At 34.2% G+C, this 72,089-nt stretch overlaps 6 protein-coding genes across 6 annotated transcripts; 4 read left to right on the forward strand and 2 right to left on the reverse strand.

Moving 5' to 3' along the window:
- The first annotated feature begins 3,346 nt into the window (after nt 1–3,346).
- Nucleotides 3,347–14,796, forward strand: LOC110776335 (uncharacterized). The gene is made up of 19 exons (XM_021980886.2): nt 3,347–3,497; nt 3,860–3,911; nt 4,254–4,345; nt 4,717–4,755; nt 4,860–4,913; nt 5,894–5,968; nt 7,726–7,791; nt 7,893–7,935; nt 8,042–8,087; nt 9,753–9,846; nt 9,929–9,981; nt 10,780–10,864; nt 10,977–11,079; nt 11,148–11,240; nt 11,339–11,405; nt 11,802–11,868; nt 11,977–12,030; nt 12,913–13,080; nt 14,421–14,796. The coding sequence occupies exons 1-18, from the start codon at nt 3,417–3,419 to the stop codon at nt 13,018–13,020; spliced, it is 1,272 nt and encodes a 423-aa protein (XP_021836578.1). The 5' UTR covers nt 3,347–3,416; the 3' UTR covers nt 13,021–13,080; nt 14,421–14,796.
- A 3,293-nt stretch (nt 14,797–18,089) lies between these two features.
- Nucleotides 18,090–20,145, forward strand: LOC110776333 (peroxidase 72). The gene is made up of 3 exons (XM_021980883.2): nt 18,090–18,592; nt 18,830–19,021; nt 19,349–20,145. Exons 1-3 carry the CDS (start codon nt 18,353–18,355, stop codon nt 19,928–19,930), a joined length of 1,014 nt encoding a protein of 337 aa, XP_021836575.1. The 5' UTR covers nt 18,090–18,352; the 3' UTR covers nt 19,931–20,145.
- Nucleotides 20,146–23,694: 3,549 nt separating this feature from the next.
- On the forward strand, nt 23,695–28,254 carry LOC110776336 (peroxidase 72-like). The gene is made up of 4 exons (XM_021980887.2): nt 23,695–23,993; nt 24,550–24,741; nt 24,828–24,993; nt 27,686–28,254. Exons 1-4 carry the CDS (start codon nt 23,763–23,765, stop codon nt 28,099–28,101), a joined length of 1,005 nt encoding a protein of 334 aa, XP_021836579.1. The 5' UTR covers nt 23,695–23,762; the 3' UTR covers nt 28,102–28,254.
- Nucleotides 28,255–33,540: 5,286 nt separating this feature from the next.
- Nucleotides 33,541–36,831, reverse strand: LOC130470587 (uncharacterized). The gene is made up of 2 exons (XM_056840995.1): nt 33,788–36,831; nt 33,541–33,683 (listed from the first exon to the last, which is right to left on the reverse strand). The coding sequence occupies exons 1-2, from the start codon at nt 35,629–35,631 to the stop codon at nt 33,668–33,670; spliced, it is 1,860 nt and encodes a 619-aa protein (XP_056696973.1). The 5' UTR covers nt 35,632–36,831; the 3' UTR covers nt 33,541–33,667.
- Nucleotides 36,832–39,128: 2,297 nt separating this feature from the next.
- Nucleotides 39,129–41,868, forward strand: LOC110776334 (peroxidase 72). The gene is made up of 4 exons (XM_021980885.2): nt 39,129–39,441; nt 39,967–40,158; nt 40,247–40,412; nt 41,226–41,868. Exons 1-4 carry the CDS (start codon nt 39,211–39,213, stop codon nt 41,639–41,641), a joined length of 1,005 nt encoding a protein of 334 aa, XP_021836577.1. The 5' UTR covers nt 39,129–39,210; the 3' UTR covers nt 41,642–41,868.
- A 3,176-nt stretch (nt 41,869–45,044) lies between these two features.
- Nucleotides 45,045–49,024, reverse strand: LOC130470196 (protein FAR1-RELATED SEQUENCE 6-like). Its single transcript, XM_056839835.1, has 3 exons — nt 47,892–49,024; nt 45,714–47,151; nt 45,045–45,344 (listed from the first exon to the last, which is right to left on the reverse strand). Exons 1-3 carry the CDS (start codon nt 49,022–49,024, stop codon nt 45,045–45,047), a joined length of 2,871 nt encoding a protein of 956 aa, XP_056695813.1.
- Between the last annotated feature and the right edge of the window lie 23,065 nt (nt 49,025–72,089).

Genomic DNA, 72,089 nt, shown 5'->3' on the forward strand with positions numbered 1-72,089 from the left:
TATTGATTGTAATTAAGGAAATTACCCGTGCTTTTTTTGAGCAATTGGTTGTAGCATAACAAATTTAGTAAGATAACTTGACTGTAGTATAACAAGTTTAGCGTAACTTTTGGCTATAGAACCCAGTCTTTGAACGCGTTGACGTGTATATTACGTTAACAAATCATTTAGTTATTGGCAAAATTATGCTCTAATAATCTCTACTAAGAAAATTATAACCTTTTTGGTTTGATATAACATTAGAGCTTTATACACGTAGACTAATATTCATAATATTTGAATTATTACTTATAAATTAAGTTATGCGTAAGCATATTTTCAGGATGGAGAAAGAATATTTCCAACATATTATATGAGTTCCTTCAATCTAAAAATATCCAGTATATTTATTTTTAGGTAATGATTGAGTCAATAATATTGTGATGTTAATAAAATTATAACTTTAAATGATCGAGTCAATAAAATATTGTTAACTTTTAATTGATATATACGTAGACACAAAATATATGTTTGTATCTTAAGTAATTAATTATACACAAATTCTTATTTACAATGGGTGTACAATAAATATTGTACATCGAAGTAAAAGTTAACTCAAAATGCTTAAAAGTTAAGCTTATATATGTAAAAGTTGTCTATTTTTAAGTGATTAATTTTTTCATTTTAGTAAAACTTATTTCTTCAAAATCACTTATAATGTATAAAATTAATCATTTAATCATTTCTATCAACTTTTTTTTACTAATATAAAAGTTAATCAAAACTAGGTTAAAGTTACGAGAAAAGGGGTAAAAGTTATCTTGGTGTACAATAAATTTATTGTGCACCTTGTGCGCGCAAGACCTTTTGTTAATTATATTATCAATGGATAGTAAGATTATTAGGTATTATTAGCGCGTGGAGTTTAACTATATTACCAATAGCCAATAGGCCTTTCATAGTTCGTAAAAAGACTAATTTCCAACAATATTATATTTAAGATTAGTTTGATTCTTAGCATTAACGATATTACGTGAAGTATATACAATAAGACTCTTACGTAATTGAATATTACCAATGTGTGTCTCCTAGAATCTTACTTTACAATTTGCTCAAGTTATTATGGTTATTATATAAATTTTCCCAGTCTAAAAATATTATCATCATATTATATCAGTATCCTGAATCTAAAAATATCTTCAGCATATATAAAATATTTCATGTCCATATAATTTTTCATTATTTACCTTATGCAAATTCAATATACTTATTTTTAGGTAACAATGGATTCAGTAAAATAGTGTCGTCGTAAATTGAACAAAATATATAATTATTATTCTATTTAATTAAGGAAGAAAAAAAAAGCGGGAAAACTTTTAACCAGAGTGCAACATGTGTCAGATGTGGTTTTAGAGGCTTCTCTTTTAGTATAGTTATAGATAGATTTTTTTCCCCCTTCTCTCCGTTCTTTTTTTGTCATGATTGTTGTTTTTTATTCTTTACTTCTTGTCCTTTTTCTCCTTCTTATCTTTTTGCATCTGTTATATTTGGCAAACATAACAATTATCCGCCTCGAAGCTCCCGTGACACATGACACTTTCACTCATTTAGTGAAGCTTTTGAAAAATAGAAGTTAATACTACATACTCGTATTTGTTTTCAACATTTATAAAGGAATCAAACATAATGCAATTGATCGATGATGCTTAAACTTATTACCTTCACCACATAAGGTAAATTCTCACCAACCCCCCAAACAAGTTTGGTTATAAAAGAATATTCGTTATCCATAAGTATTATGAGCATCATATTGCCCCAAATATTGGTAAGGGTGAGTTTATCCCCAAACTCACTTTCAATCTTCAGACTCTGCCACGTCAGCTTTCCACTAACTTTTTCATTATCCAGACTCACACAAAACTCACCTTATTTTTACACATTATCCCCAGACTCACCTCAGACTCACCTAACTCTTAAAATAATATTTTATGTATATATCTTTTTTTTTTGTACATTTTCTAAATAATATTGAAACTATGTTTTCTTATATACAAACAAAGTAGACCTGATCAACATGCGGGCCGGGCTGGGTTCAAGTCGGGCCGAGGTCATAAAAATTTGTCCATCATGTAGGTCGGTCGGGCCGGGCCAAGCTTCGGGCCAATTTTGTATGCCCAAAAACCGCTATTTCGGGCCAAATATAGCAGGCTTTTTGGGCCAGACCAAATTTATAACTAAAATTGTTGCTTTGGGTTGTCCAAAGGCCGCAAAAATTTTAAAAAAATCGGATCAGAAAACCCGGTAATTTTCGGACCTTGGTCGGGCCGGGCTTATGTTGATCAGCTCTAAAACAAAGTAATTTATAATTCGAGAAAATAAAAATGAAAAAAAAGCAGAAAATGTTAATTTCGAAATTGACATATATTCCGTACAAATTAGAAACAATAATACAACATATTAAATTCAAAACATCTAGAACATAAATTTAAAGGCAAATGAAACAAAATAATACATAAACCGTCAATAATTTAATTGGGTGAAATAAGATAAATTAAGTTTGATGATTTGGCATGATTTGATTGAAGGAAGAAAAAAGTGGAGTTTTAAGTGAGTCTTGAGTGAGTCTTGGATTTTCAAACTCACTTCAAGACTTGGTGTAGTCTTTTAGCACATTATCCCAAGATTTAGACTTGAGACTCACCTCAAGACTCCCTTTAAGACTAGGGAATAGGGATAAACTCACCCTAAGTGCAGATAGGCAAATTCTAGTATATCCTACAAAACAATGGTAAAAAAAATCGTCACAACACTAACCTATTTAGCACAAGCAATAACACTCTAAAAAGGTCTTCAAGTTGCAGTTGATCAAGTCATTTCAAGAATTCAAATGGAAGGCTACAATCTACAAGTGATTAGCTCAGTCAAAGACGTCTAGAACACTTTATGGAAGCTAGATCAAGAACATCACCACCAACATAAAATTACTTCTCCAACACTTTGAGCACTAAGAAATAAAAAACGTATACCACGAAGGAAATAAAGCATCAAACTGGAAGCTAATTCAGGACTTCTTAATATAAAATCGTCTATGTACATCAATATTTGTAATAGCCCACAAACTCCTTTCGACTCTTCAAAGTGATAAATATTTTGACTCTAAAGAAGGGCTTCTAATAGATTAAGGATTTTTTTCATTCAATTTATTTTATCTGAACGTATATTATCTGAAAAAAAATTTAAAAAAATTTATTGTGTATTTATGTGTGAAAATATATGAAAATACTTAAATTTTTATAAAATTATCTGAATTTATCTGTATTTACACTAAATTTTTTGTCTGAAATAAGTAAAAACAATAGAACAAAAAAAAAAAAATGTAAACAAAACCCACATAAAATGTCGAACAGTCCAAGTGAAAATAAAAATAAAAATTGTTGATGAAATTTCCAAATTCGAAGCATCCATCTCGCAAATTCGAACATCCTACTCGATTGCTCTCTGCTTCGTTCAAGCCGGAGGTAATAGATTGTCTTTTAGAATCACTTCCTAATTATTTCTAGTCTTTTTTCTTGATTGATTTGCTATTTCAATTGAAAATGTTATCATGTCAATCTGTTCAAATTAAAGAACAATAACCCAACATGTTGACCTTCCTGTAATCAGATATTAGTAGTAGATTGATTATTAGATTTCATTGACAATTGCAAAGGGTAGAATTTGAGGGTTTGATTTAATTATTTTGATTTGCTTGTGGGTATTAGTTCATATCAGTTATCAATTTATAGAGCTAGTATAACACTAATCACAATCCACAAATGTCGACAATGCCATGGTTTATGCTGCTGTGATTTTGAAAATTTGAAACTTTGTTATTGAACAGATGTTAAGCTCAAATGTTGCTGCACGTCGATTAATTATGTTGGGCACCCTAGGTATGTGATTCTGAATGTCAATTTTCATCTGGGGTTTTGTTTATATGTTGATTTCAGATGAATTTTATGTTGGTTTTGGATGGATGTAGTGGTTTGAGTATAAACATATATGTTTGTGTGTTGATTTCGGATGATTCTGAATGTCAATTTTCAGTTGGGGTTTTGTATGTATGTTGATTTTGGATGAATTTAGTGGTTTAGAGTATAAAACCATATGTTTGGCTTCCTGCAACATGCTTAAGCTTTTTGGGTTGTTTGGTTCTTCTTGCACCAAGTTCAATCATGCTAATCTCTTAGTTTCACAGCTCATTTACGATCTATTACTTCTTATTGGTGCATCAGTTGTACTCTCGTGGGTGATCGGAGTTGCTTCTGTGGCAGTGCCGAGGTCTAATTGCTATGCTCTTGATAATTCCAGCCACATTGTTGATTTTGTATCCTTCTTCTTTTGGTATTACAAATTCGGCCTGCACTTTCTAATGTATATCACGGGTTTATCCATACATTGGTATGCTGTTCAAATTTGGGATGCTAGCATGGGTTTTGTAAACTTCTTGTAATCTGCATGGAGTTCCTCCTTGAGATTATTTGATATTGTTAACAGCTTACCCTAAATGATTTTCTTTACTTATGTAAGTATGAATGATTTCAAGGTTGCACCCTTCATGACCCCGCTAGTCCTCACTAATGAGTGGTTATTTACTAAATGTTGTTCTGTTGTGAGAGTTGTGGTGATGGTTGTTTTTACTATTATCTCTGAATTTCAGATGTTTAATAAACTAGTTTATCCTTAATCGTTTCTTAGACAAGCTGGAAAGGACATCTATTTGAGTATGAGGGGAAGGTCAGTGTTTTTATTTGGTCATTTCATCTGTGCCATGAACCATGATTAATACAGATTTGCTGTTGGTGCTTAATATGTTGCCATTTTTCTTTATCTCCATGCAGGAGTCGGACTTGGTTGTTCGATTTTGCAAAGATGTGGAGAGCAGATCACAAACAGTAATCTACTGGGCTATTATATTTATCTTTATTATTAAGCTTTAGGTTTATGCCCCACTTCAGTTCAGTGTTAGGTCTCCATTTTGCTTATTAATGGAAATTGAACTACATTGGAAACGTACATTCATTTGAATAGTCAAGAGCAACTCAAGTGGTTAAAAAAGGGACTTGCTCACAGAAAATAAAAATATGTGAGCATGTAGCCAACTATTGGTACATCAATGACATAACCAACTATTAAAATCTTATAGCTATTTTGAGCAGGTAGCTCAAGAAACAAAATAGAAAAAGTAAAATAAATAAAATTGTATATTAAATAAAATATTATAAGGAGCTACAAAGTATTGTAGCTAACCAATGGGAAACTTTGTAGATTAAAAACATCGTAGCTAGAAATTTGATGTGGCAAATTTAGCTACATCACTTTGTAGCTAACCATTGGAGTTGCTCTAAGGAAGTATATATAAGAGCAACTCCAATGGTGAGCTATAAGGTGGTGTAGCTAAGTTTGCCACATCAAATTTCTAGCTGTAATTGATTTAAGCTATAAATTTTCACATTGGTTGACCACAATACCTTGTAGCTCCCTATAATATTTAATTTAAACAATTTATTTCTTTTTCCCCTTTCTTTTTTTTCAGCTACCTAATCAAAATAGCTACAAGATTTTAATAGCTGCTTATGTCATTGATGTACCAATGGTTGGCTACCTGCTCACATGCTTTTATGTTTTGTGAGCAAATCCCTTTTTTTAACTACTGGAGTTGCTCTAATGGAATTGGCTCAAACAAATTTCCCATAATGTGACTTAGAATTAAGAGGGTTGTAGATTTCTTTAAGATACATATGTAGTTATGTACTAAGCTGAGAAATTCATAAGCATTTGTCCCACAGAGTTTCTTTATGATCATTACATTACACTACATGGCTGTGATCAATCACTTTTCAGCATTGATACTCACCTTTCCTTTTGTTGTTAGGGGTATGTTGATTTTGGTCGCTTTGCTTCATTCAACCATTTTGTTGCTGGCTCTGGACGGGTCAACTTTATTCAAGTAATCCTCCACTTCCTGGGCTCTGTATTTAATTCTAATGTTTAATTGGATCAAAGAACAATCACAATAGCATACATATTAATGAGTTGTTGTCCAGTAACATTTAACTGCAACTGTCAGTTAGAGTTTTTATTACAATATTGTCATTGGAGATTAATCATTTTGCCTATTTCTTCTATTGTTAGCACTAGGTCAAAATGAGCCTTTAATAAAAGGAAGTCACCAATGAAAAGATAAAAGCAGTAGAAAGAGAAAGAACAGCAGTTATCTGCAAACAGTGCTAAGCATATATTTAGAATTAGGTTGGACCATTGGAGATAAAAACTAAGTTGCTCTCCTCTCGTATCTTGGGGTGACAAATAGAATACAACTTCTGTTTCCTCATGCACTGTAAAACTGGGGTGGGACTGGAATGCAGCTAGTTGAAGTAGATTCAAATATAAGTGAACCTTTATTGAAATCTTATATTGCACATTTAAATGAATCTGGTGCGCTCATAAGTTATACCATTTTGGAATTTTGTTCTCAAATCTCCCTTTGCCGATGATAAGAACGTCACGTTGGTCACTGCTAAAGATGAGTCTGGATCCTCTCCAGTGCTAAAAGAAACTCGATGGTGAGTACTTCATCAGATTATGACATGTGGAACACTGAAAAATATAGGGCTCAGACATTTTTTTTTTGTTGTTGTTGCAATTCTTCCGTACAAATCGTCATCTTCTTCATTTTGTTTCTATTCTACATTTTCCAATTCATCTACTTATTTAATTACAACCTCCTACCTTCATCTAAGTTGTTAAATTAATGCAAATTGATCATATCTTCAATTTTCATTTAGTGGTTGGAGAAGCTAGGCAAAAATTAACAACAAAGCCTTCGTCCCAAAATGATTTAGGCAAAAAAGAAAAAGCTTTGAAAATAAAAGGAACTTCATTGCAATTACGAAATCAAGTTTTCAGATTTTAATTCTCTCCTCCCTCAAGCTCTTATTCTCTCTTCTGCAAGTTCTGCAGCAATGGACATAATTTCCCCTACTAATCACGAATTCTCCAACAGGTTCGCCATTGCTCCTTTAATTTATTCACTGGTTTTGATAGGGTTTTCTTTAGATTTTGGATGGTGAAACGATTATGGTTCTCTTATTCTGGTTGAATGAGGTGGTGGTTGTGGCATACTGGCATGCGAAGCTTATGAAGTTATGGAGATGGAGGATGAGGAAAGGGAATTTTTGGAAGCTTACAAAAATTGAAAACATCATAGCCCTTAATTTTTTGGTAAATACACGTTTAAGCATCTGGTTAGAAATGGAGGGAATCTGTGCTCGCTAAAGATATAAAGTAGTGTAGAGAATTTACCTTTTGATTTATCCTTTTTCAAATGTGCTCCTGTGAATCTGACTGGCCATTGGCTTTGAATGCTCATCTCTCCGACTGGCCAAGATGAATATACATGGCCATTTTATGGTGGATGGACTTGATGACTCTAGTATTAGCATTGTATCTGTAATCCTGTTACATGGCGTCACTATGATGTAACCGTACCGAAGTTCTTTTAGTTCTTAACTTCTTTCTATTTTTCTTTATTTGGTTTTTGGGGTGGGGGTAGTGTTGCTATTCTATAGATAGAGAGAAAATTAGCAGTATAGAATTGTACATTTAAGTATACAGTCAGTTTCCATAACCGAAGAGGGATACCCCTCTAGGCCTCTATACCTCCTCATATGAAGTAATTTCTTCGATTCTTTGAAACTTGTGTAGGGATTCTATGAGGGCGATCTCATGAATTGTGAGCAAAGTTATGACAAATTGGGGCGCACAGCACAGGTTAGCCATTTAAGCATTTTTTATCTGAGTGGGTACATAACATGTTTCTTGGCCTTTATTCTTGTTAATGTTCGATATGTTATCTTCTTTTTTCTCATTAGGTGAACATCATATGCGGAAGTTGTTTGAGCAGACAGTGTAAAGGTTGTCAACTGGATATTTATTTACTCCTCTACTTTGATTTGTGATTTCACCTTTGAGGCTCTGACATTTTACAGATGACACTATTTTCCGCATCATCGCATCTCAGGTGAGCTTGGATGTATATGCAATGTTACATACGAATCATCTTGCAGGTAGTGCTATGCAAAATTATTTCTGGCTTTTTAGAAATCATCTTTATTCTAGCATATTTTTAGTCCTCTAGCAATGATTAGCAATTCTCTTCTTGACCCTATTTTGTAATGATACATGTCATGTCCACAAAATACTTGCCATCATGAGTTTACGAGGACTTTCAACTTTTAAGGACATTTACACTTTTTTTAAGAGGAAATGGAGAGAGAGGGAGGAAAGGGAAAGGGAGGGGAACATGCTCCCTTTTAGGTTGGGGGAGGAAAGGAAGGGAGTGGGAGAGATCCATTTCCCTTCCCTATTTAATAAACACGACCCCTCCAAAATTGCAGAGATTTGGAGGGAAAATGGAGCTCACCTTCCCCCTCTCATGCCCTTCTCTGTTTCTATCCAAACACACCGTTAGGGATAATAGTATCTTATATTCGTATTGTCTATTGCAACATTGTTATGCACTGGCTTACGCCTACCAGTTCTCGGTCTTTTACGGAAAATATTCTCCTACTATCCGCAGCAGATTCTCTAACAATCGTATAATTTATTTATGTTTTGTGGAGTTTATCAACAGTAATGTATAAGAGAAGGACCGGCCTTCCTGTCTTTTATATTTATGTAGGTGTTTGATTTCTGAGAATGTGCAGAGATTTGCCTTCTCTTAATTTTTTCTCCCCTCCCCCTGGTGCACAGTCACTCTCCCTCTTGTGTCTCCTTTTTTTTCCCTCACCTACTTCAGATGCTTCTGTTGTATTACTTGTATACTCGATTACTCGGTATCCTGCTAAGAAAAGGTGGATATTGATTATTGATCATCTGGCTTTTCTCTAACATTTCTGTACACTCACTCATTCAGCTTTCTTTCCTTCTGGGAGAGGTGGGTATGGTTCATACCAAACCTTTAGGTATCAAATAAAAGAAAATTATTCATTCCCCAACATAACCAAACACATGGTATTAAGAATCAAGTTCCAACCCTATACCACCTTGCCACCTTGGTTTCATTCCTGATTCCAAAACCATACCGCTATGCGAACCGAACGATCCCTAATACCTTCTGATATTTTTTAATTAACTGTCATTTTTTTCATATCAAGTGTAACTAATGTCCTTTTTTGCTATCTGGTTGCCCGCCAATCATACCTTCGTCTCAGCTCAAGAAGCTTTTATATCACTTTAGCTTTCTGTTCTGTCATTGCTTCCAACATATCGTAATATCCAACCTATGATTTATACAAATTCTTATCTATAACTCTATAAGGGCTATATTCTATAACTTCAATGAGACGAATTATTATTGCTACTTGCAAGGGTCGTAGGGGTTGAGTCCCTGATTTGTGGTCTGTATTTTGCAGTGTACCTTGAGAGTTGAGAATTTGAGATAGCTTGCGACTTCTATCCCGATTTCTGAGTCCTGACCAATGGAGGACCCAAAATTATATCTAGTGGGACGTGGTTCACTATTTAAAAATTAATGAATAATTAACTAAGCTTAAGGAAAAGAGATTTGGCCAGGAAATTATAGGGAATTATATCTACTGGGGTCACTATTTAAAAAATTAATGACCGGCTTGCTTACTACATTGGCTATGCCGCTGGTCCTGACTGTTTGTTTAAGAGTTGAACAACTCCAGTTTTCTAATTAAATGTTCATTTGTTGCAAAATGTTAAAGGGTGCTTGTAGAACTTGCTATTCCTTGCGAGAAACATGGTCCACGTGTATTTGAAGGATTCACTATTGGGTTTCATCCACGGTCGTCGGAAATTGTAAGAAACTATTGCTTGCAAATTCAATCATACACTTGCCGTAAACTAACTGATATGCTTTATGAATCATCTGGAATGTTAGGTCTACAATGGCATGACTCAACTTGGTTTTGAGAAGTCCTACAATGAATTCAGGTAAGGCCTCTCATCTATCTATAACTCTATAACTATGTATAGTTTATCCATTCAAAAAATTTCAAATGTCCGAAATTGATAGATTTTACGGGGTGATAAAATGGTAAACCATTAATACATATGGTCGACAAATGTCCGGTATCATGGTTTAGATTCACACTCGGAGATACCAAAAAATCATTTTCTCTTTATCAGAAAATCAATCAGTGTATAAGATTGCATGAAATAACGACTATAAAATAATCAGTGTATCAAGGAGTTGATCTTACCCCTCCCCTTGCAAGTCTAGTATTATATCATCATCAAATGACATTTCTTTTTTGGAAAGTATCTCTCTAAGCAGTATATGTGCCATCGATGGCTGTATTTTTGTTTCACATGGAGTGGAAGCTGATGAGATCAGCACAAACAGCTGTTGTATATCCTGATGTTTAATTACTAATGCAATGACTCATTTTGAACCAAAAAAAAGCGACCATAAACAATATAATTATGACAAATAAAAACAGAATATACCAACTACGGACATGACAAAATTTGTTTTATTTTATTTCATTAAAAAAATCTTTTTAATAAAAAAGTATTGAACTAAAAATAAAAAGCATTTAATTATATCCGTGCATTGCACGAGACCTAAGCTAGTGAGAATATATGATACAATCTGCACTTGCTGAAGATTGTTTTACATTAGCTGTAATTAGGCTCTTCTATGATAAATGCTGCTATCGCTCGAGGCTCTGAAAATTGATCTTTTGTTGTCATTCACGAGACTGATACTTAGATTTGTCCGTCATGCAGCTTTATTACTGAACAGACTCGTGTGTCCCTTTATATGACTGCAGTTGCATCACTCTCGAATTTGGTGCAAAAACCAACTGTAAAGGTGATTTTGTCCTCTAACTTGCGACTTTCCATGGACTTTAAGAAAATAAATACTGAGAAATATGTCCAAGACTATAAATTGTTGATATATCTCGTTCTTTCTTATTATAAAGGTACTCCCGCAGGATGGCCTAGATGTTCATCTATCCGGCTCTGGTGCTTCTGGAACTCCACCAACAACTTTGTCGCCAACCATTTTGACTGTAGACTGGACATGTATGGCTGCAGTTTATGCATTATACTTATCGAGGGGAAGTAATATTTTAACTTTTGATTATCTACAGGTAAAAAGGCACAAAACACGCCGTACGAAGTGGAAATCACTATTCCAGTGGAGAATTATGAGCCAGTCCAGTTCACACTTACGAAAATGTGCGGTAAGATTATCTGTTCAACCGTGGTACTGAAATTGTAAGGAGCAAGCTTCAGTTCCTTTAATATGATAAACTTTTTTGTCCAATTTGAAAATTTGCAGATCGCAGACAAGATGATATGAAGGAGGCAACAAAAGGATGGGCTATATTTGGAATCCTTTCTTGCATGTATGCAATTTTTGTTTCTTATCTTAATATCATTTTCATTATAGCTGTTGTCTTTAGGTTCTGCATGTACATAGAAACTTGTGTTCTTATTCGCTGCAAGGTTTACATCCAAACCCTTTGCCCCTCGCCTGTTTACAACCTTTTTATCTTATTAGCAGATAACTCAAACATCAAAACAACTTCTTGTATGCATTATCACTTGTTCTGTACAATGTTAAATTTGACGTTCTAGCATGATCTTATAACTTACTATCATTCACATGAAAAATTAGAAAACATTGTGAATTTGCTGCTGATCTCGAGGCTGTCGCAAACATCAAGTTATACCCCCTTTTTAGTCTTTTCAATTTGTTTACCTCAGTTTGACGTTTGTTTTTTCTTGGCTTTCTTGAGCAGATTCCTAGTTTCGCTTACCCTGTTTTGCTGTGGTGGATTTATTTTTAAATGGCGGAAGCAAAACCAGGTATATATGAGCTTTTGTGGTGTGTCCCGTAAGCTGTACTTTGTTTGTGTTCTGCTTTTCGTACGGCATTAAGTCTGCATCATCCTATTTATGAAAAATTCTTTGCAGCATGGGCTTGATGCGTTGCCAGGGATGACCTATTTATCAGCATTGTTACAAACTGTAAGTTCTAAGTCCTCTTACTCCCATTTTCTTTAGTTTTTTTGTTGGACATAAGATAACTAACACAACATTAGCTAACTAGCACAACATTATGGAAAATTAGAAAAGAAATCACGAAGCTCCATTTTCTTTAGTTTTATGGGACAGAGGATGGGTGGGATTAGGATTTAATGGATGCTGCCCCACAATTGCTTTCTGATATAGGCAGCTATCTTGATCAGCGTTACCTGGTTTGCTGGCAACCCCCGCGAATCTCGAGCCGGTTCGCCCGTATCGATCAGTGTGGTCACCTGTTTCAGTGCAAAGTATGGGTGCATGTCCTAGTATCGGAGTATGAGGTCATGAGCTGGAAAATTTTAGGTTGGTTTTAGGTGTCCAGTGCCGTACTGCTGTCTATCCCTTTATGGCACGGGAATAAATTAATTCAACATGGCTATTTGATGCAAAATTAGGCATCTTTATGATCCTTTTGCATGAAATTATGTTTTCAATGCATTTTTTATTTATTACTCCCTCCGTATTTTTTTAGGAGTCACATGTTGACGGCACAAGTATTAAGGAAGAGTAGTAGAATTTGATATAATAATGATGCAAGTGGGGTAGTTGACAATACAAAAATATAAAAAAAACAAGTGGGGTGTAAAAGCTACCAAAAATAGAATTATTTACGATTTAAATGAGCTCATAGTAAAGTAAAAAATAATAAACAATTGAGGAGTGAGTGTAAAAGTTACCAAAAATGGATTTGTGACTCCTAAAGAAATACGGGTGGAAGTAGTAATTATGACTCCTTAAAGAAATACGGGGGAGTATACACTAACTTTGACTCCGAGACATTTTTTTTTTCATCCTGTTTACAATTTGTTTATCCGGTGATGACAGGTGACTGGAGGAGGTCATGGTTACCAAAGAGCGGAAGAGAGTAACAATCCTTTCACCCCTGCTGCTCAAGGAACTGGAAGGACCGAGGTCAGATATGGTTCCATTTAATCTATATGCTCTCAAATCCAAAACGAAGCAAACATCATAAGAATGATGCGTTTGGTCAAGGTACGAGATCTACACACACAACCCTCTTCCCCACTTCCATCTTCCACCCACCCCCCACCCCTGAAAAGAAAACAGCAACTAATTGAGGGTACAAGAAAGAAAAGGAAATAGAAAAGTTAAAAAATGATAATTAACTTGCAGGTTCTACTCTAAGTCAGTGTCAGCTTAGCACTTTTGAATTTTAGTCATAAGCCAATGATATCGACTATTATTGGATTTACTGCATGCGACTGCTGCTTCAGTTCTGAAAATTGACTGGCTACTGGATAGGAGTTCTAACTTTAGTGAAGGTTGTTTTGGGTAACCAAAAAAGGAAATGGAATTATAAATGAGCTTGGGTAAATGAGTATCATATTTAATGCATATTTTAGATGATTTTAAGGTAAACGAGTATCATAGTAATTCATATACCTCGCGAAATAGTACCCAATATTTACTTTTTAGTACGTGTTACGTTGTGCTTGTTTTGTATCCTTATTTGATTGAGCGTTTTTTCGTGTCTAAATTAGTGGTGGTTGTTAATTGTGATCATATTTAACTCGGAAATGTCTTATCTTTCTCCTTTTCAAAAAAAAAAAAGGACCTATGTGGCTATGTAGTAGTTGTTAAAGCTCTCGTGATGATCTACTAACACTTTTCACATTTAGAAGTTAGGGAAATCTTGTATCACTTGTAAGTTGTACTACCTTTGTTTCAAAATGATTCGTCAGCTACGTTTATGGTTATGGGTGCTATGTTTGATGGTCTTTGGCTCAGAGAATCACAGTAAACAGCATTTACTTGGCCATGTATTGTTAATCATTAGGATTTAGGACACTCAACATTCCCATAGTCATGAACTTATGAAGTTTGACCTATTTTTCAGAAACTTATTAGCCATTGTATAAGTTATATGGAGATTGGAGAATGGAGTTTTTTTTTATTTGAAAAATATAAAGCTCTACTGTCAAAATAAGAACTAGGAAACAAAACAACATGAAATGCAAACATGTTGATTTAATGATTTCTTAGAATCTAGAATGGTTATGGGTGCTATTTTTTGTTGAAATTATAATAGAGATGAAAGAGGGGAAAAAATGCAGCAAAATGATACTTATATTTCATTCAATCCAATTAATTAAGTTACATCAAGAGACCTTTTACAGGCTCATAGAACATACTACATTGCTAAAAGGTGAAATAACCCGCTAATACATTAGTGTCCACTAATAATATGCATAATAACTAATCATGTTCCTAAAATCAAGGACCAGTAACATACTAATTTTGAGCATAACTTTTAACATTTTTCGGATAAAGTCCGATCCCCTGTTCTAAAATTTGAGCAATTGTGTATGCAGATGCAGTGCTGTGGCAATGCTGCCCAGAAACAATGTATATGGGATCCGAGTTTAATGTATCGATGCGAATTTTGGTAAACAAGAGGGCCTCCATTTTGAAGAGACTTTGTTTGTAAGAGCTACAGAAAATGTTGTCTTGGATTCCAGGTAAAACTAATACTGTAGTTTAGCAATTATCAGGGAAAAAAAAGGCCAGAAAAGGGGTAAAAGGAGCAGGTCTGCTAACCTCGATTGTGTTATCTTTTTTCCCTTTCAATCAATAATTAGATTAAACCTAATATTCCATCTACTTTCCATCTGTAATCATTCATTTTTATTTGTTAAATTCATCAATCAATCAATCACGCCCTTCTGTTTGCGGCGTTGAAAATGGTAATCGAATTGTCACATGCAAATTGTGCTTTTTTCAATTGCCAAACATCACTATTCAATCTTCATAGTTGATATACTGTAACCAAAAACTTGAACTTTGCTGCAAAAGTAAGACATTATCATTGTCATGTTAAAGGAGTAGATGCTGCAAATCAGATCATGAATGCATATGCACGATGTTCATTGCACACCCACAGAAGGCTTATTCTATATTGGATGTAATTTCCAACGAGGAACATTTGACACATATTAAGGAAAGTAAGTTGATTTAGAGTATTACAGAGAGAGTAGTACTAATACCATGGTGTGTTCTAAATTCTAAGGAAATTGACATGTGAGTGACCGAGTGAGGGGAGTGTTGAAACTCAACATTATTCAAATGTGAGTGAGTTGTCCCACATTGGAGGAGGAGAGGGAATACCGTTTTACTTAGGAGAGTCACTTGTACTCCCTCCATATTTATTTAAGAAATACACTTGGTCGGACACGGATATTAAGAAGAAGAATTGAATGAAATAAAATAATAAAGCAAGTGGGATTGGATATATATTTTAATAATTAAACAAGTGGGGGACCATGTCATTTTGGTGGGTGGGAGGTGGGGTGAATTTATGAAATTATTTGTTTAATAGGATGGTGGGTCATAGGGTAAATTAGATGTATTATTTAATTAGATGGTGGGGTTGATAAGTTACTAAAAATGACAAGTGTATCTCTTAAATAAATACGGCCGGAAAATGCAAGTGTATCCCTTAAATAAATACGGAGGGAGTATTACCCATTAGTTTTAGAATGAAATTCTATCACATTTGTATGTGGTCAAATTCACTTCTAAAGTTTGAGATTCTTGATGGTTGGTTGAGGAATTGCTCTCACTATTCTCTGCCACCAAACTTATAAGGTAGTTAAATTTTAAAAAGTTTTTAAAAGGTAGTAGTAATTCACAAACTTAAAGATAGTGTTCCACAAAATTTTCTAGTTTTAGTACAAGAAAATACGCAAAAGTGAAACTAGGCTACTAATGTAGGTACTTATTTTAGGTACATAAAAGTTGATGGAGTTGGTGGGGAGTGGCTCAAGCGAAGACTTATATAGCTATGCTGGTTCAACAGAGTCCCTTTTCTTACCTATTAAAAAAATACAGGTAATTTATACCTAGTATTTTAAAAGGAACACCATAGATTATTAGAAGCATGTGGCATCTTTCCTTCATCCATTATTTTACTTTGTTTCTTTTCAATTTTTCTTTATTGTTTATATGATTTACATACAACTTCTAATGCCTCTTCCACTCCATTTTCCTTATTCAACATCAAGTTATTAATAGTCTAATATACTCATTAGCCTCATTCACTTCACCCCTTTAACATCCAATATTTATTCAATATATAATTTTATATTTTTTCAACCTTCAAATTACACCTCCATTTAATTCATATACTAGTGTGTGGCCCGGGCGTTGCCCCGGTTTCTTACTTTTATTCGAGTTTATTTATTTTGTAAATATGTGCACATATAAATGGAGTCGTCGTCGACATCAAATTACGATGGTAACACAAGATTAGTGCAGTGGCCCCCAATCAACAAACTTCCCAAATATGAAATCCCACATTCGAAAATCAAATTAAAGTTAGATCTTCATAATTAGTTGATTTATTGCACCATTTATTTTTTATTTTTTTGTTTTTGTTTTTGAGGCTTAAGCTAGAAAAGTAATAACTGTACATTTATAAATTAAGTAATCATTTCCTTTTTTTCCTTTTTTTTGCATTCACTTTTATTTAATGTATCATTTAACGTCAAAAGAATATATATGTTTATATAGAAAGATATAACATAAGTTGTGGTTGGCTATGATGGTAGGAAGTGTAACTTTTAACAAAGAGGTTTGGTGTTCGATCCTTGTTACTTGATTAGTGGTGATGTGGCGTAATGAGGAGAGGTATATGTGACACGTATACATTCTTAAGAACGCCTTTTAATATATTAGTATAGACTACAAAAAATCACAAGTATTCACTAATTAAAACATCAAAAGATATCTAAACAACCACTATACAACATAAAACGGGGGCTCAAAAGCTAGTTATTTTAGAGTGAGGGATCAGGTCTCGAGGTGTTAATTACACACTACGCGTCCAAGTGGCGGCCTCCAACTAACGAATTGTCTTTACGTGCTTTTGGTACTACTAGTATTCCATCCATAAAAATATAAAATGTTCACCGTTGCCTTGCACAAAGATGAAGTTCAGTAGGAAAACTTTCATAATGTGACTGTAAAAGATTAAAAGTTACCTGTACTTGATGATTTTCATGCTTAATACTCTATAATAACGACTACAATATTAACATGTCCATTTACTTGTCCAACAAGTTAACCCCAAATTATGAATATTGATACAACTCCTAACCTAATTATTAGCTTTAACCTGTTAGTTAATAAGTACTTAATTCGTACTTGTTTTACTCCCTCCGTCCCAGATTAGTTGTTACACTTACCTTTGCACATAGTTTTAGGTGATAAGTGGTTGTTTGGTTATTAATTGTTATTTTATTGCAAAAGTAGATGTGATAGGAGTTAGTGGGGTATTTTTTTAATTGAATGAGAGAGGGTGTGGGGACAAAAAAGAATTTAGTGGGAAGAAAGAAACAATATAATAATTGTGGGGTCATTCCTAATTTAGAAGCGTAACAACTAATCTGGGACGGACGAAAAAGGAAAGTGTAACAACTAATCTGGGACAGAGGGAATACTACTTTATGAAGTACGTAGCATTATCTATTTTTCATATACAGTCTAAAAATGTTAAATGAATATATGTAGTCCAATTTACAAAGGAAAGCTGCTAATTAATTAAGCGATCACCATTTTATACGCAATCTCGTTCAAAGCAATCAAGCTATAGTGTATGGAATTATGGATGTTAAATAATTTAGGGTGCGCTCTCTTCACCTTTAAAAAAGATAAGTTGCAATCACGTCATGTTAGGTCAGTATATTCCAATAAGGTCCTATAAATCAACCAACTCAAGTTTACTCTCTTGCAATCATGTCTGATCAGATACAATAAGTTCTAATTATGTTTGATCGATCATGTCCTATCAGATCAATCATTCTAATAGGTTCGGATTTCATCCGGCAAAGAGAATACATGCTCACAAATACAGATACCTCGGAAGTTTAGACTTCTTAAATCTATACCAAATATGTTAAGGCAAGAGGATAAATCATAAATCACTATCATATATGATCACTAAGTCAAACCCTTGTTTTTCCTCTGTTTTCCTTTTGAGCTAGCTAGCTATGACTTGGTACATAATAACTTAATTTTGGATCAGAGTGTCAATAATTAGAGCAGTTAGAACCTTGAGAGAAATATCTTGTTGACCAACTCCACCTCTTGCTACTATTTTCCCCTATCTTTTATGTTGACTTCTTCTATAAATACCATACAAAACTAACACAATACACCATATCACTAATTAAAGCATTTACAATATAATCAAGCTTATTAGTGTTGAAAACACAAGCATACATTAATTCACAAGTCTTAAACAAACATGGTTAAGTCCATGGGCTACTTCATTTTGGTGGCTCTCCTAGCACTTGCCCCTCTATGCTTATCTCACAAAATACACGGTGGTGGTGGTCGAGGTGGCTATCTCCACCCTCAGTTCTACGACCACTCGTGCCCTCAACTGCATCAGATTATCAAGTCAGTTGTTGCTCAGGCGGTTTCAAGGGATCGTAGGATGGCTGCTTCCTTGCTTAGGCTTCATTTCCATGACTGCTTTGTTAAGGTAAATACTACCTTCGTTTCATAATGATCTTTACACTTTATGTTTTAGTCTGTTTCATAACTTTTTTTTACATTGTGCTTTGTAATATATTTGGACATGAAAATGTACCACTTCACCCCTCTTATATCACAAAATTTACATCTTTTCACTCACTTCGATCATTGGAGTACATGTTGATTTTTAGTCTAAACAATACTAATAAGTTAGCATTTGTTTGTGCATGATTCATTTTTGCAGGGATGTGATGCCTCATTGTTGCTAGACAATGGTGGAGGCATAGTCTCTGAGAAGGGGTCCAACCCTAACAGGAACTCAGTTCGAGGGTTTGAGGTCATTGATGCTATCAAGGCTGCAGTAGAGAAAGCATGCCCTCATACTGTCTCTTGTGCTGATATCCTTGCTGTAGTTGCCAGAGATTCAACTGTCATTGTAAGTATCTATTAGACTCCATTCTATTCACCTTATTTCCACTTATTTCAGGGAAATTAAGTTCAGATAAGTTCAGGAAAAATAAGGGTTGACCAAGTACACTTTATAACTAAAATAAGTTCAGAACAATTCAGATAAAAACAACTGTCATTGTAATTATCTATTAGGCTTTGTTCTCTTCATCTTATTTCCACTTGTTTCAGTAAAAACAAGTTCAGAAAAAAAAAAGGTTGACCTAGTACACTTTATAACTAAAATAAGTTATAACAAGTTCAAATAAGTTAAGATAAGTTCAGGTAAGTTATAACTAATGCTGTTACACTGCAGGCTGGTGGACCGAACTGGGAGGTGCCCCTAGGAAGAAGGGATTCAAGAGGAGCAAGTTTGAGTGGATCAAACAATGACATTCCTGCTCCAAACAACACTTTTAACACCATTCTTACCAAGTTCAAACGCCAAGGCCTCGATCTTATTGACCTTGTTGCCCTCTCAGGTGCTCACACAATAGGAAATGCAAGGTGTGTTAGTTTCAGACAAAGGTTGTACAACCAGAACAGAAACGGGCAACCAGATTTCACACTTGACCAAGTTTATGCTTCTAAGTTGCGCAACCAGTGCCCGCGGTCAGGTGGTGACCAAAACCTGTTCTTTTTAGACTATGTTTCCCCCTTCAGTTTTGACAACAGTTACTACAGAAACATATTGGCTAACAAAGGGTTACTGAATTCTGATCAAGTTTTATTAACCAAGAATCATGCTTCAATGCAATTAGTGAAGCAATATGCTGAAAATATGGAGTTGTTTTTTGATCATTTTTCCAAGTCCATTGTTAAAATGGGTAATATTTCCCCATTGACAGGAATGCAGGGTGAAATCAGGCAAAACTGTAGGAGGATTAATGCTTACTAAGATTATTCCTCTGTTTTTTTTTCTCTGTTTTGTTGTTTCAGTTGAAAACATGGTGTAATTTATTTTCTTTTTTTTCTTTTTACTACTTTTTTTTACTATTTGAATTTCTGTGTGTTTGAAGCAGTGTAATTGCTGTTTGTGGCAAGCTCTGAGAGGAATTTGTATTTCAATGTCTTCTTTTCTGAATGAAAAAAACTGATTCATTGCTAAGCTCATTAGTCTTTCTTGTTTTACATTTCCTTATTTTCTTTAAATTGTTAAAGCTTGTTTTTGCACATTTTTTAATTCACATGTTTTGAACATCAATATCTTACAATACATATATTACAAAATATAATAAAAAGTTATTTTTTTGAATTTATATTCTAAGTATTTAGAGTTTGCGACATATGGAGATCTAACGAGATTAGACAAGAAGTAACTACTATTTGAGTTCGGCTAATTTTTGTTTAATTGCGGACGATGGCAACAATGCTCGACTTTGAGATTTTCAGAACATGCTTGAAATATTATTGTTGAACTTATATTTTACATACTCCATATACGGAGGGAGTTTATCATTAGGGATGTTCCTTATGAGTTATACCCCATGGCACTAGGGCACCAAGGGAGTTTCAAATAGGGATGACAATTCCAGACCCGACCTGATAACCCGACTCGAACTCGACCTAAAGTTACTGAGAGAAAGTAGAACCCGACCTGAACCGAACCCGAATGACTTGAAACCAACCCGATTTGACTCATTTATTATATTTGTAGTAATCTTAAGTTTTACAATATTTCTGATATTTTATAACACAACTCGAAATTGATCCGAAATCAAACCCGAACCAGACTCATTGACCCGAATTGCCACCCCTGATTTCAATCAACATTTAAAGTCAACACTCACATATTTAATCAGAGTAAAAGTCATTTACCTTTTCGATTCGGGACTAAGGTCCCCACTTTCTCATGTACTATATTAATTAAAATTGAATTGAAAACCCCACTCATGTACTATATTCCACTTTTACCATGTACTATATTCTCTTTCACATGTACTTTATTCCACTTTTCCATACAACTCAATCATCATTTGTACTTTATTTCACTTTTTCATGAACTATATTCCAGTTTTCTTAAAATCCGTGTTTTTGGTCAACCGGGAAGATAATTATGGGACGGAGGGAGTATATACAAATGTTTTGCTCCCACTTTAGCTTTGCATTATACTTAGAGCTGGGCACTGTCGGGTCATGCAGGCCCATTATCGGCCCGTGCGCCTTGTGGAGTTGTGTCTAATAGGTCAAGGGAAAGTCATGCCTTTCTTCCATACACGAGACTCATCACGACTCGTCTGACGGAACGGATCATGCCATGATAACATATTCCCTTACTAATTTTAAGAAATTTTATTAATTGATAAAAAGTAAGTGTCTAACATGCGAGCCGACCCCTCGTGTCTCGACCGTGTCAAGCTCGTGCCAAATTTCTTGAATGATGCCCATACACGAACATGGCCCATTGTCATGCCAAGGTTAAACAACCCCGTGTACTGGCCCGACTCATTCCCATCCCTATCAAAATCGTATGAGAGGTTATGTTGACTTTTTATTATTCATATTATAGGCGTGGGTTTAAAAATTTTACTAGATTAGATCCCGTGCACGCATGGATTTTGATCAAATTTATAAAATATTTAACTGAATATTTCCCAAATTACTACATAATTATTACATTTTGAACATTCTCATTTAATTTATTTATCTAATATGCATATTTTATATGCGTAACATGCCAATTTGACCAAAATATTGAATTCATATACTTATCACCATTAATGTACCGATTTGACTAAAATATTACCAAAAATTAGCAAAATTATTATTGCGTGGTATCTATTATTTCCATAATAAATTTATAAACTAATATTTTTTTCCATACATAAATTGTTTGTAAAAAAGAGTAAAGAATAAAAATAACATAAACTGATACACTTTTAAGAAATTTGATTTTGGTGGTAAAATTTTGTATCAGGAAGTGACATGTGTCATTATTGATGTCTGTTTTAGTATAAAGTAAGTAACAGATGGAGTAATTTAATATTTTAGTTTGACAAATACTTTTCATGGCCCTTTTCCTAGCTTCTTTCTCCTTTTCTTTCCCTCTATTTTTCTCCCCTCTTATTTGGCTCTTTCTTCCAAGAATATAAGGTTAACAAACACACTTGATAAAATGTCATAGACGAAGTAAGGAGGAAGTAAAGCTGACCAATTCTCAAATTTATTGTCTTCTTCCTTTTGTTTTTGTTTTGGCAAGTCTTGAGCTGTTAATTACACACAACGCGGCGCCTCAACTAATCAAATTGTATTTCACTAACCTTTTTGTAATTTGTTTTCCATTAATCTTCCATTAACACATGTTCTTGCATTAATTAGTAAGATGAATTAAGTTCAGTAGGAATTTTACTTTTATTTTAATATATCTTCATACTCATTCGTCAAAAGTCAAAACACCAGTTTGAACTAGCTTGTACATTTTATTTTATTTCTCCAATTTTTTATTATCAAGACCTCATGGCAGATCTAGGAATTAGGAATAGAGGTACGAAACTAGACTTAATAATATATACGTAGCAAATATGATAAAGGTTGCAACTTGCGACCTTTAAGACGTGTCATGACGATGACATGACATGCTTATATGGCATGATTTAAATTAGAAACTAAAATATTTAACTTATATAAATTATGATAAATGTTACAAAAAAATGTAGGAAAATCTTAATATTCTAACTTACAATTGAATAATGCAATTTTTTCTTTCAAAAGAATATTTATGATTTGTATAGAAAATATTTGTTTCATTCTTTGTATCGACTACCTTATTTACATATTTTCATATTAAAAATATTGCATTGATAGTAAAAAAAAAAAAATTGATTACACATGGCCTACGTGGCGCACATATGTACCATTTAAAATCCGACACTTAGGATTGCGACAACTAAATTTTATCGTAACTTGCGACCTTAATCATAACTCTATACGTAGTACAATTACTTTTTTAAAAACCTCTAAATAATGAATATGGAGTATTATTTTTTGTGGACTAAAAAGTACTTGAGTTATTAATTTATTCCACCAAAATGTAACAACGATGTACATGATTAAGTTAAATAATAATAATACTAGTAATAACTTTTTTGCTTGGGTGCGAATGAGCCACAAAACAATATAAATTACAAATGAAGAAAAGAGATTCAAACTTGTTACCTATTGTCTACTAGGTCAAGACACGAAGAAGGAACTTTTACCCATGTTAATAATTGTTAAGTCACATGCATGATACCCAACACAAAGAGTCAAAGATTAAAATAAGGAGTGAAGGAGTAGTAATTTCGGAATTTCCCGAAGAAGCAAGGAATTAATCAAACAAGCTCGAGTCTTGAGGGAATATGTACAATTTTGAACCTGAAATATTATTCTCTCTGTCTCGTTATACTTATCCCATTTGACTATTTTTTGTAATAGCTTTTCTAGGTCAAGCGGAGCAAGTAAAACGAGACGGAATGAGTAATATGTAATCTTATCTTGTTATCTTCCTTTTGAGCTATCACCTTGAAAGAGTTGGTAATTTGAGCAATAATTAGTTAGAACCTTAAGAGGAATAACTTGTTAACCAACTCCACCTCGATTAGTTGATCACCTGACCCCAGTTTTTGTCCATCATTTTCATTGACTTCCTAAAAGACTTAACCTATAAATACTCTACAAACCCATCTAATTAATTAAGCAATAACCACACAATAACACAAAAGCATAAATTCAAAATCAAACTTAAAACAAACATGGTTAAGTACATGATGAGCTACTTCATTGTTCTTGCTCTTCTAGCATTTGCTCCTATATGTTTCTCTAACAAATTCCAAGGAGGAGGGTATCTCTACCCTCAGTTCTATGACCGTTCATGCCCACAACTCCAACAAATAGTCAAGTCTGTCGTTGCTCAGGCGGTTTCTAGGGATCGTCGTATGGCTGCTTCCTTGCTTAGGCTTCACTTTCACGACTGCTTTGTTAAGGTATTTTACTCATCTGCATCAAATGTAGATCACTTTATTACAGTTTGTAAGGATATGTTCTTTTCACCTTATTCTTATTACTTATTACTATCTCCATTTCATAAAGATCTTTACGGTTATTATTTGCATAAATATTAAGACAAATGTAGACAAGTTGGTTGAATATAATAAAATATGGATAATGTAAGAGAAAATGAGAAATGTGTAAAAATGTGGGTGAGTATAAGAAAAAAAAATGAATAAAATAAGAGAAAATGAGTGAAAATTTGTAAATATCGTGAAGAAAGAAGGGTAATCTAATAAATTTTCATGTCCAAAAACAGAATAAAGCAAATTGTAAAAAAACATTATGAAACAGACTAAAACGGAAAGTGTAAAGATCATTTTGAAATGGAGGTAGTATATCATAACATACCAGAAAAAGTAAAAAACACACTCACATAAAACATTTTGATCATACCAGATTAGAGCAGATCAAACCAGACCAGACTAGAAAAAATCAGAACAAAGCCTTAGTCGTCCACACCAATGATCATTTTTGGTTAAATTTTGTTAGGGATGTGATGCATCAGTGCTGCTAGACAACAGTGGAAGCATAATCTCAGAAAAGGGATCCAACACCAACAGGAACTCAGCTCGAGGGTTTGAGGTCATTGATGAAATCAAGGCCGCAGTAGAGAAAGCATGCCCGCGTATTGTCTCTTGTGCTGATATCCTTGCTTTAGCCGCTAGAGATTCAACTGTTATTGTAAGCATCGATTTGAGAAATACTCGTACACTAATTTATTTATTTTCATGTAGATGTTGTTGTACTAAAACGTTATTACATTGCAGGCTGGTGGACCAAATTGGCTCGTACCTGTAGGAAGAAGGGATTCAAGAGGAGCAAGTTTGAGTGGATCTAACAATGACATTCCTGCTCCTAACAACACATTTAACACCATTCTTACCAAGTTTAAGCGTCAAGGCCTTGATCTTATAGACCTTGTTGCCCTCTCAGGTTTGTTACCATCACCATAGGCAATGGAGTATGTTAGTTTAGATGAACAACACAAGAGGGGGGGTGAATTAGTGTTTGTAGATGTTGGATCTACTTTTTCGCGGAATTAAAAACATTAAGAGATTGCAAGAGAGATTTTAGCGTGGAAACCTCTCTACCCTAATAGAGAGGAAAAACCACGGCCCCGTAGGGACTTAAACCCTTTTACTAATTAGGAAAATCACAGTTCCCTAAACTCAACTCCCTTATGAACAGCCCCTCGACCGTTCCTTCTCAATGATCTCTCTAGAGATCTTCTCTCTCAACTGTTCAGCTCGACTCAAGCTGATTCTCTTAATTACAAGGTTCACTCAAACCCCTTCCCAACTCTCAAGTATAAAAGATAGAATAACAAATAGAATCTGGAATTCTGCTGGAGCAGGAACTACGTATGTGGAACAGGAACTGAGGGTACAGACGTGGGTTATAATGTAGATTTAACTTAAGCACGTAACACCACTAAGTCAGACAATTTTCCTAGACTTATGAATGCAGTATATATAGTGATGCATGTTATCTATTAACCCTAGAAGATATATTTTATGTTTATCTTTTATTTAGGAATCCTAGACCTAATAGAACTCTATCATGATAGACTTTTATCCTAAGACTCTAACAAACATATGATCGAATAATAACTCTTTATGCAGTAGATATATTAATGAAAACTCTATTTAAACGACACTCCTTTCATATCATGACTCTTAAATAAGATAAACATTATTTAACCATTAACTAATGCAATCCTAATTACTATCAAACACATAATCCTAACTATACTAAAACTCCTTAGTACATGACTTAGTATTATTATGTTTAGACTTCTATTAGGACACAAACTCTAAGGTAACGTGATCTAAATACTATACTCATGCAATCCTATATACTACGTGCAGACTAGGACCAGTACCCTCGTCATTGACACTGTTCCACGTACGTTGTTCCACCAGCTCCGAACTTTCAGTTTCTAAAACAAATCTATTAAGCACACTAATGCTACTAGATTTTCTTCTCTTCTCTTTCTCTGTACTTGTACTCTTAATTCTCCTCGAGTCCAAGTTCCTCTTCTCTTGGATTCTCTAACTCTTGAATCCTCGTTCTTCCTGTAAGTCTTTGGGTCTTCTTCAAAGTCTTACCTACACACGTCATTTATCATTTATTTGCATGCATAATAAACCACGTTAGATATTGAGTCAAGTATGATAAATATGCATAAATCATATATTATAATATTTGCTTAACTAAAATACACATAGGATAATATGGAATATAATATACTAGTGGATAAATACTATTCCTATCCTAATATGAACTTAATATTTACGGCAAGTATTATGTGACTCAAACACCTAAATACATTGAATCTAGACAGTCCTATATTATGCATAATACTAATTATAAAAGCTTAAACTCTAAACATTTAATCTTTCCTAACATGCTTATGCAAACTAAAACTCTTAGACTCCTACATCGTCTACAATGCACCATAATATATGATAAATGAGACCAGCTATGATATGCATTCCTAGAAGACTCCTAATGCATATATAACTATATGAAGAGTCCTAATCACACACAACTATATGTACTTATGATAGGATATTATAAGAGACCTAAACTAATGCAAAGTCCTAAGTCTAATAAACAACTTATCCCAATATGGACTCTTAATTACACATGCATATAACGAACATATTAGGATGCAAATATGAAAGAACTATATGCACTCCTAAACTCTATTGATGCACGCATGCGTATCTCGTACAGGTGACTGGGAACAGGAACAGTCAGACAACTAGGAACTCTGTTAAACTGTTTCTGATCTCTTTCTTGTTGTTCCTGCTGGACCATATAAAGTATCATTTCGTTCCTCATTTGTCACTTTACTTACCACATGAAGTTTACCAATGTAAATGCTAATTTACATATAAACAACATGTATAACGTAGCCATCTCCGCTCTCGTCAACAATAGCTTATCATTGCTCATATCCCTTGTCTCTTGGTTTAATCATAGCTTGTTCTTCCTATGCACATCTTAGCACACATGTTAATTAGATAATCATCATTTGTTTATAATCATCAAAACCTCACTACTCAACAGAGTATATATTGAACTTGATACTAGCACAATACATATTATTAACATTGAGATTGAATCACGTTTACATCATTCCTCTTGTGACTCTCTCTGGTTGTTAACATACACGTAAATGTACAAATTACTTCTTTCTAAAGAATAAATCATATACTTCATATCATAAGAAATTATCAATATAATGCAAATTCTTAATTACACATGGTGAATGTCGTAGAGGCGGATGTAAAGTTACCCTAAAATACTTAGTAAAATTTAAATAATTGTTAGTGAAAATGTTTTAAATAAAAGTTATACATTCAAAATCACTCATAATGCATAAAGATAATTATATAACCCTCTACATTTTACCCATAAAAATTATTTTATAATATAAAAGGTTCTTCAAAACATGTAAATATCCCTATATCCCGAAAATTTAGGTAAAACCGACCGCGATGTATAATAAACTTACTGTATACCTGGTGCGTACAAGACCTGTTGTCAATATACTTCATTGCACAACTGTACTTGCTTGGATGTTGAAGTTGACAAAGAGAAGTGTATTGATGTGCAGGTGCTCACACAATAGGAAACGCAAGGTGTGTTAGCTTCAGACAAAGGTTGTACAACCAGAACAGAAACGGACAACCAGATTTCACACTTGACCAAGGATATGCTTCTGAGTTGCGCAACCAATGCCCGCAATCCGGTGGTGACCAAAACTTGTTCTTCTTAGACTACGCAACCCCCTTCAATTTTGACAACAGCTACTACAGAAACATATTGGCTAACAAAGGGTTGCTGAATTCTGACCAAGTTTTGTTAACCAAGAATTATGAATCGATGCAATTAGTGAAGCAATATGCAGAAAACATGGAGTTGTTCTTTGATCATTTTGCTAACTCGATTGTTAAGATGGGTAATATTTCACCATTGACAGGGATGAAAGGAGAGATTAGGCAGAATTGCAGGAGTATTAATTACTATTGAGATCCTCTGTTTTTTTTTTCCTGTTTTTTTTATTACTGTTTTGTTGTTTGAGTTGAAAATGTGGTGTAATTGTCTTTGTTTTTTTCGTTTTGCAAGCTCATTTGTAAATTAATTAATCTTGTTAGATGAAATCAATTAATTTTGTTTTCAAGAGTACTAAGTGTTACATATTAGCACAATAAAATAATAATGTTTCTATAAGAATGTAGATAGAATAGACTTATCTCGATAATGCGAACAATCAGATGAATATTAACGAACCATTGTTGCGCCGTGGGATACCAATACCATTATCCTAAAGACGGTTTTGCACTACCTCCAGGTGTAGTAGAACAGTTCCGAATTTATGTGCACTCACAAACCAAATGGAGTCAAAACATATGCCCAAAACCGAGAATAATTTGAGAGAGAAAGAACGTGTTTGGTTTTCGTGAAAAATGTTGTGTGTATATTTTCTTGGGAAGCTACAAAGTTTGATTAAATAATCAAAATTAGGTAGAGAAAGAGACAAAAAAACAAGTTGATATTCCAGTAGGAACACTGACAAGAGGGGGGGGGGGGGGTGAATTGTTTCGTTGAACTTAGGGTGTTCCTTTGCGGAATTTAGAAATTAAAGGAACAACTAACAAATTAGTACGAAGAATGTGAAAACTGAGGAAACTTCTTGATCCTTATCAAGAAGCGAAAACCTCAAACTCTTTTATATATTGTAATCGCTCGAATACAACACACTCAATAACTCGAGTTCCACTTGAACACGAGTTCCTCACAGCAATCCCCGTTGATTACTGTGCTTGCTCCTTTCACACTCTCTCGCTGACTTGACTCTAAGTCACTTTAAGGATCACTCAACCCTTACACTCAAAACTCAAGGATCACTTGATCCTTAACCCCACAACTCAAGGATCACTCGATCCTTAACCCCACAATTACAACTCGAATTATGAAAACTCTAGTATTCAATAAAGCTTATGTACAATAAAGGAACTTTAGGAACACGCTCTTTCGCAAACTGACTTTTTATAAAAACTCTTAAGTTCTTTAGAAATATTGCACGTTGTCAGTTGTGATTTGAGAAATGAAAAACCTTTTCCTTTTATAGAAGAACTTTCTTGGTCAGTTTCCCATGTTCCCCTCAACGGCCACTAACAGTTACTGGGAGCAGTAACGTGCACGTTGATTGAGAGAAACAGGGAGACTTCTTCAAACCACTTTTAACACGTTCAATTTTAGAGAAAATAGTGGGAGTAGTTTTAGGAACAAGTAAAAACCTTTTCTTGGGAAACAAGGAATTCTAAATCAGAATCCAATGTTGATTTTCTCAAAATCGTTTTATTTATTTTCCAAAAGATTTTCCTTTATAAAACTTTATTTTATTTACAAAAACTATTTTCTCAAACATATTAAAACACACGTGTTCCTTTTGTTCCATATTATGCATAAACGTTATTAAAATACTTACATAAAATCTAAACATAAACTCATATGTTGTAGCTTCTATGTTGGCACCTTTTGAAGCTTCGCTTGAACGCTTCATGCATTGTTCCTTCTCCGGAACATTGATGATCCTTATAATATATGAGGAACACCCTTAATAACTTGCCTAGGATCAGTCGTTGAGGATCAGCCTGCTTTAGGAGCAACCGTCTTTGGGAACAGCCGTTGTGGGAACAGCCGTCGTGGGAACAGCCGTCGTGGGAACAGCCGTTGTGGGAACAGCCGTCGTGGGAACAGCCGTCGTGGGAACAGCCGTCGTGGGAACAGCCGTCGTGGGAACAGCCGTCGTGGGAACAGCCGTCGTGGGAACAGCCGTTGTGGGAACAGCCGTCGTGGGAACAGCCGTCTTAGGAACAACCTTCATATGCAGACTTGATCGATTCTTTAGGAATTCCATGCATTGCTTAGTGTTTGTTCCACATGCTTAGTTTGTCCTACTCAGGCACTCCCTAACTTAGCATTCCAAAAACACACTTAAACAATGATTAGGAAGTTTGCGTTGTCATCATCAAAACTCAGAATCAACAATATTCCCCCTTTTTGGTGATGACAACATAAGCAAACTTTTACCAAAAAAAAATCAAACTTATTTTGCAATCCTAAACAAGTTTTCAAAACAAAACAAAACAACAAAAAATTACGAGAAAAAAAAAAAAAAAAAAAAAATGAATTTTAAAAACAACGGAGTTTACAAAATTGAAAACTTACAGCAAGAAGTGAGCAAATGAGGGACATGGAGACAGGTAAGATCAATTAAGAAAAGTTTGCATTCTCTTCCCCCTGTTGGCATTAACAAAAAGAAAAAATACAAGGCAATAATATAATATTCATAGCGCCCCACGATCAACGTTTGGCAAACTAAGTTAGCCTCAAAGTCAAGTCTCAACATGCATAATTAATTGTAAGCATAATATATAATAAAAGAAATCAACCAATTTTTAGAGATGCAAGTTTTAGGTTCCACAGGTTCTGAAGATAAAAATAACGATGATGTCACCCAAATTGAGGGCTACATAAAAAAGAGAAAAAAATTGTTCCAAACAAATAAAAAACCAATGTAACAATCAAATAGCGGATCAGGTTTAGTTTTCAAGCTTTTGTAGAATTGTGGATGAGCTCGTAGTCACTTGAGCGTTGAGTTGATGCAGACCGGATCTCATCTCCTTAATCACTGAAACTAAGGCACCCACCTGTGATTGCAACTCACTGATCCTGGCATCCGTACCTTCCTGTATAGCCATCATTCTAGCTATCCCCTCCTTAAGCTGACTGACCTGTTCCTTGAGTTCCACAATGGAAGGATCCTTCTGTGATCCCAAAGAACTAGAGGAGCTACCAAATGAACTAAAACCACCAAAACCAGAAAAACCGAGAGGAACAGCTGTGGGTGGAGGAACAAGTGCTACATTAGACTTAGGAACAACATCTATAGGTTTGGATGCCTGTTCCTTTTTCTGTATAATATCCTCCTCACCTTGTTCCCCCTCATCATCCTCATCATCACCAGAAATTTCAACATACGCAGGAGGACGAATTAAGGTTGGTCCTTTGGTAGCAATTCTTGTACTCTTTCTCACACTCGGAGGTGGTTTTGAAGCACCCTTGACCACCTTCTTCTCTTTTACCTGCCTCACCACCTTTCTCACTTTTTTGATTACTCCTGACTTTTCTTCTTCCTCATCACTATCCGACATTCTCCAGTTTAATTTACCGTCCGCAACCTCCAATTTTAAGTAAAATAACAAATCATGCTGTAAAATTTGTTTTGACTTTACTTTTACTTCAACATATTCACTGAGGTCAACAGAAAAGCTTTTAAACACCTCAGTCATTAAAGATCCATAACCCAGCTTACAGTTAGTTTCAATACAGTGGGTCATGTGTTTAATCATTAGGGCAGGGAAGTTGATTGGAATTTTGTGGGCTAGACAATACATTAGGGAGACATCATACAAACTGGCTAAGGTTCTTTTGTGTAGTCTAGGAACAATGCCTCTCCTAACAATATTAAACAGGAGTTTCTGGGTTGGGGAAAGGAACAAGTCTTGATGAGTAATAGAACTTATCTTATAATCACCTCCAATCAATTCAACAAATACATCATTAGTAATCACCCCAATTTGAATTGTATCCGATTTTCCTTTCACATACTGGTCATATCCTTCATTAGGAACAAGAAATAATTTTGCAAGGTATTCAGCAATAAAAGATATGGTTGTTCCATTCACAACACTTTTGCAAACTCCATCCTCAAACTCAAAATTATTTCTAAATTCACACATCGCCATAGGAAAAATAGGATTTTTTGCAACAACACAAAATAAATTCATCCAATCTTGTTGCTCTAATAAATCAATTAAATCAGTAAACTGTGAGTCACACCATACCTTGTTAATCGCAAATCCCTCAACCAAATTAGCTTCCTTTACTGAAACCACTTTCCCCCTCAAATTCCGACCACCGAAAACCACCTCCGGCGACCGGTCGTCGCCCTCTTCCCCCTCATTTGACGCACTCCCCCTATCCCTTTCTTCTTCCGGTAGTCGTGAACACACGAGCCCTCGACGCCGCCCTCGGACCGCAGCAGCGCCTCCCCTCTTTCGTTGCTGCCGGTCGTCGCTCTACCGTCCACGGACCGGTGCGTCGTCACCCTGCGAACCGGAATCCTCGTCGCCCTTTGAAATCGAGTTCTCAGCCTCCTCTTCGTTGATTTCGGCGGTGGGTAGGTTTAGTATTTTGGATCTGGCTTTCGGTTTGTATTTCCCCCGCACCGGCGACCCTTTTCCGGTCGACTCGGCTCCGAACCCAGAAGAGGCGACGCGGGTCGCGGGTTTTGAAATCCGTGGCCTTTTTGGGCGTGGGGCAGCCACCGAGAACGGGTTCGAGAGGGTAGAGTTAGGGTTTTCCTGGGTCGACGCCGGCGAGGAGTGTGGCTGCTTTATCGCCGGAGATAGCCGACTCCTCGTCGGTATAGGGGTGGTTAGGGTTCCGAAAGGGTTGTTTTTTGGTGGTGATCGAGTGGGTTTTCTCAGGTGTTTGGAGAGGTGAGGTTTCCATGGGAATTGGAGATGTGGAGTTTCTTTTTCTTTTGGTAGACAAATTTGTGTTGTTACTGGTTCTCACCATTGTTGGTGAAAAGGTATGGATAGGTGGAGAATAAATTATTAGTGAAGTACAAGGAGGTGGGGAAAAACGTGTATTTGTTGGTGTGAGGTTTGAGTAGTTGAGATCCATTGGGATTGTTTCCATGAGTTTCTTAGTTGTTGGGAACAAGAAGAATTTGAGGATTAAAGAATAATTTGGAGAGATTTGTATGTACGAGGATTAGTATATAATATTTAAATGGAAAAAAAAAAATTAAAAATCGAGAGAGAGAAAATAAAGAAAAAAAAATTTCGGATGAATAAAAAATAAAAAAATAAAAAGATAGAAACTGATAACTGACTGTAAAGGAATCGTGGAGAGAATTCAGGAAAATTATAACGATTAACCTAATTGTGGAACAACATATTTTTGCATCTCGTATTATTGGTTTATTTAATTTATCAAGTATTATGCACTTTCATTATGTAGGTTGATACTTAACAATGGTAAACTTCAGCTATGCTTTCGCACGTAAAATTATGAATATATATTAAAGTAATGTATTTCATATTAAAGTTATACCTTGAGAGGATCTTCCTGCTTACTTAATCTCAGCTTGATCGTTCCCAGTTCCAGTCTCATTTTCTCGTGCTTCTCTCTGCTTGTTTACTTTGTAAGATCCTTGCACATACTTTCATTAGTTGCACCAAATAGTTTATTATCAACGTAAATTTGTACAACTAGTGAATCAGTTCCTTTTGATTTTAAAAATAAAAAAATTCGTTTGAAATTATTCTTCAGAAGGAATTCAGATAATATTTCGTACCACGATCTAGTAGCTTGCTTTAACTCATAATGAGCTTTGTCAAGCTTATAGATGTGGTTTGGAAATTCAGGATATTTAGAATCAGGAGGTTGTTCCACATAGACGTCATCTTCTAAATGTTCGTTTAGGGAAGCATTTTTGATGTCCATTTGGTACAACTTAATTTCCGTAAAGGCTGCAAAAACAATTAAGGTTCTTATAGTTTTTAATCTATCAACAGGAGCAAATGTTTCTTTGAAATTAGTGCTCACCTGTTGATTATGGCGTTTAACGACTAACCTTGCTATTGTTCCATGTTCATCAAGCTTGTTCCTGAGCATCCATTTGAGTCCCTCTTGTTCCTCTTGAACGGAGACTCCAGTCTTTTCTGCTTGTTCCTCTCGGATAGGAACCTCCTGATTTGCTTGTTCCTCTTGAACATGAAATCCCAGATTATTTTCTACTTGTTCCTCTTGCACTTGAAATTCCAGATTATTTTCTACTTGTTCCTCTTGCATAAGAACACCTTGATTTTCTGCTTGTTCCTCTTGCATAGGAACACCTTGTTTTTCTGCTTGTTCCTCTTGCATGGGAACACCTTGATTTTTTGCTTGTTCCTCTTGCATGGGAACACCCTGATTTTCTGCTTGTTCCTCTTGCATAGGAACTCCTTGATCTTTCTTATGTAGTTCCGCTGGAGAATCTTCCTCATCATTATCTGTAAGGCGAATCAAGCCAATATCGAAATTCTCCGTCTCCTGAACTTCATTAGCATTATTAGTTTCATCAAGAATAGTATGTACATTTTTAACTCTTCTAAAAGAGTCTTTAAGAGAGTTGTTCCTGACAGGCAATTCCAAGAACCTACCTTGTACCTCATATCTAACATTATTTAGGTAGGTCATGTGATCTTTATTGGGCTCCAATGCCTTATTACTTTGTTCCTTTACTACACTAAGCTTTTCAAGAAATACTAGAGTTTCAATTGGTGATTCAATTAACCTGTTATTAGACAAAGATTGAGAGGCTGTGAAACTTACCTCGTTTGATGGATCTTGCATTGTTCCATCAATCTTTGCCATGAGGCACAGGTTGGCAGTTTCTTTTTCTGGTTGGTCATCATCGTCCTCCGAGTCTGTAACATCTCCCCATGCTGCAATCATTGCCTTTTTGGGTTTGGAAAAGGTGGGTTTGTTGCATCTTTCTTTGAGCCGATCCTCTCCTTTTCCTTTTTCATATTCCCACTGAGGGCACTCCCGGATTTGATGGTCTGGATCACCGCATTTGAAGCATCCTTGGCCGGATTTGGAACCAATTGTTCTTCTTCCGGAGTTCCTTCCTTTTTGATTTCCCGGTCTGAGGTTTCTGTATAATCTTTTCATCCTTCTGACCAAAGTGGCAGCCTCTTCTTCATCCGGTTCTGAATCCTCCAGTTCCTCAGCCTTGAGAGCAAGACCTTGGTTCTTGGGATTCTCAGGAACAGCTGATCCTAGATGTAGTTCATGTGTCATTAAGGATCCTGCCAGCTGCTCAATGTTGAATTTGGTGAAATCCTTGGTTTCAAACAATGCAGTGACCTTGGTTCTCCATCGATCATCTTGAGGCATGCTCCTTAGAATTTTCCTAACCTGTTCATCAGAGGGAATAATTCTTCCAAGGGAAACAAGTTCATTAGTAATGTTAGTGAACCGAGTAAACATCTCCTGAATTGTTTCTTGTGGATGCATTTCAAAACGTTCATATTTAGACATCAGTAAATCAATTTTAGAACGTTTGACCTCATTTGTTCCTTCATGTGTTACTTGAAGGAGATCCCAGATTTGCTTTGCGCTCTTGCACCCCATAACTCTATTGTGTTCATGAGGTCCAAGGCCGCAATGCAAAATCTTAACAGCCATAGCGTTGATTTCATATTTTTCAAAATCTTCTTTCACAAATTCATAAATAGGTTTAGGAACTACCTCATTTTCAGCATTGGTTTTTGTTACCTCGAAGTTACCGACTTCTATGACTCGCCAAACTTGATAGTTCTCTGCCTTGATAAAGATCTCCATTCTGTTCTTCCAATATGTATAGAATTTTCCATTGAACATTGGAGGTCTTTGAGTTGAATAACCTTCTTCGAGTTTCTCGTGAGTGTTCATACTTTCCAGGAACTTTTTCTCAACAGGGTTTCCTGTATTTTTGTGAGATCCCGCTCTGATACCAACTGATATTCCAGTAGGAACACTGACAAGAGGGGGGGGGGGGGTGAATTGTTTCGTTGAACTTAGGGTGTTCCTTTGCGGAATTTAGAAATTAAAGGAACAACTAACAAATTAGTACGAAGAATGTGAAAACTGAGGAAACTTCTTGATCCTTATCAAGAAGCGAAAACCTCAAACTCTTTTATATATTGTAATCGCTCGAATACAACACACTCAATAACTCGAGTTCCACTTGAACACGAGTTCCTCACAGCAATCCCCGTTGATTACTGTGCTTGCTCCTTTCACACTCTCTCGCTGACTTGACTCTAAGTCACTTTAAGGATCACTCAACCCTTACACTCAAAACTCAAGGATCACTTGATCCTTAACCCCACAACTCAAGGATCACTCGATCCTTAACCCCACAATTACAACTCGAATTATGAAAACTCTAGTATTCAATAAAGCTTATGTACAATAAAGGAACTTTAGGAACACGCTCTTTCGCAAACTGACTTTTTATAAAAACTCTTAAGTTCTTTAGAAATATTGCACGTTGTCAGTTGTGATTTGAGAAATGAAAAACCTTTTCCTTTTATAGAAGAACTTTCTTGGTCAGTTTCCCATGTTCCCCTCAACGGCCACTAACAGTTACTGGGAGCAGTAACGTGCACGTTGATTGAGAGAAACAGGGAGACTTCTTCAAACCACTTTTAACACGTTCAATTTTAGAGAAAATAGTGGGAGTAGTTTTAGGAACAAGTAAAAACCTTTTCTTGGGAAACAAGGAATTCTAAATCAGAATCCAATGTTGATTTTCTCAAAATCGTTTTATTTATTTTCCAAAAGATTTTCCTTTATAAAACTTTATTTTATTTACAAAAACTATTTTCTCAAACATATTAAAACACACGTGTTCCTTTTGTTCCATATTATGCATAAACGTTATTAAAATACTTACATAAAATCTAAACATAAACTCATATGTTGTAGCTTCTATGTTGGCACCTTTTGAAGCTTCGCTTGAACGCTTCATGCATTGTTCCTTCTCCGGAACATTGATGATCCTTATAATATATGAGGAACACCCTTAATAACTTGCCTAGGATCAGTCGTTGAGGATCAGCCTGCTTTAGGAGCAACCGTCTTTGGGAACAGCCGTTGTGGGAACAGCCGTCGTGGGAACAGCCGTCGTGGGAACAGCCGTTGTGGGAACAGCCGTCGTGGGAACAGCCGTCGTGGGAACAGCCGTCGTGGGAACAGCCGTTGTGGGAACAGCCGTCGTGGGAACAGCCGTCGTGGGAACAGCCGTTGTGGGAACAGCCGTCGTGGGAACAGCCGTCTTAGGAACAACCTTCATATGCAGACTTGATCGATTCTTTAGGAATTCCATGCATTGCTTAGTGTTTGTTCCACATGCTTAGTTTGTCCTACTCAGGCACTCCCTAACTTAGCATTCCAAAAACACACTTAAACAATGATTAGGAAGTTTGCGTTGTCATCATCAAAACTCAGAATCAACACAAGTAAAACACAGATTACCGTAACAAAGAATTAACCAAAACAACTCGGTACAAAATAAGGTAAGGCTCACAAAACCTAACCACGCATCGCATTCTCCACAACTCAAGGCCCGACCCGACCCGACCCAGCAGGGCGGCGCGCGAGTGTGTGTTATGTGTCAACCCATACCATTCTCACACTTTCTCAAACAAGAGTTACGCCCACAATCTAATATATAAACAAGGAGGAAATGAGGAATTCTTTCAATGTGGAACAAAAACACTATTCGCATGTTACACTATTTTCTTTTGTATTTCCCAACAAGAACTTCCAACAATCCCCCACAAGCTCGAAGATGTGAAAAAGAAAGAAAATAAAGAAACTGGTTTTGGGCAAGATAAAACAATTGAATAGATGTCAATGTCTTTCAACTTGAATTAACACTTAGTGACATTTGAGCTATGATCTCTTTCCTATACCAAGTGACTTTCGTATTGAACTTGATAGGGAGTTAGAAACCCGTCACTCAAAGCACGAAACTGAATATGTATGATATTCTGACTCCGCGAATAAAAGTGACGACATATACTGGCCATACGTCCGACTTGGATATGCTCATATGTGCTCTAGAGAATAGCACATATCGCAATTCTCATAGGAAACGGCTACACTTCTACACCTTCATATGTGAATCCCATCAAGTGTGAGCTAGCTTCACACCACCAAAAAATAAGGATATGGGTTCATTAAGAGCTTTATGTTCAACCTCTTTCCGATTGTAGAAAGCACATAGTAACATTTAGGGGATGAACAAAAATAAAATTTTGTGCTTCCTAATTGTATCATAATGTCGTCCTTTTAACTATTTGAGAATAGGAGTTCATTACACTACAATTCACCCAATGGGCCTCAAGCCCATCTCTTCCGATGTTTTCAAAACTAGTTTTCATCATAGGTCTTTTGTTAATGGATCCGCTTTATTCATTTCGGACTTTATAAAGTTTAAATATATCACTCAATAGACAACATATATTTGGCGGCCTTATGCCTCAAACAAATGTGTCTTTCTTCCCATTATAGGCATGGTTGTTTGCAACAACAATTGCAATGAAAGGAGTTGGCTTCCCCCACAGTGGAATATCTGCAAGCACATTTCTCAACCATTTTGCGACATAAACCGTCAATCCATTAGCAATAAATTTATATTCTATATTAGTCATAGCAGTACAAGATTGCTTGTAAGATTTCCAAGATACAGCTCCACCCCCTAGGGTGAAGACATAACCACTACTGGAATGAACTTTATAATTGCCAGATACCAAATAGGCATCACATAATCACATTATGTGCAAACTCCAATCCATGGTACTCATATGGTGCAGAAGCAATCACCTTATAGCATCCCAATAATCATTACTTGAGCTATGAGTGTAGTTGTTCAATCCACTCACAAAATAAGCAATGTCAAGCGTAGTGTAGTTCAATCGAAACACAAAGCTACCAATAATATAAGTTTAAACAAAATAAATTGAATAGACGGATCCTAAATAGTTGTTGTTAAATATCATGTATTTTTGCTCAATTTCATGAAATAACAGGACAAGATAATGGTATCATGAGACAAACATAGAAGGTTGTGGGTGTCAAATCAACTACCTTAGTTGATAAAGTTCAAATAATAATACACAAAACCTGAAATCGAACTCCTTCTACACCCTTTGGTAGCTTGCATTTTGTGAAAAAAACGTAGAAAATCAAGTTTGCAATTATTTGCATCCCACTTACTCCTTTGAGCTAACATGCAAATAATTTGAGCAGTTTGATTTGCATGTTGATTATAATTGAAGGCGAATATATCTTAGTTGACCAACTCCACCTCCTTTTTGTCTCCTGTCTTTTTCTTTGACACTTACTATAAATACCCTTTAAAACACATCTCCATCATATCATAACAGAAAAACATTCAAAATTAAGTCAATTACTACAACTATAATTAAGTCTTCTAAAACATTTTATACAAAACAAATTAACATGGTTAAGTCCATGAGCTATTGCATTGTTCTAGTTGTGCTCTTAGCACTTTCCCCTCTATGCTTCTGTCACAAAGTAGTCCAAGGTGGCTACCTATACCCTCAGTTTTACGACCACTCGTGCCCACAAGCGCAACAGATTGTCAAATCTGTTGTCGCTCAGGCGGTTTCGAGGGATCGTAGGATGGCTGCTTCCTTGCTTAGGCTCCATTTTCACGACTGCTTCGTTAAGGTACGTACTTACAGGTTACTTCATCTGTTTCATAATAGATGCATCATTTTGACTTTTTACACTATTTATATACTACCTTCAATTCGTTTCAAAATTGTCTTTGCAGTTCTCGTTTTAGTCTGTTTCATAATTAATGTTTTTTATATTTTGCTTTATTCTATTTTTGAAAATGAAAATTTATCATTTTACCCTCCTTACCCCCACAAATTTACAACTTTCCGCTAATTTTTTCTTGTTTTTAATTTATTCATTTTTTTTCTTACAACCACCATTTTACCCCACTCTCTTACTTTATCCATATTATACTATACTCTACCACTTTTTACACAATCTTCCTCATTTGACTTAATATTTGTGCAAATAATAACTGTAAAGATCATTGTGAAACAGATGTAGTATAACTTTGACTATCAATATCTTTAATTTAATAATAATGTTCTATCATGTTACTGCAATATTTTTGTCCAAACTAATACTTAAGTGTGCATCTTTGGTACTTTTTCTTTTGTTAATAAAAAAATGCAGGGATGTGATGCGTCAGTGCTGTTAGACAACAGTGGAAGCATAGTCTCAGAGAAGGGGTCAAAGCCTAATAAGAACTCGATTCGAGGGTTTGAGGTAATCGACGAGATCAAGGCCGAGTTGGAGAGAGCGTGCCCCCATACTGTCTCTTGTGCTGATATCCTTGCTATAGCGGCCAGAGATTCAACTGTCATTGTAAGTATTATACAATAGCTACATCATTATAACGTAGTTTTTGACAAATTTGCCTACTGATAATAATGTTACTGCGCAATTACTGCAGTCTGGTGGACCAAATTGGGAAGTGCCCCTAGGAAGAAAGGATTCAAGAGGAGCAAGTTTGAGTGGATCTAACAATGATATTCCTGCTCCTAACAACACATTTAACACCATTCTTACCAAGTTTAAACGCCAAGGCCTCAACCTCGTTGATCTTGTAGCTCTTTCAGGTTTGTATCCAAACATTCGTAATTTTCGTATTTTCTCTTCATCTGGTTCTATGAGTAAGAAGAAATGGTCATTCTACTACCTAAACTTGTTTGGAATTCATATACTTCGTAGTTAGGTTTCTTCATGATATACATAATACATCATGTCCTTGTTCGGCCTTATAATGTGTTGAAACATAGTCTTCCCAAACAATATACGTGTGTGTCTACATTGATAAATTATAGGGAGATAATTAATAACGCTAAAGTGTAACCTTTATGGACTCTCTCTTAAATCTTGATGATGGGTTGATGATGGGTTAGGAGGTAGGCTGGTCAACTTGAGTCCGACCCGAAAAATAGCGAGTTTTTGGTAGAATTTTTAAGCCCATTTTCGGACCCGATCCAGTTTTAAATTTTTGGGCAAGTTTTAAACTGCAATCTTAATTATAAAATTTGCCTAGTTGGAAAATGGCCAAAAAGCCCAACATATTTGGCCCAAAATAGCGATTTTGGGCAGAATTTCAGACTTACTTTTGGGCCTGGCCCAACTTTAAATTTCTTAGGCGGGTTTTGGGTTCTTTAACTACAATCTTAGTTATAAAATTGGCCTGATCGGAAAATACTCCAAAATACCCATTATATTTTCCTAAAATAGCGGGTTTGAGTACAAAAAATAGGCATAAAGTTTGCACCAACCTACCCCAACATCATGGGCTGAATTTTTTTATTCATTACCCGGCCCGTATTTTGATCAGGTCTATGATAGATGTGACCCAGACCCATATTTAACACATAGAATTGAGATTGACAAAAAGAAGTGTATTGATACAGGTGCTCACACAATAGGAAACGCAAGGTGTGTCAGCTTCAAACAAAGACTATACAACCAAAACCAAAACGGGCAACCCGACCCAACCCTTAACGCACTTTACGCTTCACAGTTGCGCAACCAATGCCCACGTTCAGGTGGCGATCAAAACCTGTTTTTCTTAGACCATGAATCACCCTTCAATTTCGACAACAGTTACTACAGAAACATATTGGCTAACAAAGGGTTGCTGAATTCTGACCAAGTTTTGTTGACCAAGAATCATAAATCCATGAAACTTGTGAAGCAATATGCTGAAAATGTGGAGTTGTTTTTTGATCATTTTGCTAAATCGGTTGTTAAGATGGGTAATATCTCACCATTGACAGGGATGAAGGGAGAAATTAGGGCAAATTGCAGAAGGATTAATGCTTACTAGGTTTTAACATGATAAAGATCATGTCATGTGTGTTTACTCTGTTTTTTTCTCTGTTTTTGTTGTTTGAGTTGAAATTTAAGTGTAATTAATTTTGTAAGTTTTTGTGTTTGGGTTTTACGTTTTGTACAAGGAGTTTGATAATATGTGTGTTTGGAGCTATTTATTGCTGCCCTGTGGCAAGCCTGTAAATCAGTCATTCTAAATGAAATAAATTGATTTGTTCATCATCTCATAAGTCATAAGTCATAACTACAATTATCTTGTTTGGGATTTTTTTTAATCAAAATAGTTAATTTTTGGAACAATGTTTAGTAATAAACGAATAAATTAAAAACGAAAGTGATCATTGTTATGACCGGCTCCGTTCAGTCCCAAGACATGTGAGCTCGGTACGAAGTATGATCCAACCGAACCAACATCCATATTTAATAATATTTACTTAGTATTCCATTAGTGTGGGAAAAGGCTAGGGATACACATGGTGTGCAAAGGTATCTTGCACACCACCTATTAAATTTTGCCACCTCACAAATCCCACTAAATAAAGAGAGGGAAAAGCTTTGTGAAAATAGTATTTTGGGCGGCAATTTTTTTCACTGATTTGCGCCATTCTGTTCTCTTGAGCGGGATGTAATTGCGCCAACATACACATTTTCGTTTTTGCGCCAAAACAATTTTCCACCTCAACTTTCATCTTTCACCTCAACTTTCATTTTTCACCTCTGGTTTTCCATTGAAGAGGAATTTTCATCTTTCATTTGAAGAGGAACTTTCATCTTTCATTTGAAGAGGAACTGCAAAGCAAAGAAAATATTTCTGGTTTTTATTTCTAAAGTGAATGCAAATTATGTGATTATTCTTCCCACTATGAATTTCTATTTATCTTTATATTTTCCGCCATTTTCGAAGCTTGTAACTATGTCAATGAGGTGAAACTTCCATGTGTTTAATAATGCATATAACATGTTTGATGAAATTACCAAGAGAGTTTCATTTTGTTTTATTAAGATTTAATTAGTTTCAATTGTGATATACTGGGTGTAAGAAGGTGTAGAAGAGAACTAGATATGTAATGTGTTATTATTCGACTTTTCGAAACTGGAAATGATGAATTGTTAGTGACAATGGCTGCTTTGTTTAGTTAAGTGACAATGGGATGTTGAAGCTACATGAAATCGTATGAGTTATGTTTATGATTCTATAAATTGAATAAAAGATACTCACAAATGTATTTTGATTTTAGAGTTTGAATAAAATATACTCTCTCACATAAAACCAGAAGTAAAAAAACCAGATAGAAAAAAAGAGGAATTTTTTTTTTAACCATTCAGTAGGATCGAACACGGGTTTACCGTAGTAAAGAGATGATTAAGTAACCAATTTAGCAGGGGGTATCAGCACAACATAGTAAGCTATGAAAATTTTTATATGACGGATTAACAAATGAAGTTAATAAGAAGTTTGTGTATAAACTTGTAATGCTCCCACAAATTCAAACATGAACTCCTCAAATATAAATTTTATTATTAACAAAATAAATCAAAATAAAAATAAAACTATTTTCTCCCAGTTCCCCTTTTTGTGCATTACGAATCGAACTTGGGTTCATAATTCAACATATCTATAACATGTGGTAAATACTCAAGTGGCGAAGTTAATTCATTTGCCAAGCCTTCACGACTTATTTTATTATTGTATTGTATTATAGGAAAAGGTGTGGTCATAATAATCCTATTGTATAAAAACGCTTATAAAATTTTCTAAAGTACTAATGCCATCGTAACAGATGATTTTGCAATGATACTTCCATAAAATACGATAACAACTTAAACCATCTACTTTAACATGAATTATGATGTCGTGGAATCACCTCCAATTTTAAGTACATCAAAAAACAAATAAAATCATAATTTTAAATAGATGAAAAGAATTTATGTTTAAACTATAGACGTGTTGATACCCATGCATGCAACATGAGCAATTTTTTATTTTTAAAATCAGTACACTAGTTTATGGGATCATCCTTTTTAAAAGAATCCGTATTTGAATGGTCAAATTAATTTGTATTGCAAACTAGACGTGCTGATACCCCTTTGTCATATTGGTTACTTGAACACTTCCTAAACTTCATAGAACACCAAGGTTCGAATCCTAACAAGACCTTAGGATTTTGTTTTTTTTAATATCACATGTTTTATGGGATCAATATTTACATAAAGAAATCAAATACATTTTTTACGTTTTTTTCCCTATCTAAATATTGTTTGATCCTTTTAAAACAAAATAGATTTTACGTAGAATATACCCCTCCAAAAAATTAGTGCAACTTTGATCAAAATGAAAATAGTTTCAAACGTGCATATAATTTATTCTCACTGCCCCCCACTTATAAATAAAATTCATAATAAAATTTCAAATTAGGAATTTTTTTCATATAATTTTTTTTATATCACATATTTATGGGATCAATATTTACATGACGAAATCAAAATCGATAAAACCACAATCATTATGGCTTTTATTTATCCTATGTACTACAAACCCTTTCAAAGAAACTAAAATCATGTTGTATTTTGTTAACCGATTTTTTAAAAAAGTTATAAGATAAAAACTTTTAAACATCTTTTTTAAATAAAATATTTTGACTAATTCGCACTTAACCCTTTTTTTTTTTTAAAAAAGTTCATGAAGATTGAACGCTTGGAATGATACCACCTTCACGAACTATATTCTCCAACTTAATGAAATACATCGAACATGAAACCCTTCGTGTTTAATATGATATTCAATAAACTTAAAGCTACTATTCGCGTCAAGAATTAAAAAAACGCTTACTATTCAGGTTTAATATGATATTCAATAAACTTAAAGCTACTATTCGCCTCAAGAATATAAAAAAAAAAACGTATAGCTTTACTGTTCTTGTGCTTGTTATGTGGAACATATATATTTTTACACTATTCTGTGTGATTGGTAATTTATTGTATGATACCATATTAACAAATATGATCTTATAACATCATATAATACCTTCAACAAAAAAAGCTACCTTAGGGAAGCTTGGAACACATGGAAATAAACTGAAAAATTAGGTAGCATTGTGGTGCCCATTGTGACAAGACTACAAGACATATTAGTTGCAACATTTGATCACTTCTTAATAAAAGTGATCCTATTAAAACAACAATCATGATAATATAGCTAGATGATGGTGATTCCAAAACACAGTAGTCAACAAAAATATTCAGTACATCAAAACATGATAATGTAAATTATAAAAACTAACACAACAACACTTGTAAAATCAAAAGAAGGAAAATGGTATAGCTAGATAATGGTGATTCCAAAACGCAGTTGTCAACTAAAATATCCAGTACATCAAAACATGATAATGTAAATATTGTCAAAAGCCTGGACGCATAGCTGAATATTGGTTTGATCCTTGCGACATGTATGACTGTGAAAGCTGTTGCGGATTCCTCACGCTGAAGTTGGGATAACCTCTTCCAAGTGGTTGCTGGTTCAGATATATATTCGGACGATAATTACTGCTGCTGGGTGCGAAAAAGTTAGGATTGTATCCCGGATTGATAAAATTTCCGCCGTAATATTGATATCCACCGTAGTAAGAATCAGTTACACCAGCACTTCTACCAGCATCAACATGGCCTTGTTCTCCATTTGGCAATGCCTCATCATTCTCCTTTGCAAAATCGAACACAAAAGAGAAAATTCAATCAAAAAAACAGAATAATATGTTATGCAATATTATGATTTCTATACTTTGTATTAGTATTTGTACCACAATATTCTCGTCGTACTTGTATAAAATATAAAATAAACCCTATATATACATATAATAACAGAAAAAGATTCTATATATACAATAATTAATCTTTAAAAACAAGAATGAAGAACATAAACCCTTTTCTATGAAAAAATTAGCTAGCATAAATAGATTATGTATATAATATTGTAACATCGCAAAAACTAGAATGATTTATTTTGATGGACTACAATTTATTTTCTTTATTTGAGGTGTAGTCTAACGAATGGAATTAAAAGATCATACCTCGTCCATATCCTCGTCTGTGTCGTGCACAACATTTTTTCGCCTTTTCCTTGTTTTTTTCTCAGCTGGGTGCTTTTTCCTTTTCTCTTGAGCCCTACCTTTGCCTCTTTGGTCTATCGGATCTTTACTGGCCCCTTCAACTGGCACTGCGGAGCGTTCGAGGTGTTGTTTATTGTTTTCCTTTGGCCTTATCCTACGGCGGCCAAACACCCTCTTACTCGAAGGGTCCCACCAGTCCATAAAATCATCACCATCAGTCCTCTTAATACCAATTGTATCTTCGAGACTCTCACGCATTTTTTCAGTGGCTTCCATAAAAATCGAGAGTGTCTCACTGTTGTGCAGTGCCAACGTAGAAATGTAGTTGTTCCGTTTTGCTACCTCCCTACTGTTTTTCACTTGGGTTGAGTCATTTGGGTCATAATACTCAACCTTGATACTCTCGTAATCCCTAACTACGTTTTTCCTCCATCTAGTCAAAATGTACTTATCAGGTATAGAGTTGACATCCTCACAATGAATCGCACGAATGATGTGCCTGCACAAAATTCCCCGAAACTCAAAAAGCATACATGAGCAAGTAAACTCACCCATTTCTTTGTCAATGGTAACCTGAAAAGTCTTCTGCTTTGCTTTATGTACAGGGATTGGGATCTTCTCCACCGCATCATATAAGATTTTTGTGCCGTCACGGCCAGTACTCACAATATTTGTGTGCGTCAGACCCATCACCTCACCCCTCACCTCTTTAAACTTTGTATTGGTGTATGCCTTGCAGAACACTACCTCCGCAATTAGGGTGTTGTTATAAGTATATGGTTTATTTTGTGAGTCGAGATGTAACTTCTTTTCCTCTTCCACTTTTCCTCTAAGAGCTGCCTCAAATTGCTTCATGAATTGTATCAAACACGTGTTTAAGCCTACATATGTTTTGAAAAAGCGGTTCATTCCTTCACTCCTTTGTGACGATGACATTCCAGCCCAAAATGAGCTCCGCCAATAACCAGGGGCCCAACTGGCCCGAATACGATAAGTTTCATTTATCCATTTGTCGTTCTGTAACCCAAATTTCGTAACCATGGATTTCCATGCATCATCAAATTCTTCGATGGTCAGTGTGTCGTGCACGACTACTTGAAAATCTTTATCTATTTCTTTCCAGCTCGAATATTTGCCCAAGTTTCTGCTTGCATTCTGCATAATATGCCAAACACATAACCTATGCGGCACACCAGGAAATGCAGTCTGGACTGCCTTTCCAATAGCCTTACACTGATCGGTGATGATGCCCATTGGGGGTTTTCCCATACACTGCAGCCATTGTTCGAATACCCAAACAAATGATTCTGCATCCTCGTAGGTTATTAGGGCAGCACCAAGGACGATTGATGAGCCGTGATGATTGCAACCAATAAAAGGAGCAAAAGGCATTTTGTACCTGATAAATAAAGTTAAAAGATATATTATTCGCATCATTGTTGTTACTTATCCAATCAACAACGTCAATGTTTAGTAAATATAAAATGATCCGTTAAATTAACATATGATGTGTTTTAAATGACAAATAAGTTTATGAAACATAAATGATACTAACACGATTCTATAAATTGTAACTTAATCCATTTTCATTAATAAACATATCCTATAAATGATAATCTAATGTATTTTAAATACAGATGCTACGTTCAATATTTATTAAATACAAATGATCCTCTAACATAAAATATGATGTGTTTTAAATGAAAAAGAAGTTTATGAAACATAAATGATACTAATACGATCCTATAAATTATAACTTAATCCATTTTCAATAATAAACATAAATCATCCTATAAATGATAATCATTCGTATTTTAAATACAGAAGCTATGTTCAATATTTAATAAATACAAATGATCCTCTAAAATAAAATATGATGTGTTTTAAATGAAAAAGAAGTTTATGAAACATAAATGATACTAATAAGATCCTATAAATTGAAACTTAATCCATTTTAATTAATAAACATAAATCATCCTATAAATGATAATCTAATGTATTTTTAAATACAGATGCTATGTTCAACTTTTTTTCAAAAAAATAAAAATTATAACTGTTTATAAAACATTAATGATCCCGTAAATGTTAAAATGGTGTTTTTTCAAAAAATATATATCATGTAGGATACATGTATCATACCTGTTGCATAGGAAAGTTGTATCAAATGTGATAATATCTCCAAAATCTTTGTATTGTGCCCTGCACCTTGCATCAGCCCAGAAAACGTTCAAGAGCTTCCCTTCTTTATCCGTTTGGATTGCACTGTAGAAGTCTTTATTGAATTCATGCATTTTCTTAAAGTGTGCTTCAACAGCAGCTGCATCACCTCCAAAAATGGTACGCCTACGTTCCAAGTTCACTGCATTTCTCAGGTCGCGGTGATTGTATGATACATTTGCATGTCCTCCACTCCCAATCACAAGCGAGTTAAAGCTCTTATTCAAAGATATCCCAGCTGCATCATTCAGAACCATCTTTTGAAAAGATTGTTCATCAATACATCGATAGTTCGCCATTAGCCGGGTGTGATCCGGATAAAGATCATGATTGTGAGACAAATCACAATGCTTGATTACCATCATGTCATTCTCTAGCCGCGCATCTACAAACACCATACACCCCGTAACTTTAGTTCTTTCCCCCCTTTTCGGGGCTCCTTTGTTACAAATAAATCGAATCCTTCTCATCATATGATACATGGGCTCTTTATCCCCTACCCCCTTTTTGTTAACTCCTTCTTCACGGTACTCATGTATTAATGAACTTGATCTCACAGAGAACTCAAAACCTTTATTATACGCATACTTATGGCAGTAATCAGCAAATTCATTGCCCGAAGTAAAGGACATCCCCACAGTTGGGATTTTATCAACATGGTTTACGGATGGCTCCTCATCCTCCTGAGCCTCCTCATCCTCCTGAGCTACCTCATCCTCCTGAGCCTCCTCGCCCTGTTCCACCACATCATTTGAAGACAACTCAATGGCCTCCTCGTCCACCTCAGCCTCCTCCACAACATCATATGTACGAAGCTCCTCGCCCTTTTCCACCACATCACTTGAAGACAACTCAATGGTCTCCTCCACACATTCATTTAGGTCTATATTGAAATTTGTAGTTACATTGTCATCATTAAACTGATTCTCCAGTGCGTTATCATGCACGGCTTGGTTTGATGTCTCTCCACGCAAACGAAGCTCTGCCATATCATCTAACACTTCATTTAGGTCTATATTCACATCTTTGCGTGAAATGTGGGAATCAGTCTTCATTTCACTGTGGTGATTGTAAGATAAGGTGTAAGATAGTCATGAATTGACAATATAATCTTATGGCTTACAAAAAAGTACATAAAATAATAGGCACCATAATATTACTTTACGAAAATATCGATTCATCACCTTAATGAACAATTTTCACATCATTCAAATTACGTCTATTAAATCAAAATCGCAATATAAAAAATGATAATAATATCTAATTAACATTAATAAGTTATTAAAATGTTACAGTTCTCACCCGGCAATGGAAGCCGGAAGTATACGCCAGAAAAAGTTGTCGTCGGTTCTATCGTTGTGGGCCTTGTGGCAGCTAGTACTTCACGGCAAGGAGAGAAAATTTTACAGTACTCTAAAACCCCAAGATGAAGTTTGAAATTTTATCATGAATTATATTTATATAGGGACAATGTGACGTTTAAACTACTTCTTGGGAAATAGTGTTAATAAATTATATATACGTTTGAACTATTTGAATTTTGATCGTTCATGTACGAATTTTTTGGAGGGGTATATTTTAACTAAAATCTATTATGTTTTAAAGGGATCAAAAAATATTTAGTTATGAAAATATATTGATCCCATAACATGTGATAACATGACAAAAAAAATTCTAAGGTCAAATTTTAACATTTTGATCCCATAATTATGAATTTTATTTATAAGTGGGGGGCAGTGTTTAATGTGACGTTTAAACTTCATATGGGAAATAGTGGTAATAAATAAATTATATGCACGTTTGAAACTATTTTAATTTTGATCAAAGTTGCACGAATTTTACGTAAAATTCGTAAAATCTTTTTTGTTTTAAAAGGATCAAACAATAATTAGATAGGAAAAAAACATTAAAAAAACAAAATCCTAAGGTCTTATAGGATTCGAAACCCAGTGTTTCATGAAGTTTAGGAAGCGTTCAACTGTTCAAGTAACCAATATGATAAAGGGGTATCAGCACGTCTAATTTGCAATACAAATTTATTTGACTTAATAACGGATTCTTTTAAAAAGAATGATCCCATAAACTAATGTACTGATCGATTTAAAAAAATACAACATGATTTTAGTTTCTTGGAAAGGGTTTGTAGTACATAGGATAAATAAAAGCCATAATGATTGTGGTTTTATCGATTTTGATTTCTTGATGTAAATATTGATCCCAAAAATATGTGATATAAAAAAATAAAATAAATTATATGCACGTTTGAAACTATTTTTATTTTGATCAAAGTTGCACGAATTTTTTGGAGGGGAATATTTTACGTAAAATCCTTTTTGTTTTCAAAAGGATCAAACAATATTTAGATAGGGAAAAAAACATAGAAAATGTATTTGATTTCTTTATGTAAATATTGATCTCATAAAACATGTGATATTAAAAAAAAAAAAATCCTAAGTTCTTGTTAGGATTCGAAACTTGGTGTTTTATGAACTTTAGGAAGCGTTCAACTAACCAATATGACAAAGGGGCATCAGCACGTCTAATTTGCAATACAAATTAATTTGGCACTTCAAATACGGATTCTTTTAAAAAGAATGATCCCATAAACTAATGTACTGATCGATTTAAAAGTAGGCGGATTTTTTTATGCAGTGACTGTAGTTAAATTATTGTGTTTTTTATATTATCTTTTAATTTTTTTTCTTTAATACAATATTTGTCTCTTTTACAAAACTACAAAATACGTGTACTATACTTCATTACAAACTTTTTTTTTTGAAGGTATTATATGATGTTATAAGATCATATTTTGTTAATATGGTATCATACAACAAATTAAACTACCAATCACACAGAATAGTGTAAAAATATATCAGTTCAACATAACAAGCACGAGAACAGTAAAGCTATAAGTTTTGTTTTTGATTCTTGAGGCGAATAGTAGCTTTAAGTTTATTGAATATCATATTAAATATGAATAGTAAGCGTTTTTTATTCTTGACGCGAATAGTAGCTTTAAGTTTATTGAATATCATATTAAACATGAATATTAAACGTGAATAGTAATCGGTCTGATTTGGTGTTCAGCCCAGCAAATTTAAACTAAGAAAAGGCGTTGTTAACGGAAATGAACTATAAACAGAAACGATTATATTATCTCGTTAATTGAAGAGATTATATTCTCTTATAAATTGAAAAGATATTGCAACTAATGAAACCAAAATGGAAAATGATTCATAAAAACAAAAACTAGTTAAAATAAGAACATGTCAATTCATATTAAATTTATGTCCCTCCGGCAAACAAACCCTCCAGGACCAAGATTGACCATCTCGATTTTGATCACCATAGCCGACACCGTCGTTGTAGATATTCCTACTCAATTGCCCAGCCCACCAACAACGTGCACACGTTCCCGCTTCTTCTATGGTGTCGTGGATTATGTCACAACGAGCTCTAGGCCGAATGAGCGCCATCCTACTCCAGTCCACCGAACCTCTGCTGAAATGAATTTTATCCCTCACGTAACACATATTTTTCTTATTAAGCATCTCAATTATCATGAGTTCATATATTCCGTTGGCCTTCGGAATAATCTCATCCTCAAAAATTTCTCCCAATGTTCTAGATTGGGAAGGAGGTAAAACGAAGGGTTTCATGTTCGATGTATTTCACTAAGTTGGAGAATATTTTATTTTTTATCAGAGATGGTAATCTATATATATGGGACCATCAGAAGCCCAAAGTAATTTTATCTGGTCGTTCCAAATTCTTAACCCTAAGGTAGTATCATTTTCATCTGGTCGTTCAAAATTCTACATTAATAACAAAGGATACTCTGATTATCAAAAAAATATTTTAAATACAATTATTAAACTTGAATATACTATATCAAATACTATTTGAATATTAAATTAATGTTAATAGGATAATCTATAAATACACATTGGATACTACGTAGACGTTGTCATTGAAACTATAACAGAATTAATGTAGACGATTGTATCTTAAAAACAAAGGATTCTATTTTATTGTTAATAAGATACTATAAAATAAATTATCACAATTAATATAATTAATTTGTATCTACTTTGAACCTTACTGATAATATGATACTATGTAAATTATTGTGATACTTAAATAATTTTCTTCATTGTCTATTCTGAACGTTAAAATAAATTTGTTGGAATTTTAATCGATAGAAATATTGACGTTGTCATAATTATAGACCGCTCTTGAAAATCATTTTGTCGTCCTATAAATGTCGATTAAGCTTCAAAATTAAACCTATTCAAATTTACAAACAAAAGTGTAACCTTTTCTTCCCTTTGAGCAAAAAGAAAAACAAAACATAATCCATAACACATACAATGGCGAATTCTGAACCCATTGATAAAATTGTCAATATAGAAAAGGAACCTTATTTTCCAAACCACGATGAGTTTGGAGCGTGGGATTGCATTTTTTATGAACACATATTTCCTAAAATAACGAGGTTTTTTGATCTTCTGAAATGTCTCCAGTTGGAGAAGAGATGTTGCGATCTTGCTGGTGACAAAATCCATGCAAATGAAGGAGTTGACTGGAGCGACTTAGAATCGTTCTGTTGTAAGAACACCCTCCCGTGTGGTGAACGCCATGAAAACCTAGATGCCATGTCGGAGTGCGAGATCTGCACTTGGTCTGTTCCCTTAAGGTTCGATGCAATGAAGAAGGGGCGTGATTTCCTTGTCAACACTCATGGAGGCATGAAAAAAAGAATGATCTACAACTCATGGCCTGAGAGGCATTACTTTACAAAACTGAGGAACTGATTACTTCTTCGAAATGGTTTGTTGATGTTACTTTTCCAGAATATATCTATCTATGCATCCTACTTCGTTCATTTTGCCATTTTGAACTTTCCAGAATCCATTTCTGTCGGCCTTTTTTCAATTATATGGATTATTTTGGATCACTAGCCTTGGATTGTAAGAGACAGTTGTGTTTTTATCTATTAATTATGTTCATCTCGTTTTATCTCTTTAAATTTATGTATTTTTATGATATTTAACTCTTCCGCATCTTATCTGCTACTGCACATCTCATACCGTAAGACAATTTGATTCATATAAAAAAAATAAGAAACTAATGAATAATTATACAAGGCTTTTTAAATGTACTCCGTACTAATTATAAAGCCAAAAAAAAAATGGCTTCAAAATGAAACATAATTTCGGATGATCCTTTTTAATGAATAAATACCCTTTGATAAGGTTATGATACTAAAAAGATTCAAAAGTGTTACAGAAGTATATCTTATGATTTACTTAAATCCCACGCAAACACTAATACTTAGTGTTTGTATCATACTCCAATACTACTTGATATATACTTCTGTAACAAAAAGTCATTAACAAAAACGACGAAAACGAAAATTAAGACATGCATGACACTTAGGTATAAATCCAACCACTACATGAACGAGAATCCATTCGGGTTTTTGATCTGGTTAGTCTTCCTCAACATCTGCTCGAAACGCAAAGCGTCCCTCCATGGCCATGTTTCATCCGACTCACGGACCTGACCTCCATGTGTATGGACAAAATACTCAACGCCTAAATTAAAGGTGTTTCTACGGTCGTGTATACGCCACCCACAAAACTCACACCCTTCAAACTCTTGGAAACTTTGGTGGAGTACCATGCAGATATCTGTAGGCCTAGAACAAACCTTCTCCAGCTGACTCCAGTTCACATCTTTATTCTTGTGAACTCTCTCACCTACAATACCAAGCCATCTCTTGTTCAATGACTGTAAGTTTAATATGTCACATATACCTTCAATCTTTGGAAAAATTTCTTGTTCAAAAATCTGGTCCCAAGCTCCAAACTCATCATGGTTTGGATAATAAGGTTCCACTTCATTTTCATCAATCTTTGGAACAAAATTTTGCTCAAAAATCTGGCCCTTAGCTCCAAACTCATCATGGTTTGGATAATAAGGCTCAAAAATCTCATCCCAATCTCCATACTCATCATTGTATGGATTATAAGGTTCCATTTCGTTTCCATCAATCTGTGGAAAATTTTCGTGGTCAAAAACCTGATCCCAAGCTTCAAACTCATGACCTTCATGAGAGGGTTTCAACTTTTTTTGTGGCCTCTCCTCCATGTTTTGTGAACGATATCAAGTGTTTGATAGTATACAATGTTTGATTCCTAATAGAGCTAGTTATGATGAGCTTAGAGCATTGAGCTAACATTCCATACATATATATGTCCTATAAAAATGGCGGGAAATATGATAATATAACCTCCATTCCCGCCACACATATAATTATTAGAGCAAAAAATCATTAATAGATAATTTTAGGTATCATTTTCCTATATATAATATCAATATGAATAATATATGTTCTTTTTTTTCCCGCCACTACTTCATGTTATGTCCCGCCGTAATATTTATGGGGACTAACACAATAGTTATTATCCCCAGTCATTAGTAACAACGAATTATTATTTTATATTGTTAAATAAATATTAAATTATTTTGTATCGTTATAATCTCATCCTTTTTAAAGATAAGCCGATAAGACATGTTTCTCATAAACCCAATTTGATATTGACAAATGACAAATAATACATGGAAAATGTCCTAAAGAAACTAAAGTGTGTCCCAATTTATAATAACCGTATATTTTATTTACTTTAACCTAAATGAGTAACGATACGCTACGCAAAAAAATAATACAATGGAAAATAAAAAAAGTGTTGTGAAATTATATCAATCTAAGTAGATACAAAATATATGTTGCGAATGTTAACAAATCTTTCATGGAATCATTTTAGTTAATAAAGAGTCATAAAAATTGATGTATTTTATCAAATAAACATGAATATATTTTTTCAAGTAAACATGATTGATTGTTGGGAACTCGTTAAATTTATGGGAATTATTAGATAATTTATTGGTCCCCTTAATCAAAAAGTTACATTGGAAATATAAAATTGGTTGTGTGGTATAAATACGTTGTAAGCCCGTACTACATTTTTTTATGATTGCAAATGATTATAGAAAAAACATAACGATATCATAAAGTATCTACCGATCACCAAAGGATATTTTTTTTTTCTCTCCGTATGGTAGGATATATGCAGTGACCCCGTATATTGTAAGTTAATTAATTCGTAATTTTAAATTGTTCGATGAAATGTTGATCTTGTTTCATAAACTTTGCTACGATTACTCGAAATTCAAGTAAAATATGTGCGTAAATTAAAAGTAAAGTATTTTGAATGAAAATCAAGTAAAATATATGGGAAAAAAATATGCGTAAATTGTAACATTTTTAAGATAATCTAAGTTGTCTTAGGGGTCATTTTAGACGAATCATTTAAGTGGTAAAGATTTACTATCTAAGGATCACTTGCCACCACGATTATTTAAAAGGAAAAAATAAAACATTTACTATTCTATAAAGTGTTAACAACTCTTTTACGGGATCATTTAAGTGATAAAGAAAGCGGGAAATTGAATCTACTTTACTCCTAGCGTCATAGTATAAATACTCCAAAGGAGATTTTTGGTAACTTGTTACTTTTATCGGGACTACGAGAATATTTAATGTCCCTACTATCAAATATATAATATATTGGAAATATAACATTGATTTTCTCTAGAATAATCGTCTACATAGGAAATTTGTATTAGTAGTTTAAAAGATTATTTGAATCGTATACACTAATTGTGTATTCATATTTGCTCTACAATAATGGTCTACAATAAGTAATACGTTGTGCATATGGTTATGTTGATCCTACGTAGCGTGTAATTCTGCAAGCGAGATTTGTAATATGTGTGTTAATAATAAAAATTGTTTACATATTTTATAGCACAAAAATTTAATATCCATCACCAATTAAGATAGAAAAATACTGCTAGCAGGGAGTCATTTTTTATCTATTAAGTCTGAGTATGCTTATAAAGGATCATTTAACCTTTAACGAGATCATAAATAAAATAAACATATTGAACGAAAGAATAAAGTTAAAACGTAGTTTTATATCAAATTTTTCTTCGGGAACGGAGTAAGATTTAGTGGACTCGTAAGTCTATCAATACAAAAGTTAGGATTTGGAAATCATATTTCATTCATCCGTCAAATCCACGAAATCAATTTTCTTGATCCTTTTGCAGCCCACATTCTCTTCAGTAAAATCCACAGGTTCCACCTTGACAATTCGGTCATCAACTTCTGCTAGACTAATTAGACGTTCCCCTTTGTCATTAACAGGAATGTTCCCAATATCACCATTTTGAACCATGTAGTTGAACCTCTCCTCCTGGAACATATTTTCAACGTTCGGTGCATGTCCGGCAAGAGTCACCAACTTACCAGCTTGAAAAGGACCAAGACAGTACAAAACCTGCCGCATAAACATTCTAAAGTTGTGGCTATCCTTCAAGTGTTGTAGGTCTTGTAGTTCCTTCGGAGAAGGTGCTGGACATAAGAGCACAAAAAAGAAGTAATAAAATCAGAATGCATTTAAAAATATTAAATTATATTGTGTGTATGTTACTATAGGAATCAAGTAGGTAAACTAAAATTTACCGCAACATCTCTTTCGCTTAGCCATTCAGATTTGATATACTGGAGTAAGGAAGAAATCGTGTAGGACTAAGTAAAATGTATGTTTGGGATTATATAAAATTACGAAGACGTTATACCCTTCAAACAGTTGTAGTTTGTTTATATAGAGATTAAGTTTCCCGCCAAACTTATTATGTGACATTTTATAATCATTAATATATACTTTTAAGTATCAGTTAACTATATAGAGTATCATATGCAGATTATTGATGTGCTTATTTCCCGCCAATACTTCTTGCTAATGGCTAATTTATGGGGACTATGACAACAGTTATTGTCCCTAATATCAATATAATCATTAGCAGTAAAGAAAATGGATAAGGTGTGTTAAATATATTTTGATTACGTTCATTGAGGACACTATATATACTTTGAGTCTTTGATTAACACAAATAGATAATGATCTCCAGAAAATATTTATTTATGAATACAAATATTTATTTCAAGGAATCATATAGATTATATAAAGATCTAAAAGTAAATTAAAATTATTTAAACGGTGATGTCATTCTAATGTGAATGTGATTAAATGGTGGGCAAGTTGTTTTCAATTCATATAGCCGTTGTAGACATTGCCTACATATAAGTGTAGTATACAAGGGTTGTACCATACCTTCACTTATATCTTCGCTCATATATCTACTTTATTCCATGGAAAATCAAGATAGTAATGTTGTAGATGTCGTTGATGTCATCGTTGAACCATACTATCCAAATCACGATGAGTTCGGGCAATGGGATATTATCTTTGAAGAACACATATATCCAAAGGTCACAGGGATCTTTGATCTACTCAAAATTCAGGCTTTGAATAGGGATTGGAAAGAGACGGTCGGTAACCGAATCAACAAGAAGCAGAACATCGATTGGAGCCAATTTGAAAGATATTGTTGCAAGCCGTTGTTATCCTGTAAAATACATCACGACTCTCTGGATGCCATGAAGCAATGTGAGAAGTGTTCATGGACAGTTCGTTGGAGGGGTCGAGCATTATGTAGAGGAATTGATTTTCTGGTAAATACTCACGGTGGCACGTTAAAAAACGCCATGTATGGTTCATGGTTAGACCGCGATGACTTTAGTTGGAAATGTTAATTAACTTATAGTGGTGGAAACTTCTAATTTGATTTGTGCTTATAGTTCTATCATTTTTTTTAATGCATTTTGGATTAGAGAACAATCATCTAACATGTTTTATTCAATGCATCTTATATTCCAAATATAAGTAATCCGTATAATTGATACCATTTTAAACGTTTTCATTCTTTGTACATTTAGATGATCCCAATAAAATATAAATCTCATTCGAAAGGAAGGAAAAACATTCAACTACAAGATGTCATTGAATCTTTTAATAATTTTTTAAAGGGAAAATTTTAATTTATTAATTTATAAATTAAAAGAAAACAAGTTTGACAATTCTTAAATTGCTGATAAACACCAAACACAAAACATAACTTCAATATGAACTACAATCATCCTCAACTCTCAAGTTCTCTTCATTACATGGCCCACCGGCAAGCATTCCCTCCACGACCATGATACACCATCCTCTTCGGTAATTGATGTGTTATATTTCACAGCACGGTTGTGCGCCCTACGCAGCGTATGTCCAGCCCACCAACACATGAAACATTGTCCTGCTTCTTCGATGTTTTCATGTTTAATGCCGCAATGTATGACTGGATGACCAAGCCCCATATCACTCCATTTCACATTTAGTAAATAGGCAGGTATTTCGTTGGAGTCGGCAAGATCCATAACGAAGTATTCCATCTTTAAAAAACTTTATTTGCGAATTTTGACGCAGAAGAAAATGGAAAAGAAGATGACACTTTGAAGAAGAGGGAGAAGAGAATGGAGTATTTATTTGGGAATATGGATGGAGTAACTGATGATATTAGAATTTAAAAAGTTTGACAATAAACCTTTGTATAATTGAAATGAATATATTAATTAACTTTTTTTGAAATCTTTCATTAATTACCATTTCGTAGAAAATGCCCCTTGATGTAATCAAGAAGAGTTCATTGAATTGATCACTTTATAAGTATTATGTTAATATTTAACGATTGGTCATTTTATAGGGTAAATGATCCTTTACAACTAAAAGGGTAATGGATGTAATAGTTTAATGTATAACAACATATTTTATAGGATCATTACTAGAAATAATGAAAATACTTTGAATCCACCCTCTTTTTTTTGCCACAAGTTTTTCCGTATCCAGGCTTTATTGATCATTCATTATGAGTCCTTTCGTATCCCCACGTACTGAAAAATTCTTTGATTGATAAAAGGCTATTCGTTTCATGTGTACATCCAATCCATCTTTGTCCATTATAAATACCAACAACCATTCTAATTATGTTTACCCTCTCCATCTTAATCAAAATCATTTCTAACAAATCAGGAACAAATCAAGCCAATTGACAATGTCTGATGTTGTACCAAATGCTGATGTTGCACCCAATGCTGATGTTGCACCCAATGCTAACAAATCAAGCCAATTGCCGATGTCTGATGTTGCACCCAATGCTGATTCCACCACTGACCAAGCCTACTACCCGGATCATGAAGAGTTCGGTCAATGGGATATGATTTTTGAAGAACTTATTTTTCCAAAGATCACAGATATCTTCACTCTCCTTGCATGTCTATCAATGAACAAAACTATGTGCAACGAGGCCGGTAAAAAGATAAACGCCAATACACACGTGGATTGGAGCAAACTTGAAGAATTCTGCTGTAGGAAACATTCCACATGTGGTGCACGCCACACTGCTCTTGATGAAATGATGCTTTGCGGCAATTGCAACTATTCTGTACCAGCTAGGTTCGATGCATTGATGAGAGGGATGAATTTTCTGGTGAGAACCCATGGTGGTATGAAGAAAGAAGTGATTTACGATTCTTGGGGAGAGAAACGTTACTTTATGTAACTAAAACTGGTTCATCAATTGTTATAGTTGTTTCAACTGGGTGGCGCATTTTAATTTTATGTACTTTCATTTCGTTCTTTTAATTTAAGTTTGAACTACTATAAGTAGTTTAATTTTACTGGTTTCGGTAGTTTCACCCAAATATCTGTTTCCTAGTTTGAACTACTATATGTAGTTATAAGTTTGAGCTATTATATATAGTTTCATTTTAATGGTTTCATTTGTTTCACCCAATTTGATCTTACTTTATCTGTTTTGTATTGCTTTTCTAAATACGTCACATATTGAAATTTCTATATAATTTATTTTAATGTTTGATCATATTGATGAACAATCTAATGACAACGGTAAATAAATCCGTATGCTGTAAATAAATTTTTTATAACATAACTACAAGCTAGGAAGGATTACACGGTGTAATTCTTATTAGAGGATCATTGTGGGTATCAACATATCAAAATATTGGATAATTTACATAACTTTGTAGAATTAGCTGACTTAGTGGCTAAAATTACAAGAGATCATTGTGTCAAAAAAAATGTTAAAGAGTGTATAAGATTACAAGAAATCATTGTGTCAAAAGAATGTTAGAGGATCATTGTAGGTATGGAAGTATCAAAATATTAGATATTACAAAAATAATCTTCATTATCAATGAGATAACTTCGATCCACTAATTTGGTTATATTTTGTAACTATAATGTATTTGATTATTTTCTAATACCTATTTTATTATTATAAACTAGTATTTCGACCCGTGCATGCACGGGAGCATCCTATTCATAAAGTGTGAAAAACTTATATCGTTTGAGATACAATTTTTAGGTATCATAAAACATAATTTTTGTGGTACATTCACAAATATTTGATTAGTGTGAAAAACTTTTAAAAAGAGTGATCCCATAAACTAATGTACTGATCGATTTAAAAGTAGGCGGATTTTTTATGCAGTGATTGTAGTTAAATTATTGTCTTTTTTATAGTATCTTTTAATTTTTTGTCTTTAATACAATATTTGTCTCTTTTACAAAACTACAAAATACGTGTACTATACTTCATTACAAACTTTTTATTTTGAAGGTATTATATGATATTATAAGATCATAGTTTGTTAATATGGTATCATACAACAAACTACCAATCACACAGAATAGTGTAAAAATATATCTGTTCCACATAACAAGCAAGAGAACAGTAAAGCTATAAGTTTTGTTTTTTATTCTTGAGGCGAATAGTAGCTTTAAGTTTATTGAATATCATATTAAACCTGAATAGTAAGCGTTTTTTTATTCTTGACGCGAATAGTAGCTTTAAGTTAATTGAATATCATATTAAACACGAAGGGTTTCATGTTCGATGTATTTCAATAAGTTGGAGAATATAGTTCGTGAAGGTGGTATCATTCCAAGCGTTCAATCTTCATGGTCACCATTGATGCTCTTTGAAGCTCTTTAAATTTATTTATTTATTAACTTTTTTTTTAAAAAAAAGGGTTAAGTGTGAATTAGTCAAAATATTTTATTTAAAAAAGATGTTTAAAAGTTTTTATCTTATAACTTTTTTAAAAAATCGGTTAACAAAATACCACATGATTTTAGTTTCTTTGAAAGGGTTTGTAGTACATAGGATAAATAAAAGCCATAATGATTGTGGTTTTATCGATTTTGATTTCGTCATGTAAATATTGATCCCATAAATATGTGATATAAAAAAAATTCCAATATATGGAATTTTATTATGAATTTTATTTATAAGTGGGGGGCAGTGAGAATAAATTATATGCACGTTTGAAACATAATTTTTAGGTATCATAAAACATAATTTTTGTGGTACATTCACAAATATTTGATTAGTGTAAGATATATGAAAATAGAAATATTTTATGTTTAGTATTGTACTCTCTTTCTACTTTAAGGTTTAAAATCAAACTACACAAAATTCAGGAGTAACAATCAACGATCCGTGATAATGTGATATAGCAAAGAGTGAGAAATGATTATATATTGATTAAACCAATATAAATAAATGGAAACAAAATTAAGACGTAGTCATGGAAAAAGTAAAAATACATATCTTTGAAAATGTTTGTTATAGTTGATTGTGTGAATGATATAGCGAAAGTAAAAAATGCTTAGTTTTCTTGTACTCTTACTATTTTTAACGTTAAGCATTTAAAAAGATCAATAAGTTATAAGTATTAATGACCCTTTATGTTTTAAAAAAATGGATAGATTGGATCGTAACTTTTATAAGTTAGCATTGTTTTCTTTTTTTCTTAACTGATCTTACAGATGAATTAACGGGATCATTTAACTTTTAAAGAAATTGTTATGCTTAAACTCCATGGCATTGTTTACAACAATTCTATGATTTCAACCCTTCCCAAGTTTACATCATGCATAATATCTAAAGCTTAATCTACATCTAAGAGTTTATCACACGCCAATGATTGTTCGTTGCATGCATTGTACATTAAAGTCCACATCACATATCGTCGAAGCAACATCTCATTACTGTCATATAACTGCACGAAAAGAAAATAAAAGTGGATTAACGTGGGAATAAACAAGGATAATAGATCATAAGATAATATTTACATACCCTCATCCATGAACATTTTTCTTGTGCCTGACTAAACAAGTAAAGGACACAAAGCATGCCAGTGTCCGCGTCTGTTTTTGCTACCGGGACACGGCCCACCTTAAGTATTTCAAAATCAATTATGGACGACAATGAGTCAGGCGCAGTAATAGTTCGACGCAGAGTTCTCACACAACATTTAAGCTGGAACACAAAATGTAAAAACGTTAATATTTTGATTTTTAAAAAGATATTTTAAATACAATTATTATACTTGAATATAATATATCTATTTAAACACACAATGTAAAATTAAAGTTGTCATTGGAACTACTTCAAAATTAATGTAAAAAACAAGGGATTTTTTTTTTTTTTGATAATAGGATACTATAAAAGAAACTATCATACTGCAGGAACAATTAAATTGTATCTACTTTGAACCTTATTGATGATATGATATCATTTAAATTTCTTTGATTCTTATTAAGTAGTTGTATTATTTTTTAAATGTTATAAAAAAAAACATACCACTATGTCTATCAATTCTCTATGAGTCTTGCATGAGACGACCTTCTTGAAATCGAGAATGAACACCTTCTGTTTTTTCAAATGGATAATATACATAATCCATCCTCCCTTGTGGAACAAAGGCATACATAACTACAGAAAAGGAAAGCGAAGTTTTTCAGAACATCCACTAATTTAATAGGACAATATAAATAATCATGTACTGAAAAAAACATGGACAAGGGAAATTGGAAATAACCTTGCGCACACCGCGTAAATTAATTAGGGTAGTTTCGAAGAAATTATCTAACCATTCAACTTCGTTTGATATGATGTCATGAGTGTCCCCATCTTCATAGTGCTTTTCAACGACCTTGCACTATTACGTGTCATCATCAAAACACGATATGTAAAATTGGTCGTAATAGATTATGATAGAAAGACACACACTTACAATGAATGATGGTTGGAACACAAAAGAACTACCCGGAGAGGTACCATGGCTGGCAAGGCTCTTATAGTTGCTGAAAATAGCAATTGCATTCATAATCTGTTACAAAAGGGCGATGAAGTTAACTATTTTTACAAAATATAGGATCAAAATACAAAATGTAATTCCATTTACCTCAACAGCGATGTCACCCCTTATCTTCAAACAATCATGAAACATTAATCGGTTCAAAGAACAATCACCAAATTTGAACAAAACTTGACCAGCGAGTCTACACGCAAAAGACCAATAAATATCACATATTGCACACCACCACTCAATATGCCTTGTTCACATAACTGTTCAACTTACCTATTTGACGATTTCGGGTTACATATAGCAGACATTTTCTTTGTTGCTGTCTCGGAAAGATAGGGTAGACAACTACCGTCAATCTCAACATCAGATGAAATCCCTTCATTAAGTTCATTATCACCCTCCTTTCCTTTTGCTCTCTAACGAACAACGAAAAAATAAAGGTTGGTGGTTATTTTAATCAGCCAAAAATTAAAGAAACATAAGGGCTTCATATTTGATGATAAGAACTTAAACCTGATTCACATCCTCGACAATAATCTTCCGTTTCCGAGCTGCCAATTTCTTAGAACTGGAGCTGGCCGCATAATCCCGTAACACAGTGACCTTTGGTTGTGGTGCCTTAGTAAGTTGTTTTGGATTATTCTTTGCAATTACACCATCATTGTTACCTGCTGGTCTAGGAGGTGCTGGTCTAGGAGGTGGCGGCTTCGACCATGGGGGAATCTTGATAACAGGAGTATTTGGGTATGGTTCTCCATACACTACACCACGAATAACCTATAAAATATGTTAGTACAAAGGTAAGTTAGTATCACTCAATTATTTGTAGCACCATTTGAATAACTTTGAAGATATTTACTGCAATACCTCGGCTACACCATAAGAACCATCGTCTCCCGTATCTTTGGCAATTGCGTAGTCTAAATCACATTGTTGCCACATTACTAGTCTTGGAGAATAAGTATCCCACCTTTGGACTTTATCACCTAAGTTTATTCGATCCAGGTATGCAAGCTGTGATAAAAAGGAAAATTAGGTAGAGTATTGATATTATCTACTAACTACTGATCCTAAAAACAAATAATGCTTTCTATTAATAATGCTTGATGATTGTAGGGATCTTCTTTATTTTAATAAACTCTTTCGTAAGTAAAAGATTACCATGAAGTCATAGAAAAGTCAAAACACATATCTAGACTAATTTTTTTTTAAACATTAACTCTTAATAGGAACCACATACCATGAGCACCACAGCACAACCTCTAACTCCATCCTTTCCGTCTTTGGATTCCTGATGTTGCTTGACCATCCAATCTAGCACAAACTTTGACCAGTTCCAATTCAATGGCTTTGATATATGACGCTTCTTCAACAACCAGCATAATGTCGGGCTGATTTTGTTAGTCAATGTCGTGCAAAATAAATTGCCAAATACAAATAAAACGAATGACCTCAAAAACTTCATTTTGTCAGACTTATCATTTTCAAGGGCCTCCGAGACAATTCTATGTTTTATCCCCTCGTTGTCATGGTAGGATCCCTTTATCATTTCGAACTCAATGTCATCTACATTTGGCTCTTCAATTTCAATCTTATCCTCGCCATATGGCAAACCTAATATACGACCGACCATTTCATCGTCAACCTTGATATGGTAGTCCTCCCGGATGCGCAGTAAATGTGTCTGATGATCCCACCTACTACTCAGCCATGAAAGAAAAAACCTGTCAACTTGTACAAACTTCACCTCCAATATTGACTGAAAACCTGCTAATCTAACCCATTCCTTCTCTTCCTTTAATTCATTTGCCAAATCCGTCACCCGCTTCGGAAATACCCACATAGTTGGGTACCTCCCAGTAGTTGAACTCTTTCGCCCCCTCTTACTTTTCTTAGGGGGATGAGCATCCTTAAAAATTAATATCAAGAAAAAAATAATCAGTAAATATGTAAGATTCTTATAATTAAGTGTTGATTAAACAATATATGGGATCAATTTTTCGTTTAACGAGATCAAAAAGTAGGGTTACAAATTGTTCATTTAGCTTACATTCGTTGAGCTATTGTGCGTATTGGGTGGCACAGGTATACCATCAGGCGTGTGATCAGATAAAATGTTTGTCGTAACATCCGTAGTAATTATTTCTTCTTCTACATCTACACTGATCGCCTCTCGTGCCAGGTTCGATATATGATCCCAATTTGTAATTGCTGGATCTCCTATTTCACTGATAAATAAAGCACAAAATTGATCCACATTCAAACTGAAGATTTTAGCCCACCCCAACAACGAATTCACAAAATTGCAATAACCTTGTCCTATAATTACAAAAACTATACTTCGCACATCATAATCTTGCAAAATTTCAATAGCAATTCAACACGACATTTCTAATCCTTGATAAAAAGCTCAAAATGAACCATAAAATCCATGATTCTCAAGATGTTCTAAACCATTTAACAACAATTCATCGAATTGCATGTTAATTTCAGAAAAATATCCAAACAACCCAATTAAATCAAACTACAAGTAAAACAATTTAACAACCCAATTTATCGAATTTCATTTTAATTTCAGAAAAATATATAAACAACCCAATAAATCAAACTACGAGTAAAACAATTTAACAACAATTTATCGAAGTGCATTTTAATTTCAGAAACATATAATAGTCTCAACAACCCAATAAATAAAACAACAAGTAAAAAAAAAATTGCAATTTAAACATGTACCTGTGTTGATTTATGGAATCCATGAAGTTGATGCATGCAACTAATAGTGGACGAACTCTGAAATTTGATGGAGAAACTTTAAAATGCCGGGACGAAAATCAGAAATTAAGGGACATGTTTGGGGTTTTTTTTGAGTAGTGAGAATGAAAAGGAAAGTGAAGAGTGAAGAGTGCAGAGTGGAACGAAGAAAGACAATTCTGGACTTTTGTTTGATTTTTTTTTTTTATAGGCGCAAATGAAGGGTAGAGAATATGGGAAGTTGTACGGTTACTATAGTCAAATCAAACTCAAAAAAAGTATCGAAAAGATCCTTTAAAAACATACTCCGTAATATACATTGTATATTGCCAAATTTGTTTCGTATAAAACGATCCTGTAAAAATATAATATTTATTCTAATACTAGGAAATAATCCTTTAAAACTTTGACAAATTGGTTGCATTGGTGAATGGTATTTATTAGGTATTCAAATACGTGATGTCATAAATACGGATTATAAATACGTCAATTTGATTTGACAAGTCATTGTTTTAAAAAAATATTAAAATATTAAAGAACAATATAGGATCAACTGCTCATATCCATTCCCTCTAACCTCTAAACTGTTCATATTCTTTCCCTCTAAACTGCTCATATTCATTCCCTATAACCCTTCTAAACTGTTCAAAATAAATAAATTATGGTAATGTGGGTAATCAAAAAGGGTAATGTGGGAAGTTACTTCAATTTTATTCACTTAAAAAAAATATGAGGGACCCGATAATATTTCAAATAAAAAAATGTGTTATACCACTTATACCGTTCTAATAAATAAAACTATTAATTATTTGATACCGTTCTAATAAATAAAACTATTTATTATTTGATACCGTTATAATAAATAAAATTTTATTATTTTATACCACTTATACCGTTATAATAAATAAAACTATTTTTTATTTTATACCACTCATCCGTTATAAAATCGGTTTACGGGTCAGAATATCTTTTTCAGGACATAATATTTTCGGGTCGTGTTCCGGTCGGTTTTTGGGTCTGGTCGATTTTTGACAGGTCTAATACTTAGCCATCAATCGGAGAATCAATTAAGTATTTTAATTATGAAACGATCCGAGATATAACAAACATGATATATTGTTGTATGTCATGATCACTAAATATATTTTCATTCGGATTGAAAATTGTAAAACAGATGCAACAATTGGTATATTTGTCAAGTACTCAAGTGTATTTGATAAGATCATTTTTCTATGTGTTTGTATTGGGAATTGGTTTCAAAGTCTTTTAAAAAGTACTCATGAATACATATGCCTAATTGATTTGACAAGTCCTTTTTATTTTATTTTTATTTGATATGCCCTTAGAATTAAAAATCAGAAATTGTTACCTCATCTAAATAAAATAAATTAGTGATCTATAATATAATATAAAATGATGCTATGAATCCATATTTTATCAAGAATTAAAAATTATCAAGAATAAAAAAAAATATTACTTATTATAAAGAAAACTCTGTGTAGTACCATAAAATCCTCTAAAAACATGAAGTAATATATGTATATTATAAAACTCAAAAAAAGTATCGAAAAGATCCTCTAAAACCATACTCCGTAATATACATTGTATATTGCCAAATTTGTTTCGTATAAAAGATCCTGTAAACATATAATATATATTATAATAATAGGAAATGATCCTTTAAAACTTTGCCAGATTGGTTGCGTTGGTGAATGGTACGGAGTATTTAATAGGTATCACTTCCCCATGTTTATCGTATTCAAATACGTGATGTCATAAATACGGATTATAAATACGTCAATTTGATTTGACAAGTCATTGTTTAAAAAAAATATAAAAATATTAAAAACCAATATAGGATCAACTGCTCATATTCATTCCCTCTAACCCTCTAAACTGTTCATATTCTTTCCCTCTACCTCGTCTCCTCCCTCACCCCTGTTCTACTTTCAAAACAACTTCAATTCTCACTCAAAATTTCTTCCTTAATTAGTTCCACCAGTCACTGCAGTTCATGGATTCGGCTCTAGAAAGGTAATTTTCGAACACAAGGCTCCTTTGAATTTGGCATTAGTATTATGTGTAGTTGAAAATAAATTAAAAACTTCCTCACCGTTAACTCTCACAATTACTCTTAAAAAGAAATTCGAGTTTTTTTGAGGTTCAATTATGGGGTTATAACTCGCATTTTTGGGATTTTGAAGTTTGAATTAGGATTTAATTTAGTAACTCGCATATTTGTATGGAATTTATATGATTTTGGGCCTTTACAAATTACAATTACACTGATGTTGTACCTAAAAGAAGTGATCGATTTGTTGTGAAACCCTAGTTTGGAAATATCTGTACATATATTTTTTGTTTACAGGCTTGTAAATTAATTTGTATGCAACATGCAACTGGAGGATTCACTAATTTAAATAGAATTTTGGTAAATGTTTTTTTTGACAAGCTTGGAAATTAATTTTTGGTGTTCTGTGTAGTAGGAAAAAAACAGAAGATATTACAGAAATGGATTTGGACCGGCCTTCTGGACAGGAAACTGAAAACATCACAGTGCAGGAGGTACCCCCAAATTATTGTTTGATTTTATTTTGGGATGAAATCCATACTTTATATTTTACTGAGCATAAGTAGGAATGTTTAGATAATGGTGTGTGATTTATGGCAAGTTATTAGGTGGATTAGGGTCATTAGGAACGAAATTGGGTAGTTGTATCAATCTAGAATATGTGGTACTGGAATCCCTTGAACAAACCCAAAGGGGTTGCATTGTGTTTGGAATATTTACTTGTTTATATTTACGATTGCAGAATTCGAATGATGTCGATGTAAATGTACCCAACTCGGAATCATTGGTCAATACGCATGACATGGGGACGAAAACCGATCAAGCATCGACAGTTCTTATGTCGAGTCAATTATCTCCCAAGGATGCTAGTGTTCATTCCGAAGAGAATAAGGTAAACACTTAAACTATACCATTCAAAATTCCAGTTTGCACTTTGAATTTAAAACCGATCTTAAGTATGAATTTGTAGATAATGGTGTGTGAATGTTTGCCCAAACAGGAAGTGAATCCTAATGAAACAGAGCCTTGTAAAAAGAACAAGACAGTTAGTAGTGATGCAGGAAGGTCGGCTGATGAAATGGAAGTGACTAATGACATAGAGGTGAGGCGGGCTGATGTGGAGATTTCAAATAAGGATGCTAATGTTAACACAACAAGTGTGGATAATGTGGCAGATGGGTTGGTTGATCAACCAGTAACAATTCAGCTAGATAAAAATCAGTCTCGTGATGAGACTGCAGCAGAGGATATTAATAATCCGGTGAGTAAATACGATACAAATCCATACTTTATAAAAAGAATTACTACACCATGCATTTAACATATTGTGCTTTTATATTTTCATAATTGTGTACAATCTTATAAAGATGTTAGGGTAATGTTGATGTTGTTTTGGAATCCCTTGACAGGAAGACGGTGCTGCCACACAGGGATGTGGGTCTGAGGAGCCACAGGGTAGCCATGGGAAAAAGAAGAGAAAAAGGAACCCCAATGTGAAGCTTGGAAGGCCAACACTCGAAGAGTGGAAGAAAAAACTAACTGTAAGCATATATCAACTTCTGCCCTCTTATTTTCCTTACGTGCATTACATAGGCTTTATGATGATGAGAATTGGGGTGTGTTAGTATAGTAGTCATCAATCCCAATTTTCGTATATGCTATTATGGGGATTTGGTCATATTCTAAACGGAATGCTGGCAAAATTTCTGCAGACATGCTTTGCATCGAGATATTTATATTTTAAAACGTCATGCATACAAAATTTGTTCAAACTTTTCACATGACTCTTTATTTTTCTTCAATGATGCAGTACCCAACCATGAGGATTTATCCAGATAGGGTGGTAGAAGTTATCAATAACTTAGATAAACAGAAACAATGGGTGAGGGAAGCGGGGTTCAAAGCACTATTGGATTTGAAGTTTGTTAGAGTGGATAGGTTTTTCCTATCATGGTTGTGTGGCAGGTGGGATCCTGATACACAATTACTTCGCATCCGAGATGACTATGAGATCAAGATTGATGAAGAAATGGTTGGGTGGATATTAGGTTTGGGATTCCACAGGGATTTATTCACGATTGAAGATCCTGTTGCACAGGACAGTGAGTTTAAGAAGTTAAAGTCCAAGTACAAGAACCAAGGGGGGATAGGACATGCAATTTCTTTGCAGAAACTAGAGAAGCACATGTCTAATAGAGAGAAGTTTATGAGGTCTTTCATACTATACGTGTTTGGGAACTTGTTTTGCGCAATATTGAACAACTATATCAGCGCATCATTGTGTTGGGTTTTGAAGAATCGATATCTGCAGGGGAATAATCCACTGACATATAAATGGGAAAAGTATGTACTTGAGTGGATGATAGATGATTTTAAGAGAGCAGGCAATAAGGAACACGTTAGTGGTGTTAGAGGTGGTGCTTTGATACTCATGGTAAGTTGGTTCTCACTTGAATATGGTTTACCTTATTAATTATATAAGATCTATATTTATTAACTAGTATCATAATATGTTAAAATATGGTTCTCACTTGAATATGGTTTACCTTATTAATTATATAGGATCTATATTTATTAACTAGTATCATAATATGTTAAAATACGATAAATATGATTTACTGTAATACGAATTCTTATTTGGGTCATTGTTATATTTATAGTATCATTATGATTTATGTTAATAGTATCATTATTATATTAATAGTCATTATGGTTTACCTTATTAATTACATTATTACAGATAGCATATCTAGATAGAATACACCTAGGTGACCATGGACCAAGATGGAACGTATGTGCTCCAAGGTTGGGAATGTGGCAGCAGAATGAACTAGACAACGCAATCTCTCTGGATACTGGAGCAAATGGGTATGGCGTAGCAGAGGTAAGAATAACGCTAAACCTTTACCAGTTATATTGGTGCTACAAGGAGTTCATACTGATTTTTTTTATTCATTTCTTACTTTTAGGTTGTTCGAGGTGTGGTATACGGCCAGCCATACCCAAATTCCGTCGAAAGTGTTCCATCATGGGTGAGGCTGCCTTCTCAAGAACAAGATGCGGAAACTGATGTTAATACCGGCTTGAAGCAAAAATACACGAGGAAGAAAATAGGAACCAAAGTGAGGAAGCTTAAAAATTTCATCGGGAGAGATGTTGTCCCATGTAGCAGCAGCGATGAAGACTGTGAACAGGTTTTTTAGATATTTGGTTTAAAAAGGATATTAGTTATTAGTGTCCTCCTTTTAACAGAAGTGAATTGTTTTAGGAAATCACGGAGTAGAAAATTCAAAATTCCTTGCTGATTATTGCAAATTGATCGAACTATTTTCTTTCCATATTGTTAGGTTAGCCTTGAAGGCAGGGGGGGAACCTCAAATTCAGTATCCAGAAGGATTACGAGGTCGAAAGCTGTGGATGCTGGACTAGAGAAGGCTGGTGGTGACAAAGGCGTGGATGCTGGAACAGAGAAGGCTGGTGGTGACAAAGGCGTGGATGATGGACCGGAGAAGGCTGGTGGTGACAAAGGTGTGGATGATGGAATTGAGGCACAGGAGGATCAAGAGACTGATAATCTAAGTGATTATAATGATGATTCATTTGACAATACTTGGGAATTATCTGATACTGAAGAAGAAAATATAGTACTCCCCAAGATACCTGACAATATCAACAAAAGGCTGGATTCCCTTCTTCATAGGAGATCGTTGACCATGTAAGTTAATTTGTTACGTGTCCTCCGTTCTTGTGTCAATTGAAAACCCTATTGATATGTATTTGTGTAATGGTGCAGGTTGAAGGAACAAGTATTGTACAAGTATAGTGATTTCACTATCAACCGACAAGTGTTTTCTTGGGCAATAAAGAAAAGGGGTCTAATCCATATGAAGGTATTTTGTTACACAATGTCATTTCATACCCTTCTCTAAATGATATGAGTTGTAAAAAACCTAAAATATCACGGTGGTGGGTAACAGGTCATGTCTGCTATGGCTATTTACATCAACGATGTGGAAGAAAGTTTAACGAAAGGTCCGGGTGGAGTATTCGTGTTTCGACCAGAGTTTGTAGTAAGTCCTAACAAAAGTTACTTTACAACCTGTAGTAA

The sequence above is a fragment of the Spinacia oleracea genome, chromosome 3, assembly GCF_020520425.1.
Source record: "Spinacia oleracea cultivar Varoflay chromosome 3, BTI_SOV_V1, whole genome shotgun sequence".
NCBI classification, from domain to species: domain Eukaryota; kingdom Viridiplantae; phylum Streptophyta; class Magnoliopsida; order Caryophyllales; family Amaranthaceae; genus Spinacia; species Spinacia oleracea.

Excerpts from the sequence above, each read along its gene's own strand:
- LOC110776333 (XM_021980883.2), top strand. The coding sequence starts at position 18,353 with ATGGTTAAGTCCATGGGCTACTTCATTTTGGTGGCTCTCCTAGCACTT. Across the intron at positions 18,593-18,829 it reads TCCATGACTGCTTTGTTAAG|GGATGTGATGCCTCATTGTT; the intron begins GTAAATACTACC and ends TCATTTTTGCAG. Across the intron at positions 19,022-19,348 it reads CCAGAGATTCAACTGTCATT|GCTGGTGGACCGAACTGGGA; the intron begins GTAAGTATCTAT and ends GTTACACTGCAG.
- LOC130470196 (XM_056839835.1), bottom strand. The coding sequence starts at position 49,024 with ATGAAGACTGATTCCCACATTTCACGCAAAGATGTGAATATAGACCTA. Across the intron at positions 47,152-47,891 it reads ACAACTTTCCTATGCAACAG|GTACAAAATGCCTTTTGCTC; the intron begins GTATGATACATG and ends TTTATTTATCAG. Across the intron at positions 45,345-45,713 it reads CAGACGAGGATATGGACGAG|GAGAATGATGAGGCATTGCC; the intron begins GTATGATCTTTT and ends GATTTTGCAAAG.
- LOC130470587 (XM_056840995.1), bottom strand. The coding sequence starts at position 35,631 with ATGAACACTCACGAGAAACTCGAAGAAGGTTATTCAACTCAAAGACCT.
- LOC110776336 (XM_021980887.2), top strand. The coding sequence starts at position 23,763 with ATGGTTAAGTACATGATGAGCTACTTCATTGTTCTTGCTCTTCTAGCA. Across the intron at positions 24,742-24,827 it reads CTAGAGATTCAACTGTTATT|GCTGGTGGACCAAATTGGCT; the intron begins GTAAGCATCGAT and ends ATTACATTGCAG. Across the intron at positions 24,994-27,685 it reads AGACCTTGTTGCCCTCTCAG|GTGCTCACACAATAGGAAAC; the intron begins GTTTGTTACCAT and ends ATTGATGTGCAG.
- LOC110776335 (XM_021980886.2), top strand. The coding sequence starts at position 3,417 with ATGAAATTTCCAAATTCGAAGCATCCATCTCGCAAATTCGAACATCCT. Across the intron at positions 4,756-4,859 it reads TATTTGAGTATGAGGGGAAG|GAGTCGGACTTGGTTGTTCG; the intron begins GTCAGTGTTTTT and ends ATCTCCATGCAG. Across the intron at positions 12,031-12,912 it reads TATCAGCATTGTTACAAACT|GTGACTGGAGGAGGTCATGG; the intron begins GTAAGTTCTAAG and ends CGGTGATGACAG.
- LOC110776334 (XM_021980885.2), top strand. The coding sequence starts at position 39,211 with ATGGTTAAGTCCATGAGCTATTGCATTGTTCTAGTTGTGCTCTTAGCA. Across the intron at positions 39,442-39,966 it reads TTCACGACTGCTTCGTTAAG|GGATGTGATGCGTCAGTGCT; the intron begins GTACGTACTTAC and ends AAAAAAATGCAG. Across the intron at positions 40,159-40,246 it reads CCAGAGATTCAACTGTCATT|TCTGGTGGACCAAATTGGGA; the intron begins GTAAGTATTATA and ends CAATTACTGCAG.